Genomic DNA, 72089 nt, shown 5'->3' on the forward strand with positions numbered 1-72089 from the left:
GTTCAACAAACTTTCTAAGTGGGTCGGAGGTTATGATGTTCGTCGACAAAATAACACTTGTATTTGGGCTCTAAAAGTCCTCTGTATGGATAATAATCATCAATATTGTCCTCTTAAATGGCTTTTCCAGGGTAGTCACTACGAGTTCACTACAAATAAGTTTGTAGCTATAATGAGGGCACAATATGTCCAATGAAACGTTGCACTCTTGCACTTAAAAAAGATCGAACATTATAAATGTCTCTCCTCGAAAGTTTGGTAAATGTTAAATGTAACAATCATAATGTTAAATTTAGCAATACAAATGTTTGATTTACCATTGCGGTTTTTTCACTTAAAAAATAAATGGTAATTTTACCATTTGACAATTTACCATTTACGATTAACGATTATTTTTGATGTACACGCATTTAGTACAAGAATAAAAAAAATCCAACTTGGGCCCTGAAAGTCTTGAAAGTCACATTTTCCCCTACTATTTTAGAAATAACAAAACAACGGTAACATGAAGTAGCATCTTTACATGCGACTATTGAGGCAATCATAAAAAATAATGAGGATTAGTTTTCTCTTACGAACGTCACATGAATCCCCGTTGAACCCTTCAGCACACTGGCAATAGAAGTTAGTCTTGGTTTCCACACATGTGCCATTCCTGCACGGGCCTCTCAAGCAGTCTGTTTGATAGAACGCACGCACACACACACACACAGAGACATATTTTAATATTCATGGATGTACACGAGACAAAACAAATGCCGAAGGATAGAATACATATTATTCACAAAATGTACGTAATATATATATATATATACATATACATATATATATCCCTATATATATACACGCTACTGCATGTGTCGTAAGTGTAAGTGTGTACGGGGCCTTGGCATGCTTGCGGAGACAAAATCATTTCGGCTTGTGACAGAACTGCAACATACGATCCTCTTGTAAAACTTGAAATATAACACACACACACACACACACACACACACAACGACTCAAATCTGTCTCATTGTTAGGCTGCTTGATAGCAGTTGAGAATAACATCAAGTATTCAGTGCGTGTATCAAATTTGTACACTCATGAAGCATTTTGAAGTTTAACATTCCGACATAATTTCCGAAAAATTAGGAAAATCTACCAATGCAAGTGGATCACAGTTTATTTTTTTTCCTACAAATAGATATGATTCCTAATAACATTTATTTAAATTTTTTGCAGAAAAAAAAAGCAAATACGGCAATTAGTGTTGATGATTTTTTTTCTTAGAGCATTGAATCATCACATATCACAATTGTAGATAACGATTTGCCAAATTGCCATGCATTGAATAAATATAACTCTTTGTGAATAAAGAACTTTGCGACAATGGGCGATTGAAAGAGTTTACAAGCAAGGTATAAATCAAAGGTCGTTTACAATGAGCAGTAATTGAAATATCAAGACGATTTCTACTTTTTTTTTTTAATTCTGTGGCTGAAACTGCGAACTCTTTTGTAGTAAGTTTATGTATTTGTAAAAACTAATTACTTATTGATACGAGTATAAATTTGCAGTAACGATAACTTTTCTTCGTAGGTCTTCAATCTAAAAAAAGAGACCAATTTTACTACGCGAGCAGATCAACACCATAATAGAAATGAAGGTAAGAATGCACACAATGTGGACCTTAATTTCTACATCAAAACAAAGGAACATTTTGCTATAGGCTATGATAGTCCATGGTCAATTCAGTTGTCATTAAACTTTTTTTTTTATGTAAGCACTAATTCTTTCATGTCAAGAGAGAAATAACATACAAACAAACAAACACGGTTGAGTCGGACGGATAAGAGAAATGGAGCAGAAAATGAGATGCGGAGAAGGCGTAGCTACTTTACCGGCGGTCACGGGATGAACATCACTCACACTTTTCAGCGTGATAAAATTTCTGCGTACTCGACGAGCTGAAATAGATGACTGCATGGAATCTGTTAGAAATTTTATTCGATCAAAGTAAACTTTTAGTTATAACCGTCAGGTTTACCTGGAATGCCACAAGTCCATTGTTCAGGCTCAGTGCACACCCTAGGGTTGCCATGGCAACTCTTGCGGGAGAGAGCCCCCTGCAGATCTACTACCATGACTACCTTTGGGATGAGTTGAATTTGCGCTCCGTTGAATGATATGGTCTTGCATATGATGTTCATTGGAAAAGTGTAGCTTACATTGTATCTGTTCCAAAATGCACCATGGACTGCAAATGCAAATACAAGTTGGTTCAGTTTTTATTACATCTATTTAAAAAAAAAAGCAATTTCGACACTCAAATATCAAATAAGGCTCTCAGAACGTTTGATTTCAAATAGCTCACCATGTCTGATGGCACAAGTCATACTTAGAAATATGACCCCTAAAATATTGGAATGATTTTGATTTCCAGAATAACTGATACCAAGCCCACTCAATAGTTCTGATCCCCCTCTCCCCCCCCCCCCCTCCTGTATAGTTCTATTTCTCACTCTCTGTCTCTCTGTCTCTCTCTCTGTCTCTCTCTCTCTCTCAGATTTAATTGAAAAGCCAGCCTGTTAGGATAACAACTTTGATGTTGTCAATAATGTGTGTTCATTTGCAATTGTTTTCTTTTTTGTATAAATACAAATCAAAAATTTTGTTCCGCTACACTTTTTTTTTACGTACAACTATACTGTGTTTGTAGAAACACTTTTGATTTATAGCATCAGCGATCAGTGCAATTATTTCAAACCAATCTAATTAGGTGAGAAAAGTGCGGTGCTAGTTTTTGCTAAGAAATACTGAACTTCTGAGTTTTTCATCACACTTTAAGTAATTAACATGAAAGGTAAGACAAAGTCTGAAAGTGAAGTTCAAAAGTGACAAATTTCATTCCTCATGTTTGTTGATTTGATTATCATATCATTTCGATTCGGCTCGACAAACATCCGCCATCATGAGCCTTGAGGTATAGATTACAGCATAAAACGACACATGATAGCAGATAGCATTCCCAATAAAAGAAAGAACCTTTTGGCAAAGACAATTACCAAAGGAGGTTGACTTCAAGTAAAGGAATGGCGTATTGAGAGTAAAAAAACAAACAAAACAAATGCAGTATAGTAGATTGTAGATCGATCATATTACGTGAAATCATATACGGACAGAAAAAAAAGTATGCAAACGTCAAATTTGAATGAAACGTTATTATTGTTTTGAACATAATATTTTAATGTATACCTGATTAAAACGAAGTTTGACAAAACATTTATGGTGGTATGAAATAGGAATATATCACAATCCCATTCCTTGTGCTTCTGGGATTTGATTTCGATATTATCAAATGAAATAGATAAGTGGTATATAATTACTGGAAGAGTTATATAACAATAATTACCCATCATGGCGCTGATGAACAGTACAAGAACCGGAAGGATGGTCCGCTGGAAGAAAGAGGAAAATGAAGTAGACAATGCCTGAATACAGCAGAGACTTAAGAAGATTAAACTTTGTCCGACTTAGGCTATGGTAACAACTCAGGGCGGCGACCAGTCGATTTGTAGCTTGCTCGATCGCTGTTGGAATCTAGGTATCGCCCAGGAAATTTTGGAAAACTCGAGAGGAGTGTAAAACTGCAGCGATGCCCGAACGATTCCCTGTCGATTTCCCGTCGGTCGCCGGTCGGTTTTAGGTAAAAGCTTGATGATATAGGGGATCTATGATCTATAAAGGGGGATCGCAGAGTCCGAGAAGTCACCGAGCAATGCCTTACCGGCAGCTGGACGATCTCCCATTTACCACCAGCCGATATTTAAGAAATCACTCGGCTGGCGGCCGGTGATCGGTGGGACATCTGCCGGTGTCCCATAGGCGTACCGGCGTGTGGGTCTGTGCCGGATATATCTCACGAGCTAGCTTGGTATATTTATGACTTGGCCTGCAACAACAACGATTTTCCTTTCCATCTGACAGGGCAACGAGGGCGAGGATGCTCCTAGTTCTACCTCAACGACCACTACAGTAAGATTCACAAGCCCAGTAGGCCTATATGCTTTTGTGAAGACATGGACATGAAATAACAATTAACTTTCCTACCACATTCTACTCAAAATAGACTTTAATTCGCCACAAAGATAAAACCCGAAGTAAAAGATTGAAGAATCAATAATTACCAACTATGGAAATCGATTAAGTAAAACCAAAGATAGATAATAGGTAGCAATTGGGAAATCAAACAGAAAAGGAGGAGAACCAAGATGAAAAAAAAAGAAGAAATCACTCCTAGATTAGAATGTTCCAAAATATCTTTGCTTGCTACCATAATTATTTAAATTCTATGCTTCCTATTCAATTCAACATTTTCATTATTCCCATTTCTTTTCATTCATTACTTCTTCATTCAATAAGTCCAGGGAAGTAAAAAGATAACAAAACCATAAATTACTAAGTCAGCATAACAACCCAATTCTGAGCTTTCGTCTCGTTTGCCCCAAAGTGTCTTCCCTGTGCCACCATATTGCTAGCCGATTCCTCTTCTGAGTGGTCTCCCTCAGAGTGTCAGGTAGAAGCTGCAGATGTCTGTTTCTTCTTTTAGTTCAGGGGAGAGTTTGCCTCTGTCTCTCCCATGCCTCTTCCAGAAAACTGTGCTCCTCTTCCCCTTCTAGTACCTACTTTGGTTCTCTTCTGTGCTTTTGACATCTTTATTTTTGCTTTTTCTGTTCCCTGAATCGCTCGATCGACGGCGACCGCTCGACTAGGTCGGTGCCAGGACGATTGCCCCTCAGACACCTAGCGGATTTTGGACGGCGAGTGAAAACTGGGTGGTCGCCCCCGAAATTTTAACTTTGCATTAAAACTTCGGCGGCGACCGACCGATGCCCTAAAAATCAGCAGTGCCCGGTCGGTCACCAGTCGGTTACTGGTCGGTGTTCTACCGAAATTGGCTAAAAGCTCGCCGACCTGTCGCCGAGCAGGATGATTTTGGGAGTTGTGACCGCCTTAGTGTCTAGTATCAAATAACGGTCGTAGTACCATCGAACCTTAACAAGTCGTCGTCGCATCTATCACCTGTTAGACTTACGGCATCATTTTCATTTTTAAATATGACCAAACAACAAACAAACAAACAAACAAACAAACAAACAAACAACAACAAAAACACATTATTTCTTCATAATTACAACTGTATATCTCAAAACTTTCCACCGGCTTATTTCGGTACCAAACGAACTCTGTTTTTACAACAAAATGATACAGACTATCATTAATATTGTTATTACTTCTCCTTCTTTTTTTTCGTGTGACGCACTTAGTTACGATGCTTGGGGGTTCATTTATTCTTATATATTGTATAAAGAATATGATATTGATATGCATCGATGTAATTGTTCAAAACATGATTTACAAATGCATATACTTTGTATTTGTATTACCTGGATGAAAATAAAAGCACAATGGAACTGAAATCGAATCGATTTGAAGCGTCTAACATGATATTATTATACCAGGGTACTCAAATTTGTATACTTCTGTTTAAAATTGTAATAATACTATATTACCATGAACCAAATGGTTTACTTACATATCGGCCTTAGGAAGGATTGCACGAAGGCGAGGACTTACCATTGTTGCTTTTGTGTCAATATGATGAACAGCAATGTGCACAGGTTGCTCGATTTTCTTTTAACAAAAGGCAAACTAAAATGAATTTGATGCAACGATTTTTTGGTTTTGACGTCTCGATGATCACTGATGATGCGATGTTTGATCTCGTATCTCGAGTTGGTGTTCTGAGCTATATCAGACGTCGGTATGGTGGATGAGCAGACTGAAGCAGGGGCGGATCCAGGAATTCCGTAAAGGGGAAGCGCCTTTACAAAATTAAAGGGGGCGAAAGCGTCTCCCCCTCCCCCATATTTCTTTTTATTTATTTTGTTCTAACAAAAAAAGGGGGCGCGCCCGGTGCCCCCCCCCCCCCCCCTCTGGATACGCCACTGCTGAATGATAACCTTGATAACTGTATTATTCATTACATGGCCATATTCCATCAGCCGTAACAACGAACGGATTTGCAAAGATCCGAGATTCAATAAAGCTGAGAAGCAATCGTAATAATTATGCCCATTAGCCTTTTGCATAGGCAAGTCGCTATAATTTCAGCGTAAATATTCATAAATGAATGATACACGCCTTGAAATTAAATTAACAACAACAACAGCAGCACACGGACGCAGAGAACAATGGACTCGCACACACAGGGCGCGACTGCCGAGCTGCGAGAGTAGCTCGCTCCCATCCAATCGCTGTGTGCGCGCAAGTCCACCGCCCACCGTGTGCGCGAGTCCACTGATGCGAGCCGCTTTTGCAAAAGGCTATGTGCCCATTTGAAAATATTTATACGAAATTGTGTATATGAACGTGTCTGTTTGTGTGAATACGTTTGTGTAAATCTTTGTGAACATGCATAAGTTAATTTACCCTCGCTGTTTTGATATCTTTTCCATTGTTTTCTTTGCATGGGAGGTTAGGCGATCGCCTAAGGATTATCATACGTGTGTTCAGACCGTTGAAGTTAATACACAAACTGGAAAAGGGGAAACTTAGAAACAATAGGTGACGTGTAATGCGACCTTGTCCTTGTTTTTTTTTTTTATTTATAGACGTTTGTGTCCGTGTGTGTGTAAAAAAATCAGATTTGAAGCTGACCTTGCTCTCTTGTTCTCCCATTTAATCAACTTTTCTGCCTATAATGGCCTTCATCAGGCACTGTCAGGCTAAACCAAGAAAACACACATTACAATAATTGTCTAGATGGCATATCGTGCCGTGATATACTAGGAGCAGTATCATAAAGCGCAATATCGTATGATATGATAATAATCATAATGATATGAATCTTCTGAAACAAATCAACACTTTACAATTTACAATTTACTTCAACACAAAAATGCAATCTAACACCATCTTATCAAAAAATGAAAACATCAATTCAATTTCTGTATCGTACTTCCTAAACTTATGATAATCATACTTTGCCATCATCTTAGACACATAATGATTATGTACAATGGTTACAGTCATATATCTAATTATAAATAAATATAGAGAATATTATCGCAAAACGAGAAACCCCATTCTTATTAAGTTGAGATATTTGTTTGTTTTGTTATGTTTGTTTCATTTTTCCATCTAAGAAGATGGCTGGATAGCCCATATTCAGCTGCAATAGCTGGTCTTCCATGGGGTCCAGTTGCATGTAAGGCGGCACCATTTCACCGGCAACATCCTGCTCATTGCGATGAATAGATGAAGTGGATCTTGTACGTGCAAGAGTTGTGACTCTCTCATACCTGTAACCTCCATTTTATATCCTATCCGAGGGACAGCGTGGTTTGCCTCTGATACTAGAGGGGACCGTATATGATTGCTCAGTGGGACCCGGGTGTCGAGCCAGGGTCCTTAGGATCGTGAGGCAGACGCGCCACGGAATGAGCTAACTCACCGCCACATTTTTTTTATTAAAGCTGCTAAAAACAATGAAAATAAAAAGATAATACAGAATATCTTTAATCATAACTTCTAGAATATTTCCTGTTATGTCACAAGTAAGGTACTACTGGAAAGGTTTAATTTTGCTCGATCTGAAAGTTGACTTACTTTGAAATGTTTTAGAATGGCATTTAGCTCATTTTGCAATAAAGCTCTTCATGTCCGATTTTGTCCGATTTCTCCTCAGTCTTGATAGAGGGCAGGGCCCGAAAGCTCGAAGTAAAATCAAATTGTGAGGATTCAAAAGCTACGTCTACCGCCTCTTCTTTACTCTCGTTATACACATTACTAAGATGCGACGGCCCAGGGGTTTAGCAGCTGAAGACACGTCTCACACTCTATACGTATATATATATATACATAATAACAATAAATGTACACACATATACATATAGGCACACATACACATACATATACACACAAACACATGCACACACACACATATATTTTAATGATATCTAAATCAACATATGATATATATAGATGTTACCACAAAATTCATAACTTGAACAACTTCTGAAACATATCCACTTTTGAATCAGGTGTATTAGCAATAATGACATTCTGTGATGTTACCAGGGGCTAAGTGGTTTCGTTTTGAGACGTCTTGCATCACAGCAATGTGCGCATAATATCTCCATGTACAGACTTATGTTCAGTCAACAAAATGTTAAAATATAATATAACACTAAAATATGATTACCATTGTTTTTATATGTACAATGAAACATAATCATATGAAAAAAAATCACAAAATCATATTTCAGAAATCATCATACACCATTATACATAATTATCAATCATATAATCAGATTGACTAAAACTAATGAATAATCACGCTCAACTTTACTCATATGTATGGTCATACAGCAGTAATCATTACATATGAGGTATCATAATAAATACCACAGTTGCAGTGTATCTTAAAGGGACTGTACAGTACTGGTTGAGGTGGGGATTCATGTTTTGAACATTCCTAAGTGAGAGAATGAGAAATCTCTTACGAAATACGAAAGAGCATGTAATTTTAAGAAAGATTCGACGTTTATTTGATAAAGATTGGTTTTCAAATGGCTGAGATATCAAAAAAAGTGATAATAATAAAAGGCGACAGGCCACGCCTTTTATTAGGATCTCTTTGTTTCATCTTGTTTTTGGATATCTCAGCCATTTCAAAACCGATTTTCATCAAATAAACTTTTGATACCCCTTAGAATCGCACGCTCTTTGACATCTCATAGAGCGGTTTCTGAATATCTCGCAAAACATTAAAAGCTAAATCCTCACCTCAACAAGAACTGTACACACCCTTTAACTAAATATACTTGAGTGTTTAACCAGTATTTAGCTGATTCTTCTGTGTGGTCAAGGGGCTGAGTGTCTTGCTACAAATCTGAAGCCAAAGTGAGGAGGTTTGGGAAGGGACTATGTGGGGTTCATTTTTCGACTTGGTTTCTTGATCCAGAAGGATTCTCTGTGGAGGATTATTTGGAGGGAATTTGTTCACATTGATATATTTCACAATTTGTTTGAGCAATTACATTTTGTGGTAATATTCATTTCAATAGCATTTACTTATTATTATATAACTATAGACCTGACGGTAACCATTATACGTATTTTATGTTTAAAAATGATGGCAAGATTATGAATATCATATTTCGGTAGTGTGATACAGGAATTGAATTTATGTCATTTTTTTTTTGTATGACACACAAAATTTTGTTGATAAGATGATGTTGAATTGCATATTTTGTTGTTGTTGAAGTAATGATTAATTTGTGAAAAGGTGATATTTCAGAAGATTTATGTCATTATTATTATATTATACGAATTGCGCTATATGATATTAATTACTCTTATTACATCATGGCTCATTATGCCATCTAGACATTTATTGTACTGTGCGTTCTCTTGGTAGATCCTGATAAATGCCATGACAGGCCCAAAGCTTGATTAAAGGTCCGCGTGCGTTTCGGTCGGTATCGATCTCTTGCATTATATATATATATATATATATATATATATATATATATATGTTGATAAGGTAGTCCACGTGTTGGCAAGATAAAAAGATAAGTAACAAAGCTGCAACAAAGTTCATGCTGTATTCACCAACGGTTTATTTCTTCACACAAATTTTCGGGCGTCTCGCCGCCCTTTCTCAAGTGTTGATACTGAGAGAACAATAACAAAATTAAGCCATAACAATATATTGCAACCGTGTTACTAAGGATGCGCGCTTTAACGCATCCATGCTAGGCATCCTAACACCCAGCGCGCATCCTGGCAACAGTACAATGTTACGTCATAATGAAATTACAATGAGTATAAAGCATACATGAAAAAACTTGGCACGACTGATACAGAAGTAATTCCTCTGAATACGCAGCTGCGGTGGTAATGTAAAAGCAGTGCATTATTTCTTTCAAAATTCAACATACACATAAATTAACTTTAATTCTAGTGTATAGATAATCTTTACATAATCTGAAATTATCATGATCAATATAAACATTCGATTTTTTTAAATCAAACTGAATCGTCACACTGATGGTTATGCAAAATATGTGCAAGCAGTTTACCATTCCTTTCAAACTTCGTATACACATACATTAACTTCCAAATTCTGGTGAGTAGATAGTCTTTAAATAATCTGAGACTATAGCATGAATATGAAATACGTGAAAAATCATATTTTTCTTCTTTTGATTAAATAGATACGTCACAATACGTCTCGGAGTGGAAAAAAGACTGGTTCCAAGAAATGGTTAAAAGGAGCGTCAGCATTATATCACTCAAGCAATATAATGATAAGATCTATTGCAGCGGGGTAAACGGGAGAACATACAACAATAAGCGGCGCACCTACTTGTAAAAAGTGTAGTTCGTGAGCCATGATAGATCTATGTTCATGCCCTGTCCCTGGAAGCTTCGTGTGCGGATGATTGTTTTTAGTTCTTTCACGTGCATTTTATACAAGGACATGGAAGCATTTGAAGAAATATTGGAAAGAAAGCACACACTCTATAAAAGTGTGAACCGAGAAAAGAGGCTCTGAAGTATATTCAAGCTCTTAATCTTCTAGCTGTGCGATGAATGGGACAAATGCAGGATGTATACCACTGGAACAACAACAATGAAGAGAATATCAAATTAGGCTGAAGTTAAAGATGGTCTATTAACACACTGTCCATTATTGATGCCAACTTTCAAAGCAATAGTGTTATCCCTTCAAAAGTTATTAGACTTGAAAATGAAGAGTGTACAAAGGATTATCAAGAAATGAAAAGGGGCCTCTTAGACATAGGGCCTACCTGAGCTCACTATACTCTACAAAAAAGGGTTGTCGAAAAACTGCTGAAAATGCACTTTCCGATTCATTCTATCGTCCCAAACTTAGGGATAATGTATAGAAGAAGGGTATAGCTCTTTCAGAAAATATGATAAAACCCAATATTGACTTGGTTAAACGTTTCACCTTTTTGCGTCCTCGCGTAAAATCAAGGAGTGTGACTTTTTGTGCATTTTGTGATGCAAGGCCACATATTAGAAACAAGACAGCCCTTTCGATTTCGAAGCTCATTCGTCGGATTGTTTCGAAGGTTCGTTTATCCAGAAAGGAAGTAAAGTTTGTAATTCCGAAAGTTGTGAAATTGAAGTAAGGTTCTTGTTTCCTAAGATTCCTTACTCCGAAAATGAAATAGGGTTCGTTAATCCGAGAATAAAAAGAAGGTGCGTGCAATGAATTTTCGGGATTACGAACCTTATTTCGAGGATTAAGGATCCTTCGGAATAAAGATATTTGGTATCTATGAACGTGTGATTGGCAAGCTCTGGATCTCTTGTACGTTCAGGTGTAAACGCGTTTATATCTTGCATGCAATGGGAAATGGGTAGAAGTAATGCCAGTAATCTGTTGGTTTCTCATGATTAATTCACAGCCGTACGAAGATGATTGCGAAACCTTCGTCCTGACAAGGTCTGACCCGTTGGCAGAACGGGATAAATTATATGAATAAATTATTTCATTATTATGTTATTATAAATCGTTATAAACGTTATATTCGTACATGATTTATCGTTTTCATGTTGACAAATTTTATGCGCTAAATTGTGTAATGCGTCATACTATTGTGCGTTTTCAATTTCGATCTAGCTATTTCACTGTCAATATCTAGGGGGACAATTTCGTCTAAATAGGCTCACATCAAGTTTTACTTGTCATTTGTTTTCTCCACCAACTTTGGATACCTTATCTATCAACCTCAGGTATTATGAGGTGATAAAAGCGAGAAGAAAGTCGTTACCCTGCGTTCTCAGGGGTGCACGTCACGAGACCAACACCTACGAGTCATACAACCCACGAGTAATACAGCCCATGAGTCATGCAGCCCACGAGTAATACAGCCCATGAGTCATACAGCCCACGAGTTATACAGCTCTCGAGTCACACAGCCCATGAGTTCGACACTAGAAAAAGCAAACAAGGCCCATGAGACCGACACATTAAGGACCTGTTTTCAATGTAGAGCTCGTGGGCTGTATGACTCGTGGGTGTCGGTTTCGTGGGATGACCCCGTTCTCACAATCCTCCATAGCGCGTTTATGATTGCTTTGGAAAAGCACGCTGCACCTAAAGTGCATTCACTTCTCTCAGGTTAGCATTCCTGGCAGCTTGAAAATTTAACACGCACATACACACGCACATCATCACAGTATGTATAATGATATACAAAGCTACGTCACTCATTTCATCTCTTTCTCTCTCCTCTGTTAATTAATTATTTACATTTCTGTGCCGTTCAATTTTTTAATGATAATGGATTGGCATCCACATCGATGAATCTTTAACTTGTTGCCGCTGGAGTCACGTGACCTTGTACTTCAAATTTTGGTGAAATTAGTTGTCTGTCAGTTATATTGTACAATATATTAGTACAATTTCATGTCAGGTAACATGGTAACTGCTGCTTCTCACGATCAATTCACAACCGCATGAAACATGATTTCGAACGCATCGTCTTTGCGGTGTCAGAACAGTGAGATGGCATTATGAATAGATATAGTAGCAATTTGTATTATTGTAGGTTCACCTATATAGTCGTAGCTTTTATGTTACCCTGCATCACAAAACCAACAAAAAGTCGCCAGACATGGATTTTTAGTTAAGGGCAGATTCTGAAAGAGCAACTCTAAGCTTTAAAATGATGTGCAGTGTATAGCTCCATTGAAATTGACTCTCCTATAACCTATCTAAATATTGGAAAGAAAGCACACACTCTGGAAAAGTGTGAACCGAGAAAAGAGGCTCTGAAGTATATTCAAGCTCTTAATCTTTTAGCTGTACGATGAATGGGACAAATGCAGGATGTATACCACTGGAACAGCAACAATGAAGAGATCATCAGATTAGGCTGAAATCAAAGATGGTCTATTAACACACTGTCCATTATTGATGCCAACTTTCAAAGCAATAGTGTTATCCCTTCAAAAGTTATTAGACTTGAAAGTGAAGAGTGTGCAAAGGATTACCAAGAAATGAAAAGGGGCCTCTTAGACATACCTGAGCTCACTACTCCACAAAAAAGGGTTGTAGAAAAACTGTTGAAAATGCACTTTCCGATTCATTTTATCGTCCCAAACTTAGGTATAATGTATAAAAGAAGGGTATAGCTCTTTCAGAAAATATGAAAAAACCCAATATTGACTTGGTTGACCGTTTCACCTTTTTGCCTTCCTCGCGTAAAATCAAGGGGTGTGACTTTTTGTGCATTTTGTGATGCAAGGCCACATATTAGAAACAAGACAGCCCTTTCGATTTCGAAGCTCATTCGTCGGATTGTTTCGAAGGTTCGTTTATCAAGAAAGGAAGTAAAGTTTGTAATTCCGAAAGTTGTGAAAGTGAAGTAAGGTTCTTGTTTCCTAAGATTTCTTACTCCGAAAATGAAATAGGATTCGTTAATCCGAGAATAAAAAGAAGGTGCGTACAATGAATTTTCGGGATTACGAACCTTATTTCGAGGATTAAGGAACCTTCGGAATGAAGATATTTGGTATCTATGAGCGTGTGATTGGCAAGCTCTGGATCTCTTGTACGTTCAGGTGTAAACGCGTTTATATCTTGCATGCAATGGGAAATGGGTAGAAGTAATGCCAGTAATCTGTTGGTTTCTCATGATTAATTCACAGCCGTACGAAGATGATTTCGAAACCTTCGTCCTGACAAGGTCTGACCCGTTAGCAGAACGGGATAAATTATATAAATAAATTATTTTATTATCATATTATTATAAATTATTACAAACGTTATATTCGTACATGATTTATCGTTTTCATGTTGACAAATTTTATGCGCTAAATTGTGTAATGCGTCATACTATTGTGCGTTTTCAATTTCGATCTAGCTATTTCACTGTCAATATCTAGGGGGACAATTTCGTCTAAATAGGCTCACATCAAGTTTTACTTGTCATTTGTTTTCTCCACCAACTTTGGATACCTTATCTATCAACCTCAGGTATTATGAGGTGATAAAAGCGAGAAGAAAGTCGTTACCCTGCGTTCTCAGGGGTGCACGTCACGAGACCAACACCTACGAGTCATACAGCCCACGAGTAATACAGCCCATGAGTCATACAGCCCACGAGTAATACAGCCCATGAGTCATACAGCCCACGAGTTATACAGCTCTCGAGTCACACAGCCCATGAGTTCGACACTAGAAAAAGCAAACAAGGCCCATGAGACCGACACATTAAGGACCTGTTTTCAATGTAGAGCTCGTGGGCTGTATGACTCGTGGGTGTCGGTTTCGTGGGATGACCCCGTTCTCACAATCCTCCATAGCGCGTTTATGATTGCTTTGGAAAAGCACGCTGCACCTAAAGTGCATTCACTTCTCTCAGGTTAGCATTCCTGGCAGCTTGAAAATTTAACACGCACATACACACGCACATCATCACAGTATGTATAATGATATACAAAGCTACGTCACTCATTTTATCTCTTTCTCTCTCCTCTGTTAATTAATTATTTACATTTCTGTGCTGTTCAATTTTTAATGATAATGGATTGGCATCCACATCGATGAATCTTTAACTTGTTGCTGTGTATTCGTAGGTTTGCACCTATAAACTGACATGGTGGATTTCAATGAGCTGAATGTAAAATGACTTCCGGATACAGACAGGTTCAGAGTCAATATAAACAACAAAATCTTGGTTTTTTTTTAATGCACTTTTACTCATAATAAACTTTATTGCAGAGCATCACTCAACCGGTAATATCGGAAATAATTGTCAATGAAAATAAAAAGATTCAAAAAGTAGATTGATACATACTCTTAGATTTGTTCTCATTGAAAAAAGGACAGATTCACTTGTTATGCAATTACTTAGAATTCAGCATGACTTGGGAAGCAACTTGTTAATTGCTATGTAAAAAAAGAAGAAGAGATAATTCCTATGAACGAGTAGCCGAATCAGTCTACTTTTCCCAGCGGAAGATTAACAATTGATTGCAAAAATAGCCAGCATGTAGTTTCGTTTCGTTTCGTTTTATTTAATTTTCAACGCTTATGATTACAACTGAATACACATAATTATACTAATGATGCAACAATGCAACAAATTAAAACTATGAACAATAAAATTTTGTAACTCCAAGACAAGTAAAGAAAAATAGTTGGAATCGGAGGGGACTGCAAAAAAGCAGAGCTTGTAGTATGTAGTCCCCTCTTAAAAAAACACACACAAAAAAAACCCACCTGTATAGCTACAAACTGATAAAACGAGGCAAAGAGAATAAATTAAGACAGAGAAGAAGTACACACATCATGTGCAAATATGTAACAGACACATTTTATTTAACAAACATGAGACAGCTCTCTAGTAATAAGGGAAAGAGGAAAGGCAAGTAAGCGTGGAATGAATGACAAGAGGAGACTATACCTACACAGTGGACAAAAGAAAGGAAGAGGGAAGAGGAAGATGATGGGTCAAAACCAGAGCACGTGAGGCATGAGATATAAGTTCCTAAAAATAAAGGAGTGTAAAGAGGAGTTGTAGCAAACGATAAACGATTTTGTTAGAAATGGGACTTGAAATTAAGGCTTAATCTGAAATGTAAAAATTTCTTTGAAAATAAGCACTGAATTGACCAGTGCTTATTTACGTCGATGTAGGACAATTTGTTAATCAGTTGCAATAAACACAACTCGACGGAAGAATTTCATGAATTTGAATAATTACGCAGTACTCGCTGCAAAACAAGAATCAGAATCAGCACTGGCTGTACGGCGGAGGCTCGGTGGTGTACTGGACAAGACGCTTGTCAGGAGGTCGAAGGTTCGAATCCTGCCAGAGCATGTACGCCAATGATTTCTTTTGTCATGGCTACTACTAAAACACTAATCAATTCAGTGCTCATTTACGTCGATGTAGGGAAATTTGTCAATCAGTTGTAATTTCTTGACCAGTCCTTGTGAATATTCAAATGAGCGAGTTGATGATGTCATGCCCTCACAATTTTTCATGTATGTTATATCTACAATTAAGACGATTATTGAGATTATGCATAAGACGGATTGATTAAAATTATATCAATTTCAGATTTTTTTTTTATTTTTTTAGCTAATGCAGGTAAAAGTGTCTTCTCATGCTAAGTTATTTGTCATCTGTTTGTATTTATTTTGGGCGGTTTTAAGGCAGGTTTTATATATACACAGCTGAAAGATGAGATTTTGTCATTTCTGTATATGAAATGAATAAGAAATTGTGAGGGCTTGACATTACCTATTTGCTGATTTGAATATGCATATATAAACGACTGCTTCAAAAGAGTTTTCTAGAAAAATTGTGAAATTTCAGAATGTAATAACTTCCTTATTTCTTTTCCGATTTTTATCATTTTGCACTGTTCTGCAGGGATTTTTCCCCTCTTTCCAGATGAAATTCTGAAGTGTATTTCTTCTCGAAGTATGATTTTTTTTTTTTTTTTTGCAATACACAACAAGATATTTCGGCCCTAAAATGTGTAATAATTTCCCAAACGTTATTGAGCAATGTGCTACTATGTCTTCATTCATGAGAAAAGAGGAAGAATATAATATATTCTCTCTACAATATTTATTATTATTGTAAAATTGAATACGTGCAATAGTGCCTTCCTATCATAGACGCATTATATTGATTCTACTAATAGTTTTTTGTTTTGTTCTGTTTGTATTGTTTTGTCTCGGTTTCAATTTTAGGTATATAATAATCTGCTTTCTTTTAATGGAGAACCGCAGGTCAATGGCCTTTCTTTCTTCTTCTTCTTCCAAACTTTGAATATTGCTCATAATCGATTCCGTACTGTATTCTATTGTTCATTCTTTTTACTCAAATTGTACAAGTTGTGGAAACATTTCAAATAAAATGAAAGATACAAAGGTATTGAATAATGATACAGACAGCATAAAGACTGGCAGAAAGGGGGAAAATACTCTTTTATTGTCTGTCGATTTGTTTAATGTACTTGCACATACATGTATTTTGTTATGTCTCATTGAGGCAAAAAGTCAAAGTCCAGCGAATTCATACCGCAAATCATCAGCGCACCCTCAGTACGTCCTCACATGTCTCTGATATCTTATGTGTACTGGCAATTTTTCAAGACATTGACATCACAATTTGAGGAAAGTCAGGACACGTTACTGGGGTTTCTTCAGTTATTATTTCAGGGACAGATATGAAATGCAACTGACGTTATTTCATTGTCATGCTATCTCTGGTATTTTTATAGGGAGTGGCTAGATAGATATACACGTATGTATTAAAAGATGATATATATTATTCACTCTTTGTCTCGTATCGCACTTGCCTTGTAGTGACTGTTTATGATTGTGCGGTCAGCCTATCATACTATCGCCACTTGCCTTGTAGTGACTGTTTATGTTGTTGTTGTTGTTGTTGTTGTTGTTGAGTTTATTGGCGTTTTTCAGTCAGACTTGACTATTTACGCCACTCTGTACGGTGCGTTTGCAGCTGTACTTGTACAGTGGCTAACTGACTGGGCTGAGGCTGGGGGTGGTGGGTGTATGGGTTGGCTTGTCGAGTCCTGGTTCGTGTGTGTCACGTCGTCACTGCTGGTTGAAGTCGTTTGATGGCGCTCTTTATTCTGTGTCCTTGCTGCGCAACAGCTCCCGGCAAATATTTAATTTCTTTGTATTAGCATAAATAACTTTATTTTTGTGGTTAATTAAAACAAATTGCTGTCAACCTGAAACAGATTTTGGTTTTGAGGCATACACACCGGGCACTTTTATCATTATGTATGCTATTCCATAATCAACTAGTGTTAACATATCAATACAAACTATAATATCCAATATTTACCAGTGCATCTAACAAAACATATGATATATTTTTGTTGAGGATGATTCAATATATTACCTATAGTAAGATTACTTACTCCTAGATAACTTTGCAACTGATTTCTGTATTCTTTATAACCCGGACATTCTAAGAGGAAATGTTGCACCGTTTCTAATGTACCGCACTGAGAACATTTACCATCAATATGTTTTCCTAATTTAAACAATGTTTCATTCAGTAAACAGCTTCCTACTCTTAATCTGTGAAGAATGTTCTCATCACGTCTGCAGTACAGATTGCTTTTACATGTTTGCGTTATGTTTGGTTGTATGTGGAATAAAAATCGACCTCTTTCCGAGTTTTCCCATTGTAATTGCCACTGTTTCATATAATGATTGAATATAATAATATTCGTCTCACTTATGCTGCTACAGACTTCCGTTTCCTGAGTGTTTTTCAGCGCGTTTTTTGCTAACGTGTCGACTTTGTCATTCCCTCTGATGTCACAGTGGGAGGGGATCCATTCAAAATTGACTTTGATTTGTTGTTTTGTTAATGCGTATAATTTCTGTCTAATCTCAATGGTAAAAGGGGATGTATTTGAATCTTTCAAGTCACACAAAACGCTCAAAGAATCACAAAAAATAACTGAGTCGGTTATTTTGTTCTCTTCAATCCAATCTAATGCTAATATTATAGCTAATTGTTCAGCTCGGAATATTGAAATTGGTGAAAGTTTATGAGCGATTTTTACTTCGTGCTTTGGTATGTATACTGCTGCGCTGGTGTTCTGGTGTTGGTCTTTTGATCCATCTGTATAGATGTGGGTGTATTTGTTCCATTTTTCGTGAATAATGTTGAGCGTTAGGTTCGTTATGGCTGCGGTGGGGGTGTGTTTCTTTTCTATTTCGTCGTGGAGTTCAGTGGATACTAATGGGGGAGGCATGAGCCAGGAGGCATGAGTGACTGTTTATGATTGTGCGGTCAGACTATCATACCTTCTGAATGGCCGTCACAGGTGAGCGAATTTTTGCTTTGTCCAGCTCCCGTCTCCGTGCAAATGAACACAATAGTAACTGTTCATCTATTCTGGGAACGTTCTTTTCTCTGTAAGCTTGCCTGTAAACTGTGTGAGTAGATCTATTTAGTATGTGCCCACAAGGAATGTAGCATTTCTACGCAGCACATGCAACAGTCGCAGAGACATGCAGGCCTAGCATTTTGTGGACTGAGGTGCTGAAGGACGCTGGCGCCCCTATGGTCTTCCGAAAGACCTCGGCGCGACTACACACCTTCTCGCGGACTGGCGTTTATACAGGATATCTTGTGCGCTCCCAACACCTGTGAGTGGTACAGTATTTCATAGACTAACAGGAAAGACTTCCATATTATGTACCCCACTATCATTTATACACCTACATTGTACATTGTTGTATGAGCTTCCTCTGAAGTCCGCATTTCCCGGCAAGACTTCCATATGTACCCCCCGCTATGTGTCATGTAAATACATGTATAAGTAACATGAATAAGTTTAGGTGGCTTTGGGATTAGGATTAGAGTTTACTCAGTTTAGGACTAGGGTTAGGGTTAGGGTTAGAGTTAGAGTAACATTGATCTCGGTGTCCTAGGGAAATGGGAAAGACTTCCATATGTACCCCCACTATTATTGACTAACAGCCTACTCAGTTTTTAGACTGCGCGAAACTTATACACGATTTGGTGGACTTCGCAGGAAATGAATTGGTCTGTTTACATGCAGCAAATTCTTCAACTCCGACAGCAGGACGTGCAGTGATCAATGTTGCAACAACTTTGTGTGAATCATCGTATGATGCATGTGTGTGTCTCTTTTATGTGTGTAGTGTGTGGGTGTGTTTACACATCTTTTAGCATGTCTTTTTTTTTTCATTTGGCTGTTTCCTTCTCTATTGGGAGGCTTGTGTTGAAACACTTTGCTTCCGATTATGGTAAGTTTTGGTGAGTGCATGGGTACGGCTACACACTGTTCCGTGATCCGTGTTTTGTTTTTGTTTGGTATTTAGCTGTATTTAATCGTACAAGATGTATTTAGACGTCACTTGCTAAAGTCTTACATTTGCAGATGGAACAAAAACCCAGCTTTAGTGCTTCAAAATAGTTCTAAAATGTGAGTTAGAGATAGAACAACCAATGTAAAATTTTGATTCAGTATAATTAATGGTAAGTACTGATAAATATGCAAAATGTGAATAGTATATTAGAATGTTTCTAGACTTAATCGTCTACAGTTATGGTTTAGTCAGGAAATAGTGATATCTCCTCATATTTTAGGCCTTATTGCAAAATTTGTACATGGTAGGATGTCCTGTGATGCATCTGATCCTAATGTAATACATTTGCAATTTATATTGACATTTTAAAATCACTGCTCCCAATGGTAAACAGTACCTTTAAGACCTATATATTCGCGGTAAGGCAGCCTCAAACATCCCAAAGTGTGAGTGTGTAAACTGAAAGGTTTGCTTGTACACCACTGTACTGGTATAAGGGCAGACTATGTTAGGGAATGCCCCATACTTGCCTTACTTGATGTGGTTGACAGTTAGAAGAACGAAGGACAGCGAATAAGAGACTGCTTAAGATTCTTCTCTTGTCTCTTGTCTATCCACTGTCCTATAATCGTTACCCCGATTTAAAAAAAAAATGACGAACCAAACCATCTTTTCGTCTATTGTACGGCATCATGCCAACACGGATTGTTTGTTTGTTTTGGAGTTGTTGTTTTTTTGTAACAAAGTTGATTTCCTTGTCAAATAGAAGACAACCATAGAAACGTTTAGCTTTTGAAATAACAATGTCTCCATTAATAGAGTCTCATAATATGCGAAACATTCAGTGCAGCCCTTTATAATGGTGCAAGGCTGTACAGCGAAAACAGGCCCACACTGTAAAGTCCCCGTTTAAAAGTTCTACGGGGTTTTTTGCGTGTGTTCTGCGCTCATGTTTGCATGTGTACAATGTTTATGCATTAAGCAGAAGCATACGTTTACAACGAATAACGGAAGGGTGATTATTTTTCCGTGGGGGCAAGAATCTTCAAGGTTGAAGGAAGCAGACTACCGACAAGAAGAAGAGCGAATTATGCTCAGTAATCTCACTGTTAAAGGGACTGTCTGCTTTGTTCTGTAAAAGCACACACCTCTTTCCACTCTAGATTATGTAGTCAGTGTAGCGAATTGGTGTCATCAGGGTTGCCGATTATGATGATCGCTGATAGCTGGCCTGGCGTGACTCTTTATTGTCAGCAAATATTATCATACAAAGAGACACAGGAAGAGAGACAACGAGAGGGTGTATATTAATATTTGTTGTGTGTTCTGTTTACTTCACGCGGCAGCAGTGTGGCGGTGTGACTTGCACAGAGCAGGGTGTATACCATATAACCTTGAGGTATACTGAGGTTCAATGGTACAGTCTAAGATCTACCTACCGTGATAGGAGTCTGTTGCCAACTACTAACCCCAGTATGAGTGTCAATACAACTAGGCCAATATGTACAGTACACAAAGTGATTATATTACATGTACCTCTTCTTTATTTCTGTCGACCGTCATATCAGTAAAGTTCCCATGCGATTTGAAACTTTGAGGAATGTATGCTGCAATAAAACGCCTTTAAGAGACCAAAGCATTAAATTGGTGTCTGTGGCATGGGGTATTACCGCAATTAATAAGGTTTTGATCATGTCCATTATGATAGTGAGAATGTTGATAATGATGCTCGTAAAAATATTGGAACTGATGAGAATGTAGTTGATAACGGTTGTGACGATGACTTAACGATGATAAGATGATGTTAACATTTATGATGGTAATAACATGGTCCGGCTGTCTTAGAGTAACGTCACCAGTATCGACACTCTTGTTTAATTCCTGGGGGAGTGCCATTTTCATTATACCCTAGCACTGTCGTTATAATACATCTGTTGTGTGTAATCATACCATCCCCTCCATCTAGCTCGGATAGGACATAAAATGGAAGTCTCGTATTTGACAGGGTCACAATTCATACACGCAATATTAAGATCCCGCTGCATTCATTTATCGCAAAGAGCAGGGTGCTTAACCTGGTGAAGTGGTCCCGCCTCACATCCAACTGGACCCCATGGAAGACCAGCTTAGCATTGCTGAATATGGGCTATCCAGCTATCTTCTCAGATGGAAAATGAACAAACAAACAAACAAATAAACATGTGAAACATTTTGGGTAAACTTCTTGTCTAGTCAGGCAACTCATAGATAGATAAATACATATACATAAGCAACAGGATAGAAATGATAATGCTGATCAATACAATACCGTACTATCATTACCATTAACAAGACTTTCAAATGGTAAGATATCACTTGAAATTAATGACTTGCAGTGAATTATTGATCTGGTTTGCACAGGCAACGCTAAACTTGAAATCGCGTCAGAAAACGAAAACTGGGGCAAACTCTTTTTGTCGGTTTTGGTTATGGGCTGGGTCGCCTTCTTTTCGAGTATTTGCCGAAGGACAGGAAAAGTAACACAATCAAACAAAGAAATATAATCGCTGAAAATAAAATGCAATGAAATAAAGGCAAATATTTCAGCATACACACAGTGCGTTACTCACCATTTGTCACCATTTTCCCCCGTGAACTTTTGCCTTGGTACAGTCTAATATGTTTATCCCTTTGTGTGCACTTCGTGCCGATTGGCACAGAAAACCTCAATAGTTCAAAATCCCTGACACAAGGAGGGTTAAACTGCTTTGATTCTACATACTAGTATATGGAAAGCATGAACCATGGGAAAGTAAACGTTAACGAATCAGCTCTCATGCCAATAGACAATTGAGTTTGTGCAGTCACCGAGAGAACACAGTTGCTATCGGCTTTAATATCACCTGTATTCTTCGAGCTCCATTGTGTACACGGACCTAAACAAACACTGATGATTTTTTGTTCCCATGCAATAGAAGTTTCTGCATTCCTCTAATTTACAGGACGTTGTTCTGCCAAGTCGTGATGGAAATTGAGCGCGAACTGCACGAGCACGAACACCTGGATCACAAGCCTACCACCAGCCCAATTTTGTTCATCTCGTTTTCGCTGACATATTATTTTTGATCTCAAGCCCACCATGGCGAAGAACAAACCATTCTCCAACCACCGAACGTCGCTCTCCCAAGTCGCTCTCCAGGACAACGACGAACTCGCCAGACAATCGCGCAGCTCGATCGTGAACCCGGTCTTCGAGGACCACGAACCCGAAACCCCTACCGTAAGAACGCGCGATCGAGCAGTGGTTGGGGTCTCTGATGCCAGTGACGACGAGCTCGAGTGTGGGTGGTGCCATTGCCAACCTGGATGGCTTCAAAAACTGAACAAGGCACCTTGGCTCCTGGTATCACTGTGCTTTGCCACTCTGTTTCAGGTGAGGATGAAGTTCAGAGAATTTATGCTAGGGCCAATTCCAGTAGAGTAGTAGTAGTGATAATAGTATTAAGGTCTTATTTATCCAGGGTAGCCTCTTCAGTGTTGCCACTGCTCTACCAGAGGGCCCTGCCATTATTATTACCCTAGCGTTGCCAGGTACCCATGCATTTATACACCTGGATCGAGAGGGACATTGTGGGTAAAATCATCTTGTCCAAGGACGTAAGCGTTGAGCGGGACTCGAACTCGGGTCCTCCGATAGGGAGTCGGGAGTTTTATCCACTATGCCACAGCGCCCCCACAGTGGAGATCATTGAGCAAGCAATGAGCTATAGAGAAAGAAAAATCTTGGCAGTCTCCAAGACACTCCTCAAATTGTTATCTTTGTTAGAACGCTCGAGAGAATCTACAACAGTTTGTGACGGACCCTAAAAAAAATAATTGAATTAATAAGAAATCGCCAATCTCTTACGTAAAGCACTGGCTCCCAGTGATCTTTTAACAACATTTCTTCGCAACAATATCTGTATAATCATATACATATTTTTCTCCCGACTGTCTATCAACGATCTTTCACTGATATTCACCCCAAAGTTCGTGTTTGTTGCAGAGGGTTTTAATGGAAAAGTTGATTACTAGTTGGTATAAAAAGAATGCTCCTCGTCGAGACATCACTGAGCATTCACAGTGTTCACTGATACCTTGGTTCACTCATAAACCGCTGAGGAGGCCCCTTGAAACTAGTTATAGCATGATAGAGACTGTGCCAACCATAACGTGTACTCAAAGAGCATTGAGAAATCACGGCAGAGCTTGGAGATCATTGGATGCTCACTGAAAGACCGTTAAAAGATTTGTCAATTATTGCGCGCTCAATGGTCATTCAATGGTCACTGAAGGTCATTCAATGGTCTCACCTCTGTTTAAAGGAACTGTGCAATGCCTATGCATGTCAGATAGTTTTCATTCATGATACCCTCAACATAAAAAAATGCATTTAGCATTTCTCGATGCATAAGATAATATAAGTATGGATGAATCGATGCAAAATTACATTAAAAGAAGAAGAAAAAATCAGACAAAACAGTCCATGAAAGGACAAAAAGAAAGCAAAAAAAGAAACGAAGCATAGCCTCGTTTACCTTAGAATGAAATGAACCAGTCCAGCTTAATTGAGCTCGGATTTAATTGTCTCTTATAACAACAAAACAGAGTTTCCTTCATCCTGTTCATAATTTTCTCTTTCTTAACAATCCCATTTGTACGCTTTGAGTACTGGCTGGCACAGGAAAAAGTCAAAATTATTGCATGTATAACACCCCACCCAAAGTCCCCTAAACAGAAAGGATATATGGAGGTCCGGAATGATGTTATATATCTGTTTTTATCCAAAAACGAAATAACAAATGCACACTACTATGTACAGTGAAACTATCAAGGAGTAAACGCTTATAAATCAGAAAGACGTTTCCTCCAAACACAATTAGTTATCATTCCCAAAAGGGACTCTGACTCCGTATATTGTATTTCTTATTCAAATGATAAGACCCAACCTCTTCTACAGCACCAATCGAAAAACACAATCTACATGTATCTGCGACGCGCTCTCCTTCATACATGCCAAACAATAACAGATTACCCATAACGACCGCTGCAATAAGGGCGGTCTTCCAAACCATGCGATTTCATTAGAATGCAGTGATGCAATATTCCCCACCCAACATCCTTGGACATATACAAATGCGTATACATTCAGATGCTTGGACAATGACGATTGTGTAATATTTATTGTGTGTCCTCGTTGACAAAAGACTCGTGCCCCTCAGTTCGGTCTTATTTGGCCGAGGTGCCTTTTCCAGACTCAACTGCTTTTCAGTGAACACCAATGATGGGAAGCAGTGTACATCGAAACATGGCAATTATTCAATCAGTTAGCTCTCCGCAAACACAAAAGAAAGGGACAAATGTTAGAATAAACTACAGAAAGCTGAAACCAAACCGTTCAGCTCAAGTAGGCATACACGTCTTTAATTATCTAAAAGAATAATAGATTTACCCTTTTTTATAAAAAATAACCATTTGTCCAATTTTATAATGATTTGTAAGTTATGCGCAATCTGGAGGAAGGTACATTCCAATTTCTATTGTTAATCATACTAGTATTTTAGCGATGAGTAACAGATGACGTCAATGGCATAATCTTGGTGTGGAATGATGGATTTGGATTTGTTTTACGGATGAATGATTTTTTTCAAAACTTTCTGAAACGACGCTAGAGATAATCTTCCATCCTTATATCTGGTAATAAATATGTACTATAAATTTGACATATAAAGATACAGAATTCAATGTGCAGAAATAAACATTTGGTATACCAAATATTAACTTTTTTTTGTGTTAGAATAACCTCGTCCTTTAAACAAATCTCAAGAAAGGGTAGCGTCATACTGTCCCGAAATTGACAGAAGGGAGATGGACATACCCTCGACATCACTCGAATATATGGCCAAAAGAATATCTAAATATATGCCATATATCTTTTTTTGATAATTTTCTTCTCTTTTTCGTCAGATTACTTGGATACGCAGGCCAAAAAAAGAAACCCTCCAAACCAAGATTCTGTCATTGACATCATGAGTTAATCATTGCTAAAATACTAATATGATTAAAAGGAATGTACCTTCCTCCAGACTGAGGATAACGTTCATGTTCCGACGTTAATAATATGATTAACAAAAGACATTGCAGGAAAATAGTGAAACAAACCGTGACGATGATAACGACGATATATGTCTCTTATTGTTAAGTTGTTGACTAATTTGTTGAAGAGGGCGACAGCGAAGAGGGAAGCTGAAAGACGTTAAGGGGAGGTATAGTGCGGGGAAACATGGGTGGCCCGACTGAAGCCAGTTCGTATGTTAGCTCATGTACAAATTGGTACAAATGACCTCTATTTTTTTTCGAAGTTCATGGTTAGGCACTTCACTCGTTTTCAAAGCGGCGTAATGCATAAGCGTGCTCGACGTAATGGAATTCGCGTTCAAACAAAGAATGAACTTGCGGTGAGACTAGGGTCCCATTTCATAAAAAGTTGATATGATAGCAACTCTTGCTAAAAAAGCAAATGTCATGGTAACGAAAAGAATCTAGCTTTCTGATGAGCTGTTGCTATGGAAAGTTGCCATTCCAGGAAGATTTGCTATCTTAATATCTTTTATGAAATTACAGTATCATGATTATAGCAGACCTCCATTTCATTGTTTTGTATGAATGCAATAACAACCCTTCTTCTTTTGATATTGCCAAAATACCAGGCTTGTTGTCGGGCGGATGTGCTGCAAGCGCCATCGTGACCATTTAGATAAGAATCACATGAATAATCATCACATAACAGATGTTTATCTCAGTGAATTAACAAAATGCCTGCTGGTACAAATGACGATTTTCTGCTCATGCGCAAAATGGAATTACGAACTGGTGTGTTGATCTTCATTTAGGCCCCATTCGAAAACCACGAATGGCACCCGTGTCAGCGAATACAGTATTATGTGCATCAAAGTGTGCACTCATTGGAAAGGTGGGGTCACACTGTCCGGAAATCGACATAAGATGGCCATACGAATATGAAATTTTCAATTTCGCACGAAGTTGACCCCGAGCTTGGTTAAAAGTCGCTTAACAACCAAAGCAAATACGATACCTACAGTAGGTCATACGATGACACCCGAACCAAACGAGAATAGTGGGAGGCTACACGAAGATGTGAACCTTTATCATAAGATGAACCAACGTAAGATCTTCAGGCTAATTTTGGCTTGCCAAAAATCTTGCTGCCGCACAAAAAAAAAAAAAAAAAAAAATGTTGCTGCTGGATCCTGTGAGGAACCCTATCGGCGGTCGTATGATGGTTTAAGATGTCCTCATAAATGGTCCGAAGTGTCAGAGCCGACTTTGAAAATTTCCGTTATCATGTGTCCATCTCAATTTTAGGACAGTGTGACGCCTACATCATGTACACGGAATTCTCGAATAAATCCGCGCCGGGGCGAGCATTCCCACTTCATTGTCGTGTCTCCATGCTACCCCGGGTCATTAAATGCTCTACGAAGGATTCGAGAAAAGGGATCAAAACAATTGAGAATCCTTACTATTACCCATGTTATGTAATATAATATTATATTGTCTTCCTCATAGGGTATGATCGTGAACGGATTTACGCCAGGGTCCGTCACCTCCATCGAGCGAAGGTTCCAGCTCTCCAGCCAGCAGACCGGCGTGCTCATCAGCATGTACGACGCCACCAACATCGTGTTCGTGCTCTTCGTCGTCTACGTGGGCGGGCCTGGTCATAAGATACGGTGGGTGTCCGTCGGATGTCTGCTGATCAGCCTGTCAGGGTTCATGTTCGCGCTTCCGCATTTCACGACCCCGCGCTATTCGTACGTCTCGAACAGGACAAACGCAGTTTGCGTACCTGGGGCGGGGGTAGAATGCCGCCAGGGTAGCGAGGCAGGGGACCCAGGATTGTCAAACTACATCTATTTATTCGGTGCCTCCCAGGTGGTAGCTGGACTGGGCTCGTTGCCCCTCTACACGTTGGGTCTCTCCGCGCTGGACGAGTCCGTCTCAAATCGAAATTATGGACCTTACTTTGGTGAGTTGGCACTGATGGACAATCTTCTTTATTCTTCCATCCATCCATCTCTCCCTCTCTCCTTCTTAGATTTTTATTTCTCTCCCGCTCTTTATTTCACTTTATTATCTGTTCCTTCTTCTCTCAAGCTTTCTTTTTTTCTCTCGTTCATACTGTCGTTCGTTCTTTCTATCTTACATAGATGTGAATATATATATATATATATATATATATATAATATGTCCTATATACATGTGTGTGTGTGTGTGTGTGTGTGTGTGTGTGTGTGTACATAATTATGTAATCATGTACATACAATGTATTTATGTATATGTCTGTCCACAGAAAGGCCAGTTGCCTCAGCTGGCTCTTTTATTTCTTTCTCGGAATTCCATCTTTTTTTTCTCTAGTACCTTATTTTCTTTTTGAGGGGGTACATTGTATGTTAGTATCAATATCATATGTGATGTCATGTTCACACCCTAGTTGTTCTTTGGCATTTTGATGAAAATTTGGAAACAATAATTGAAATGAAAATATATGTCAGAAGTCAACGGGAATGTATTAAAGTTGCATTATATCAAACACCCATCTTTTAGGGATTTTCTTCGCCGTTGGCGTGCTGGGACCTGGCCTAGGCTTCGTCCTTTCGGGTGTATTCCTCAATATCTTCACTGAGCTGTCAGCACCAGAAGGGTACGTGTCACAATGTATCAGTACACTTGAAGTAGAGTACAATTCACAAGCATTGTCAAGTGTAAGCCAACTCCTTTCGTCTCATGCAGTAAGATCATCCAAGAAGGCCGAGTCGCAGGCCGACAATTAATGAATGAATCTAAATTTGATTCTTTATTTCTATATACATATTTGTCTTACGATCACCGTTGTTACACTCTTTCAAACTGCAAATGCAAGAAAGCAAACTATTTTCATGACAACTTAAATATTGGCGTCAAGATTAATCCACTTACTAGTAGATTAGCCTAGATTAATGTCCCTTGCATATTTCGAGGAAATAAAATACCATTTCAGCTGATGACTGTATGACCCGGATGTTGAAGAAAAACAAATCCAAAGTATTTTTGTCCGCAAAAGAAAAATGGCGCGAACGTGACGGAGACAGCAATACAGATATACTTGTATAGCGCTGGTTGCATGATACTGATCTTTAATTTTCACTGTAGATGATAATCTGAGAAAGGGTTCGACACCCGAAAAAGTTTGCCATGAGAGGAACAAAATAGTGCCGTATCTAAACTTTGAACTTTGCATGATCTTTCAACGCATAAACAATAAAACGTTCGTGACACTTTCTTGTAAGTGGTAATTGGACCAATCTGATACCACAATGTAAATCTTATCCTCACTTCCCTCCCTAATGTTACCACTGATAACCCCGTCATAAAAGACGACAATTCATTTGTTTGCGCAGACACAATATACACTTGATATATGCGTTTCCTAGTAAATCGTCATGGGTCCTCGTATCTTAGCTATAGGTGCGAGCATTTCAAATCACTTCAAAGCCTCACTCAAGCTCACATTTTTCACCATGCAGGCATTTAATTGCAAATTGTCTTTGAGGAGTCTGCGCCTTTGAATGTTTCTATAACATATATATGGCGCTATACAAATGATGTGGGTCATCATCATCATCATCATTTCTGATTTTGCAAACAATTTAAGTCAATGTAGACGATAAAGTCTGTAAGAAATACTAGCAACAAACATACAGGTTTTGACTTGCACACAATACGTAGGTGTGTGTTACACAGAGGAGTGATGGTAAACCATTAATTATATTTTGTACGATACACGGTTTGGAAACATGATGTAACTGTGTAATAGTACATTTTATCATGAGAGTCAGTCAGTGCCAGGCAGTGATTGGATACATGCGGTCACGTGATGGTGTTACTTTTTTTACTACGTTCTTTAATGAGCAGAACATTATGTTTTCACATATAGGATAACATTAGCAAGTCTAATAGTACACGATAAAGCTATAATTTTTTTTTTTAAATCACACTCAACGTGGTAGAACTTCGTAAGCTTAAAAAATGAGCATTTAGAAATTCAGAGTTTGTCTTGGTATATATTTTGACAACAAATAAATCTAGCATTACACAGATTTTGCCTTTTTAGAGTTTAAAACAACCCTCTACGTCCTTGTTGGAGTTATATTCTCCTCACCAGATGACATGTTCTACAAGGGAGGACTGTCAAGTGTTATACAATACAAGGATAAGCACGATAGTATTCGTTGTTGTCTACACACGATGGCAAACATTTCATTCTTGTCCCGTCGGCAGCTGGTAAGATTCTGTAATTGAATTTATTTGCTCTGGTACGTCACCCCGATCTGAAATTTGAACAAGTTCTGATTGTTTGGGGCAGTATCCTCACATCGTAATCTCTTTATATTGTAACGTACTACTCACGAGTTTCCTTTTTTTTAATGGGTGGCGTCTTTACCTTGAAACACAGGGTAGAGTTATCGAGTGAAGACCCCGGCTGGGTCGGGGCCTGGTGGCTTGGCTTCATCATGTCCGGATTCGTCATACTCCTTGTCGCTATTCCACTCAGCCTCTTCCCCACAGAGCTTCCAAGTAAGGAAGTTGAATATGAATGAATGAACGTATGAATTGAAACTTTGAAACTGAAAAAAAAGAATAGATGAATAATTGAATGAATAAAGATCATATAGAATGAATACTGAATCAATAAGTATAGGCAATGAATACTAAATAAAAGAATATAAATAAATATTCAATTAATGAATAAAATCATAAGATATCTGAATTAATAAATGCACAATTTGATAAACAGATGAATAAATATATGAACAAATTGATTCTTGCTTTAAACCTTTCCTTAAATTCTCGTAACCCGCTGTAAAAATGAGTGAAGGTGCCACGAATGTCGAAGAACAATTTCGTCAGCTCTGTTCTATTTGTAAAGTTGTCGGTGATAGGATCCTGGAGCATGAGATAGCTGCAACAACGACAAAATGCGAAACTTGAGGAAGTTTCTGTTAAGTTCTAATGGTGTTAAGAGTGGCAGTGGGGTTGGGACCCAAAGATTTATTGGTAAGTTAACAGTGTCCTTCGCAATTTTGCTAGTTATTCGGTATGGGAAACTTTTGATTTTTGATTTTAAAAAAATGAGGGTGCATGTGGAAGAGAGGTTGATAGGCTAGATAAAGATAGATAGATATCTATACCATAATGTAGTCATAGGAGTGTGGATAAACGCTTGTTAACAGTTCGACGTATAAATAGATCTCTGCCATTTTCTAAACTTTCAGCTACGGCTAAAATCCGATCCGAGAAGGACACCCAGGCACATGTGAACGCCGGCTTGGAGGAGACTACTCGCCCGGGCTTCGGCAAGGGTCCAGCTGACCTGTTGAGGGCGCTAAAATACCTAATCGTCAATCCGACTTTCATGCTAACGTGTCTGGGCGGTACGGCCGATGCGCTGCTCCTAAATGCTTACAACGCTTACCTCCCAAAATTCTTCGAGAATCAGTTCGCTGCCACTTCCGGTCAAGCCACACTAATAACAGGTAAGGTCTGAAAGACTGTGGGCCGACTGGAGTCAGATACATGTGTCTCTTCTTTTCTTCAGGTAATATATTTTCTTTTTTTAAATGAAAAAAAAAATGTCTTCAGACCCTATTATTCAGAGATGATTAAGGAGCATTAGTTATTTGATTACTTCATGATGAATGCATGAGTTACTGGTATACCCAGTTCTACTCAAGATGATTCAATTAAAATGATAGATTGTCATCAAGTGACCAAGTCAAATACGTCAAATTCCATTGGGGTCATCATAGAGTATGACTTTAATGCATGTGCTATGATTCAAAATGTCGTTGCTTGTTTGATTTGAACTGAGCCCTTGACTGCCATTTGCTGCTATACAGTGTACTCCCGTTAAAAAAAGAAACAAAACAAAACAAAACAAAACAAAACAAAACGAAAAACCATTGAAAAAAAGAAAACCTTGGCACCGGCATTTTTGATCGTTATGACGAAATTTCAATTTAACTGAACAGTATAATGTATAAAGATAATCATATACACGATAATTTTAGGACCTGATTTTTTTATTTCGTTGTAACTAGAATTCCCTTATAACCGTGTTCGTCGTAACGGGAATGCACTGTATCGCCAATTTCATGTAAAAACAAGTCATTAGTCCGCTTTATGAATCAGACATTAATCCCTTTATAATCCGGTTTTGTTTTTGTTTTTGTTTTTGTTTTTGTTTTTGTTTTTGTTTTTGTTTTTGTTTTTGTTTTTGTTTTTGTTTTTTTCTGAACGAAGGTGGGGCGACCATCGTTGGGGGCGTGGTGGGCACCCTGAGCGGTGGATTCATCGTGCGGCGCCTCGAGCTGAAAGTGGCTGGATTGCTACGGATGGTGGCGCTGTGTACGGCCGTGTCTGGCGGGCTGTTTCTCATCATGCTCTGGCATTGTCCCCAGCAGGATCTGGCAGGAGTTAGCGTAAATTACAATGGAGAAAGGTAAATGCCTTAAACGAATTTATTTTGCCATAACACACATTTCTCATAGACACCTGCCAAAGTATAGAAGGGCTAGGTATCATCGAGTTAAAGGCACAAACATACATACACACATGCACACACAGGCACATACATTATATTCCAGTATACAATACTAGTATCTGTGTTGGGGGTCATGAACATGTAGGCCTACGTCTCGAACACTACAAATTTGTATATTCATTTCGAAAAAGGAAATATACTGAATAGTTGAGTGTTAGTCGAGAGATGAGTTGTGAACCAGGCAGGCATCTTCACATTTGACGCATGAATGTTCTTTCGTGGTTGCGTTACTGTTGAAAACGTGTGGCACTTTAAATTGCCTCACTTGAAACTCAAGTCCGTTTTTTTGCTACCTCGGATCTACAACTTTGTTTGTGCGATTCCGGTCATTTTTTTTTCAAATAACTTAATTACGCATTTACATTGTACATGAAATACCCAATTATTTCGAGTAAAATGCAAACCTTCAGAACGATTCCATTTACAATGGCAGAAAATGTGTGTTTTGCAGTGACACATTTTCAATGTAAAATCGATAGTTGCAAGACCTTCCGATGTGGTTTTGGATTGGAGTGTGGGCCTACATGGGCAGTTCGTTGTTAACAATCCTGTTGTAAGTGCTAGAGAATCACGTGTCTCACATTTTCCTTCTTACAAATTCAGCAACATGGCACTAACTGAGCTCAAAGCATCGTGCAATACCAACTGCTCGTGCGCAGACGACCAGTTCAGCCCTGTGTGTGCGCAGGAAGCGGGACTGGAGTTTTTCACATCTTGCCACGCCGGTTGCAACGTAGACTACGGCAATGGGGTGAGGAACACTGAAGTGAACTTAATGAAGTAGGATTAGGCCTACATTGCTACATTTCTGAAATACGTAAACCTCGTATGACGTCATTCTTATTCAGCGTAATTTGTTTTGGGATTTTCAGAGTATTGGCTTTCCTTCTCAAGGACCGCGATAAATTCCACAATCTATACATGGAGCTGTCGATTTATGTACTACGTAATGTGAAATTTTGAAAATCGTCTGGACTCCCCCTTTAGGCCGTCCGAATCGTTATACATTGTATCTGGTAAGCACCGGCTTATATCACCAGAAGAGTTGTTGCTGCTTCTTTCCTTTTGGTTTTGCTTTGCTTCAACGCCGTCAAAACCCAGACACTAAATTTACATGGAATCGTTCGGTATCGAATTACGTATTACATATTTTTAGTAGTTCAAGCAAATGTTTCGTAAGGTAGCATAAAACTTCTTCGTAAGGTTGTGCAAAACGTACTGAATTACGTATTACATATTATTAGAAGTTCGTGCTAATGTTTCGTAAGGTAGTATAAAACTTCTCTGTCTTCACCTCCATAACTCTTTTGTGGGCGACTTTTATATACCAAGAATGTAGAATGTAAAGATCATGTTTTCGTTGCAAATTTTGTCACTGCAATCCCATCCCACTTAATAGTTACCATTGCGGTTTATGGCAACAAAACGAGAGATTTCATATTGGTTGCGTGTATTAAAAAAGAAAACCTCGTGAAGTTTTGTGTGCAGTTTTAATGAGAAACCATCTATTTGATGACATAATGACTGAATATAATGTGATTCGTTTCGCTTTGTTTCGTTTATTTTATTTTCAACAAAGAGTGACAATGTACAGAGATAATATCTCATGAGAAAAGAATGAATCATATGACAATGAAGAAATACATATTCTCAATACGTTGAAGTATCATTTAAACATCATGAATTAAGGAAGAAATGAATACACGTGTACATGTTATTTACTGCGTCATGTGCTTTATGGTTGTCACTAATATCGCTGTTTTTTAACACATGAGAGAAATTTGAGAACATGAGAACAAAATTCAAAAATTTTGTTTAATTTCAAGGAGACTTCCAAGAAATTCTGCTCGCTTGATTTTACTCTGTTGATGGAAGAAAACTTAAACTGCATTAAATTTCTTTCATTCAGTGTCATGTATTTTTTGTGAGATCTGGTTTCACAAAGTTCTCTGCTGAAAATCATTTGATAATGTGAGACCTGTGCATTTGAAACGCTTAATTACACAGACATACTCGGACTGTAGCTGTCTATCAAACGTGGCTAACGCCAACCCCAGCATGAGGTTGGTCGCGGGAAAGTGCCGGACAGACTGCACCTACCAGCCTCTCGTCTTTGCAGTGGTAGTCGCGATCATCATCATGATCGTCTTTACGTCACAGATTGCCGAGATCAACGTCATTTTAAGGTACGGACTCAACATGCGCATGTCACATTTTGCAGAGCCATGGGTATGATGCTATTATTGAGCGACGAAGAAAATCATTTTAAATACTGATGAGGACATGACATTGAAATACTTGATTCAATATTATGACACACATAGATTTCCATAATATTTGACTTCACTGCATTCATTATGGAACGCCAAAATGTACATAGAGTGGACTTGTTCTTACAAAAGTTAGTCTGAACTGCACCTTTCTACTGTAATGATCATAATGAAAGAGATCACTAGAGAAAATAATTTGTTTTAATTTTACAGCCACCATAGAGGAGGTGAGAGCTATTAGAATCCTTGTGAATTCTTTCACTTCACGGCTTGATATGTCATTACTTTTCCTCTGTATACTTGTGTTGTTCATTCAGATCTGTACCCTCAAAAGGGAATGCCTTATCTATCCTCTATTGATTCATAAGACATCATAACAAACACGATAATACTTGAACAAAATCTGCATGATATCCATTCTTTTCTGTTGAAATAAATTTTACCTCGGGGAAAATACATAGGCCTGAAGACGGTCAACATGATACCGCGCCTTTGTCTTGCCTCTATCTATCCGGCTATCTATCTGGCTAGCTATCTGGCTATCCGTCTATTCATCTATCTATCTATCTATCTATCTATTCATTTACCTATCTGTCTATCTACCTATCTATCTACCTACCTATCTATCTACCTACCTACCTATCTATCTACCGATTATCTATCTATCTATCTATCTATCTATCTATCTACCTACCTACCTATCTATCTACCTACCTATCTATCTACCTACCTATCTATCTACTGATTATCTATCTATCTATCTACCTACCTATCTATCTACCGATTATCTATCTATCTATCTACCTATCTATCTATCTACCGATTATCTATCTATCTATCTACCTTCCTATCTATCTACCGATTATCTATCTATCTACCTACCTACCTATCTATCTACCGATTATCTATCTATCTATCTACCTACCTATCTATCTACCGATTATCTATCTATCTATCTATCTATCTATCTATCACTCTTTATTTGACCATTTCTCTCCGCGACTCTCTTTCTTTCTCTTCTTCAGGTATCGAAATTATTCTTATTTCCGTACAAAATCAAAATTATACTGAATTTTCTCATTCTGCATGTCAGGTGTGTCCCGGAGACTCAACGGTCTATGTCACTCGGAGTCAACTCTCTTCTGAAGAGGGCTTTGGGTAAGCATTCCGTCGATCCATGCATTATCCCTGTCACCACCGATAAAGAAGAATTAATTTTTGTGTTTGCATTACTTTTACTTGGCTACTAAGGAGGGATTAAGATATTTATGAGCAAGCTACCACAGGTCCACTAGATAGGTCGTTATAATCAAGAACCTTTGCCCAGAGGCACAACCGATGTTGCCAGTGACTCGAAGCAGGAACCTCGCGATGGAGAGTCCTTCGTCGTTAGTCAGGGTGGGGGGGGGGGGAGGAAGTTTAGGGAATACCCCCCCCCCCCCCCCCTTTGGGCTGCCAAATGAAAATGTGATGTGCATAGAAAAATGGCCTTATGTGTGCAGACCCTCACGGTATATTCCTATAGCACTCTGTCTCAGACGAATCCATTATGTAAAGGAGACTTTTTGCCTAGCTTGAATCAATTCCCTCCCCCATGCAGTATCCCAATCTGAGTGCACAGGCCTTTTAAAAATGTAACCAATGGGAATGAATGCAATTATCATCATCCTCATCGTTGCTTTTATTTGCTTTTATCTTGGGCTATATCATTTTGCCTGTTGCATTTTGGCAGGTTCCGTGCCAGGCCCGATACTCTTCGGGGTCGTCATAGACGGGGCCTGTCTACTCTGGCAGGACAACTGCGGGAATCAGGGTTCGTGTTGGGTGTACAACAACGACAGCCTCTCCCTTCGCATCAGTATCATCGCCGCGGCCTTTAAGGCTCTGGGTCTATGCCTCTACCTCCTCGCTCTCTGCTGCTACCGTCCCGTGGAGGAAGGTGGTGACGTGAGCACGAAGACGGCGGACGCGGCCGGCGGGAACGCTGACGTGAATACGAACGGTGATGCCAGTCCTCAAGGGCAGGGAATGTGGTTCTAGCGATGTGGCTCTAGGAACTTCACAAGTAATTCTCGACGCATCTTTGCAAGATTTATCAAGTTCCTTCTTATGCGAAAATATCGGCAAAAGTGTGCATAAAAGCCACTGAACACTGATTTTGTGGCCATTTTTTTCTAAATAACATGTCTACTGGTAATCTCTAGCGAGATGATGTTGTGCAACTTCTTCACTGACCTCATTCAGTTCTCCTGGGCCCAGTGGGGCGTCTTCCACATAATGGCTTCCACATTGCGCCGTCGTAGTGCTTGCTGTGTGCATACTTGGTCGGTTATGTAGGCCTACTGTGTCATTCCAATTTTGTACTTGGCTTCTAGAATGATATCAAACAAACAGGATGCTTCATTAAAAGTTAATCTTGACATGAATAAAACAAGAATATATGTTCTTAAAGTAAAAGTTTCACGTCTTTAGAGATGTATATATGCAGATCAGATAATCAGACGACAGTTCCTTGTTGACCGTTCTCATCTCTCGTGTTTCAAAGTAGCTTTGAAATAGATTTCGCGAAGACGCAGCTTATACAAGGTAAAATAGCGCCCCCATATGTCGTGCGTTATACTGGAATCAAGTAGCTTTCTGTCGTGAATTCCATGGAGCGGACTACAATACTTTTCTGTGGAACGGACACTATAAATGGCCCAGAACCGGCGTTTTGAAAGTCAGACGACGCGAGTTCAATTTTGATCATCGGTCTTGCGCTGCGCAGAACTTTTTTTTTTTCCTTTTTAAAGGACAAGTTCACCTTCATAAACATAAGGATTGAGAGAATGCAACAATATTAGTAGAACACATCAGTGAAAGTTTGAGGAAAATTGGGCAATCGATGCAAAAGTTATGAATTTTTAAAATTTTTGTGTTGGAACCGCTGGATGAGGAGACTACTACAGCTTGTGAGTCATATGCGTACAACAGTATAAAGAAAATGTAAAGAAAATTCAACATATTTTCACTTTTTTTCGCATAATAATAGAGCACTTGAATTGCCTCTTTCTAAAGGCAGGGGGAATAATATTACCCATAACATTTGTCGGTAACGAGTCGGAGGAATGTGTACTTTTTTCAAAAGATGAAATTTTGTGAAATTCTCTTTATATTTTCCTTATATTGTTGTACGCATGTGACATCTAAGTTATTCACACACTGCAGTAGTCTTCTCATCCAGCGGTTACTGCACAAAAACTTCAAAAATTCATAACTTTTGAACGGATTGTCCGATTTTCCTCAAACTTTCAATGATGTGTTCTACTAATATTGCTACATTCTCTCAATCCTTATGTTTATGAAGGTGAACTTGTCCTTTAAGGAAGCAGATCTAAAGCTCTCTAATAGCATATGTATTACTCCTCCCATGTACAATTGCAATGGGACTTTGAGTCAGTGGCACTGGAAGAGTTAAGATGATCATTGCTGCGGCGTTCCAATTTCATGGCATTTTTTTACGTGGATTTCATGAAGACAAAGAAAATGAAAGTTGATAAACAAGGCAATTGCCATAATGTGTCTCGCCCATTCGCGTACAAAAAATTGTATGCGAATGGGACATAACAGATAAAAAAAGAGAGATATAACAGATAAAAAGAGATATAAAAGGGTAAAAATCTATGGCAAAAGAGAAACGTGCCATAAAAACTTAACTTGGGCCCTTAAAGTTCGTTGACCCCTGCCTGTGACCTTTGACCTTGTGGTGACCATCCACTCCCCAAGGGACATCTACCATCCAAGTTTGGTCACAAATGGACCTATATGGATCAAAAGTTATGACCCATAATAGAAATGCACCATGAAAACTTAACATTGGGCTCTAAAAGTTCGTTGACCCATACCTGTGACCTTTGACCTTGTGGTGATCACCCACTCCCCAAGGGACATCTACCATCCAAGTTTAGTCACAAACGGACCTACGGATCAAAAGTTATGACCCATAATAGAAACGCACCATAAAAACTTAACATTGGGCTCTAAAAGTTCGTTAACCCATGCTTGTGACCATTGACCTTGTGGTGACCATCCACTCCCCAAGGGACATCTACCATCCAAGTTTGGTCACAAATGGAGTGATGGATCAAAAGTTATGACCCATAATAGAAACGCGACATAAAAGCTTAACATTGGACCTTAAAGTTCATTGACCCCTGCCTGTGACCTTTGACCTTGAGGTAACCTTCATATATGATAAAATGTGAAACTTCGTATGACCCCTCTCCCCTCGAAGTTTCATTGCAATTGAAGCCCAGAGTAAAGAGTTATTTGAGTTTTTGTAGCGTTACAGACAGACGACGGACGGACGGACGGACGACGGACGGACAGACGCCGCAGGCGATCCCTTAGTCTCCCCTCAGATCCGGTGGGCTCGACAATAAAATGACAGTCTTGGTCAGATATATGATTATTAAGTCGGTATAAAATTTTGTGATTGTGAACAATAATCATGACTGTTTCTGGAAAACTGACAAACTCATGATATTTAGTATTTCATGCCCGATTTTCTGATTAATGTACTACGGTTCCATTAGTTTGAATTTCTGGCATTTATTGCCGTCTTCTTGAAGATAGGGTGGTGTTTCATTCGACCTAGAGGTACGTACAGACAAAATGAGTATTGTCTGTAGTGAACCCAGTGTTTAGAGCCTAGAGCCTACGTCAAAAACAGCTCTACCACACAGGAACTATAGCAGTGTCTAAATGTACGACCATGGGCAATGAACCAAGAATGTTGACACGGAGTTGATATCTCATACCTCAAGAGAATGTCATTATTCAATGAGAGAACAACGCCTCCGTGTTTACAACGTTCGACTTGAGCGATGAGGCAGAACTCATCGTGGGCTGTGAGGGCGTCTCGAATCTAATCAGTGTAGGAAGCGTTCGCTGCGTCAGGGGTTTATCAAATACGCTTTGTTTTGGAAACGCGACTGAAATTCTTGCAAGTCGCTCAGCCGTGTTGCTATTTTTTGACAAAATAAAGAACTGCTCGATTACATAAACAGTACAATGTTATTGTTCCCCTATACTGATAGTTTTTGTTTGTATTTTTTGTGATACATGTACTGGCAATTCCACGTCAGTGTGCCTTTAACATTTCACTCTCTATTAAATTGAATATGTACGTGTGTAAGTACATGAAGTATGAGAGTGTGTGTAATTGATTTCCATGTGTGCATCTTTACCTATATGTTATGTTCTTTGTCTTTTTGTGACCTCACAGGCTTCGGCAAATTGTTGCAATTTTATCTTGATTTCATGTAAATGGTACATCGGTGCTAGAAAGGATATAACAACATCAATTCAAGAATTTGTGATCTATTAGATTAAAACTTTTCTAATGTCTTTCTTCTACTTCAATTGCCAATTTCAGTACTTTTTCAACTTTTCAACTATTGTCTTTCAACAAAATTGAACGTAGATGTGTATAATATGCAATTCGGTACCGTATTCTCACGTCATGTCATAAATTCTACTTGCTACTTGTTGAACATTTAAGATTATATAATTATATCGTGCAGTATCCTAGCTTTAAGCAAATGCCATGAATTCGACTTTCTTCCTATAAAATTAGAACAAAAGTGATTTGCCTGTGAATGTGTAGAGTTCCTCTCATGATATTTGTTATGTATTCTCTATGATAAGAAGGGAGAATCTCCTTTCCTGTAGGTCTATATATAATATGTCAGGGTGTCAATGTGGGGCAATTTTTGCACTTTCTGCGATGTGATGCTATGCATGACTGTCAGTAGGAATTTCTTTATCACACTGTACAAGAAGATTCATGAGTAATAAATCACTGTTATTACATTGGAAAAGGTGTAACTGGTGTGTGGCAACTTACTGCAATCTTAATCCGTAGCAAAAACACTGACTAAAACCAGGAACAAATAACATGAGGATGATAATATTTGAACTTAATATTTCGAAAAAGGATCGCTTTTGTGAAAGAGTTAGTGGTTTGAGAAAAGAGAGCTCTGTAGGAATTGAATGCAAAGAATGACCGAAAGGACTTGTACGAAGAATTCCTGAATCATGCCATACAGTAAACTTTGGTATATAGGACCTATTTACAATACGACTCTGCATCCGTGAATATAATTATGGATCATTTCAAAACAATAAATTAATCTGTCAGAATGGTCAAGTAATCAAGTACGACATTTCATTCCCCTTTCACATCCACTGGACACACACACACACACACACACACACACACACACACACGCACACACACACACACACACACACACACACACACACATATATATATATATATATATATATATATATATATATATATGTGACAGTGCACCTCAAAACGAACATAAAGTCGCACACACTGATTTCGCGTGAGGACTGAAAATAAGTGAAATGGGTCAACCTAGCCGAACTTGACTTTTTCATATTTTCTGAAAGAGCGGGTCTTCTTTTACATTATGCTAAAATTTGGTATCATAAAACGGGCAGAAAGTGTATTTTTTTAGCAGTTTATCTCGAACATTTTTGGTAGAATAGTGTGATTAGTTGTGTCTTTAAAGTCCCTTTTTCATTTCTGAAAAACCTTGTCCACACTCTTCACTTTCAACTCTAATAACTTTTGAAAGGATAGTGCTACTGCTTTGAAAGTTGGTATTGATTATGGACAGAATGTGTTAATGAGGCATGCTTAATTTCAGTTTAATCTGATAATCCCTTCATTGTTGTTACTCTGGTGGTTTACTTCCTGTTTTTGTCCCATTCATCGCACAGCCAGCACGGTTTGGTAAAGATTAAGCGCTTGAATAGACATTGTACTTCAGAGCCTCTATTCTCAGTTCACACTTTTCCTGAGTTTGTGCTTTCTTTCTAATATTTAGATAGGTTAGGAGAGTCCATTTGATTTGAGTTATACATCATTTTAAAGCTTAAAGTCTGCTCTTTCAGAATATGGTCTTAACCAAAAATTCATATCTGGCGACTTTTTGTTTGTTTTGAGGTGCAGAGTCACATATATATATATATATATATATATATATAAAGAAATATTAGGTCCCTGTCTTGAATAAGATAATGATACATGGCTGGCCTGAGAACCTTAACAACGATTAGGTCTAGATATCAAAGGACAATTTCACCTTTATAGACATGTGGGTTGAGTGGATGCAGCAATATTAGTAGAACACATTAATGAAAGTATGAGGAAAATCGGACAATCCGCTCAAAAGTTACGATTCTTTGAAGTTTCTGCTCAGTCACGGCTGGATGAGAAGACTACCTTGTGATGTCACATGTGTACAATGATATAGAGAAAGAATAAAGAAAATTCAACATATTTTCACTTTTCTGGCATAACAAAAGAAGACTTGACTTCTCTCTTTCAGAAGGCAGCGGAAATAATATCAATCTTAACATACGTCAGTAACAGGTCGAAGAAATGTGCACTTTTTTCAAAAAGTAAAATTGTGTGAAATTCTCTTTTTATTTTCCTTATATCGTTGTACGCATGTGACATCATACACTGTAGTAGTCTTCTCATCCAGCAGTGACTGCGCAAAATTCATACGGATTGTCCGATTTCCCCCAAACTTTCGCTGATGTGTTCTAATACTATTATTGAATTCGCTCAATCCACATTAGAATATGAAGGTGGACTTTCCTTTAAGACTAAGAGATTATGATAAGACTGAAAAACATTCCTTGATGCATGGACCATTCGCGTCCAGGTTGGGTTGGTAACCTTGAACGCAGATGTTTCCCAATGTTATTACGGCTAATCTGTGTCAAACCGGCCCGACGCGTTGTCACCGACAAAGCAGAATTTTCCGTGATTCACGCCCTAGTGGGAACTTAAAATCTCTAAATGGAACTGTAATCGAAAATGAACTGGCATTTGCAGGAGAATATCACTTTCGCCGAGGTTACTGAACAATCCTAGATCCCAGAGGGTCAAATCCCATAGGGCTTGTCACTCACGGTCGACGTGTCTGGCTCACTCCGGGCGGGCTGGTTCCCTCGTTGTGCTATTGACCTCAGTAATTTCTCACCACATTATGGTCCACCTTAATGAGATCAGTAAATCAGCCGAACAGAAATGGTGGAGGTTTTTCATCTTAGTCGGAAGTGTTTTCCCCAAATTATAGCGATGCATGTCGCGACCCAGTGCACAATACCAGTATCACAAGTATCAGGGATTTGCTTAAAGAGATGATATAGTAGTTGAGATGAGAATTTAGCTTTTAAATTTTTGCGAGATGTTTGGAAACAATTTTCTGAAACTTTAAAAAGGCATACAAATCTCAAGAGAATTCTAAGTTTGTTCGATGAAAATCGTGTTTTTTAATGGCTGAGATATCCAAAAACAGTGTAAAACAAAGTGATCCTGATAAAGGATGTGTTCCACCTTTTTTTATCAAGATCGCTTTGTTTTTTGATATCTCAGTCATTTCGAAACCGATTTTCAGCGCATAAACTTTGAGTTCCTTTTATTTGATAAGAAGAATGAAAAACATAAGAAAGCTGAAGCCTCATTTCAACCGAAACTGTACAATCCCTTTAACAGGTAACAACTCTAACTCCTTTCTCCATAACACCTATCGTCGCTGGGCTTTTATACAGGGTCTACATCTATTCTTTGATGCGAACGATGCAACTTATTGTGTTTTTTTTAGCATTACATCAAGGATATTTAGCGAAGATTCGTTCCCAGGGGAGTATTTCATGAAGAGTGTTGCCAAACATTTTTTCGGATAATCTGAAGAGTTTGTTCTCAAAAACCGATAAGTCCATATTTGCCAAATGGAGATATTTGCGATTTAAGGTCAAGAAAAATAAAAAGAATAATAAGAAAGTGTTTGCTTCTTTTGACCATAACTTCACAAATGTACCTTATGTAGTGACCAATATATCATTTAAAAGGTATTATTTTTGTACTTTATGACAGAGACCGTACTTCAAAATCTTCAAAAATGGACTTCTCGGTTTTTGCGAACAAGCTCTTCAACTGTTACAAGCTACTGAAATCCTTCTATCTGACTGGCTGAGAGCAAATTTGTCGGACAAACTTTTGTCGGACAAACTTTTGTCGGACAAAACGCTTTATTAAATCCCCCCCCCCCTCCCCGCCCAGGTCATCTTGAGATTTGTGAGGTAATTGTATGTAAATGCGACTTACGTCATTATTTTGTGAAAACATGTGGAAATCTAAACTTTTATAAATTCCTTTATCGTAGGTTCGGTTTTGATGAGAATTGATATCCTACGAACTCGACTCCAAGTTCTGATCTCGATTCGCGTATCAGGTTGATACCCCCCAGGGCAATTGCCCCCGGTTAAATACTGATTAGTGATATAAGGTTAGAGTAAAGATTGGGGTTAGGTTATCATTAGGTTCAGGGTTAAGGATTAGGGGAAGGGGAAGGGGTAATTGCCCAGGGGGTATGGCCCTAGACCTCTCGATTCGAGCGTGGTGTGGGATGATTGCACGGTAGCCCTCTTCATGATGCATTAATTAACTTGTCCATTATGTATAGGCTTGTGTGTGAATTTTTTGCACACTACAGAAAGGATTAAAGGGATTGTAGAGTTTTGGTTAAGACTTACTTCAGGTTTCTTACATTTCTGGGTGAGATAATGAGAAATTTCTTATGAAATATGAAATATCATCATAATTCCAAGAGGAATTCAGCGTTTATTGGATGAAAATTGGTTTTTAAATGGCTGAGATACCCAAAACAGAGCAATCCTAAGAAAAGGTTGGACCCACTTTTTATTACAATCGCTTTGTTTTACTTTGTTTTTGGATGTCCCAGTCATTCCAAAACCGATTTTCTTCAAATAAGCTTTGAATTTCTCTTAGAATGGTATGCTCTGTACTATTTCACAAGTGGTTTCCTCATACCTCACAAGAAGTCAAAAGCCCATTCCTCACCTCCACCAATATCATATATCATCCCTTTAAAGAGTGAAATATATCTTTGACCTGAGGTTGATGAATCACCACGTGCTGCAAGCTATCACATTCGTTCCGGTGCCCGTCCTACATCTTTGCTCCTCATTTCCAGTCTGTAGTAGTATATAGAGTCAGATTCTCCAAGGAACCTCGGCATAATTTATTATTCTCAACCTCGTCCAGCGAAAAGCCGTTCTGGAAGAAAAAGAAATATCTTGTCGCTTTCCTCTCAAAATCTGCACAATATCAGATTTCTATATATTGGCCGTTGATAAAAAAAAAAAGATCAAAGATGAACAACATTAAAATGGACCGAGATTTGGGGGAGGGGAAGGGGGGGGGGCATTGTTACATACTCATGAAAACAGAGAATAAAAGATAGAAAGAAAGTGTGAAAAATATACAGATACAAAGTGATAGAAGAAAACTTGACAGAAGGACAGGAGGTAGACAAGGAGAGAGAAGGCTGCCAATATCTAAATACATATCTAAATGAATGAATGAATAAATAAATAAATAAGTAGATAAATGAATAAATAAATAAACAACGACAAGAGTACACTGACTCCTGACCTAGCTCCGCACGTGTTTTCTCCCTGTAGTACAAACTAAAAGACCCTTCAAGCTGTTATGCTGAATAACGCAAATTCAGGATATCTAATTTGAGAGAAACGCCATTACATCGGAAAGCTGATTTCTTCCGAATTTGGCCTGCTCTATAAAGCGCTATAGCACGTGTGTGTGCACGCGTTCACCCGCGTCCAAGTGAACACTAGGAATTGGGACCTGCAAATTTGCAGCAATAAACCGTATACTTCCTTTAAAGGAAATCAGAAACGAGTTTGAGAGAGAGCACCCCTTGCAAATCTTTTGAACATTAAAAGTGAAGAAATTTATTTGCTTGATATAATTATTGAGCGCGGATGATGTTCTATTTTTCACGTAATTCATGGAATGTTTTGGAAACTTTTTCGATACTTAGAAGGTTGCTTAAAGTGCTGGTATAAGGCGGGGTTGTGCCATAAGATATGGTTGGTACAGGAATAGGGAACATTAATTTACGGTGTTTTGTTTGTTTGTTTTTTATCTCAAAGAATACATCGTAAATATAATCCTGTCCGAGGGAAACGAAGGAAACATATAAATCCTATTCTTATCTCTATGTCTTTGTTTTGCAAGTTCTTTAGCTCTGCAGGTTATAGTTTGTTTTTCTTTATATTGCGCTGGGCTATAAGTTTGCAATGCTTTCTCTGTATAGAATTACACCTTGGACGATTGTAAACTTATCTCAATAATGACGGCTTTGGTAACTAAGGAATCCAAGTGTGGCAAGTCAAATCCCTTTCACACATGATTAAAGTTGAGACATGAACAATAAAAACAATACAACAATTTGAATAATGAAAAACACATGTTTACGTAATGACGTCATCATCTCACATTCTGTCATCGATTTGTTGTGTGAATCATCTGTAAACTATGTTTTGGGGAGATAATTTAACTCAATCACGTGACAATTAACACCGTTGTGCGAAATTATGAAAAAATTCTGATTTCCCAATACTTCATGTTCCATTTCCAAATTGGAAACATTGGATAGTTTCTTGTTTTTTGTTGTTTTTTTCTTTCAGCTATGTAGGCCTACTGTACTCTTTTTATCACAGTTGAATGGAACACAAAGAGAGATTTCAGGGCCCTGTTTTATGAAGAGTTATGATTGATTATATAGTTGATTTCTTTCATAAGTCCATGGCAGCCTGCAATGTAAGGAAATTTATACAGTAATCGATTATATATTTAGATAATACGCGCTACAGGGTCCAGGTGTCTCTCTTTTTTTGACAGAAAATCGATCAGAAATGGGTCATTACATTTTCGTTGTCAAAGAAGGAGGTTTAAAAATCGCTGTACTGACCTAATTTCTGTTCACAGAATAATGACGTCACCTATTCTTGAATGCGCATGACGACCAAGAGGGTTTCTTTTTTTTTTCTAAATCAGCTCCTACTGTATGACCAAACCAGTCCGTTGCCCTCTCTAGAAATTTTGCAACCAGACGGCATATCGCTTTCGACGATTCTTTTGCGCAAGTGTGAAAGGAAACATTGACAAACGATTCGATCGGTGACTGATGAACGCCACGCGGGATACAGGTGATTTGATATTACACTCTGTAACAGGTGGCTTTTGTTTACTCGCATTCCTTTCTTTCTTTAGTACCAGCCGGAACGTGACGAATGAATTATACTTAAAGTGCATTTCTATTTCTCTTTCTGTTTCAAACGAACGAGAAGTAGAACTTTCATTATTCAAATGCGGACTTACAAAAGAAAATGATTAATTTCTTTAAGTTATATGAAAAAGACATTTGGAAAAGGTCCACAAATTATCACAAAAAGAAAGCCAGTTATCTTAAGTTATGGTGTACGCTGAGGTAATGATCGGTGTTAGCTGCGCATGTATCTCCCATGGCCATTAATAATATGAATAATAATTGCTTTTGGTCGAAAAGTAAGCAATAAGTAACACTTCCCCTAAACTAGTTAATAGACTATTGGAATAAAAAGAAAGGAAAAAAATATGCAGAGATATATATTTCCGTGTGATTTAACGTAAAGAAAAATAGTGCAGAGACGTTTGTAGTTTAATTACAGAAATTCATGAGGCCTTATCACTATTGCATGATTCGATTGTGATTGCAAAAAAAAAATATCACTAATCAATGAAAACCTGAGAAACTTTAGATTCTATAAATGTTTTTCATTTCAGGTCCGACTTTAATGAAACTTGTTCCTGTTCGTCTGATCGGAAACCCAACTTGAACGTGATGTGATATAGGAATTTAATTTATTTATCAGTCACTGGGGACTACTGGCTGTCACAGTGCGACGTGACATTATTCCTCCGAGTCCCTCCTGCGACCCTATGGTGTAGTCTGAACTCTAGACTGTTCTTTTACCTGTCGTAATAGCGCCATATACATCACTCTATTATGGACTCTATACAATAGGTCAAGCGGCGTGGGGGCGCATTCCTGCTAATTTGCGATTTGTGAGATCTGGATCATCTGTAGATCTCGTCCTCTCGAATTTTCTGGTCTGAGAATTCGCGAGGACAGTTACTGTAATACGCGTTAGACTAGACTAGACTAGACTAGACTAGTCTAGACTACCCTGTACGGGAAGCGATTTTTTTTTCCGTAACCCTAACGCGTCGAAAGTGCCAATTGTGTCACTTGAGCAAAGACTATCAGTGTACAAGTTGGTTTTTGTACGCATGTGCGTGGACTTCGCATGACTTGGGCAGTTAGGCGTTGAGTTTGTACTGTATATACACAGTACCATTGGCATGGTCGTCTGCTAACTACAGAATCCGATTACAATGTGAGAATGGGACGCCGTGTGGAGCCGGGAAATGTGCAAACGCCGGGAAATGTGCAAACGCCGGGAATTGTGCAAACGTCTCGCCGGGAAATGTGCAAACGCCGGGAAATGTGCAAACGTCTTGCCAGGAAATGTGCAAACGCCGGGAAATGTGCAAACTTCTCGCCGGGAAATGTGCAAATTTCATCAACGGGAAATGTGCAAACATGACGCCGGTAAATGTGCAAAAGTTCAGTTTTGCCGGGAAATGTGCAAAACGTCGCCGGGAAATGTGCAAATCATTTACTTTAGTGATAATGTGTACAAAGATAGTAGATAAACTCCATATCAAAACTGCCCATGAACTTCCACCATTTAGATTTTCTTAATGAAATCCTTGACAGATTTTCAACAAAATTGGCAGGTAGCACGATTATGGCGATGGGATCTTAATTTGTTTATATAGTAGCCCCCCCCCCCCCCCGAAAAAGGGGAGGGGGGCTCAATTAAGTCCCAGAACTACGGTATTATCGAAATTCTTCTTGTATTATATAACCAAATAAGAATGAGCTAGGATGGTTCTTTAACCCTAAAGGGGCCGGGATTTTTTGGCTATGCTGAGACGGGGGGGGGGGGGGGGGGATGGATTCCGCCCCCCCCCCCCCCCACCATGAGATCTCGGCCATTGGTGGTGCGATCACGATGAAATTTGCATGCGTGAGACCCACGTCATAATCTACAAGATTGTGTCATAAGATTTTTTGAAACAATCAATCTCTAATTTTAATTGATTATGCAAATTAAGCTCAAGATGATATTTTAGCCTAATTAAAAGCATTGAGAGTTTAATTTTTGATCTGTAAATCTGTTTTTGCATATTCAACAATTGTATATCACAAAAACTTCCAAAACTCATTTCAATTCTTATGTATTTCATTGTTTTCAGAATTTCTTATGTATTTCCTTGTTTTTAAACTTTTGTTTTTCTTTGTTTTTTCATTGGAAATTGTCACTGACCACTCTTCTACCATAACTAGCACAAAATTAATAAATGAAAGTGATTAATTGTAAAAATAATCAGGTTTTTATGACTTTCATAACAGAACATTGTTTTCCATAGGAAATGTACACAAAATCACAAAATTGTGCCCGTTTTGGGGCGACATTCCGTTACAAAAATGGGCGTGGCTTCGCAAAAGTATGCGCGGACGTTGCAAATTTGGTCTCAAAAGTTGCGCGAGACTTGAACAAAGAAAGTCAAGAAGCCTCGCGACGAGGTCTTCTCGCGTTACAGATTTACAGCGCGAAACGTCGAGGGGGGGGCCGGCCCTTTTAGGGTTAAAGATATTGATGACAGGAGTTCACGTTTAATGGCAGATCCAGGGATGCAGGGCACGGGGCCATAAGTGGGGAGGAGTCTTCAAATTGAAGCCTCAGAGTCCCTAAACTAGTGCTATGAAGACATTAATGTTTGATTATGACGGATCCAGGGGTGTCCGGATCGCGGGGGAGGGGGTGAGGGGAGGAGAGGGATTTTCTACATTGTCAGTATCTTCTTGAAAAGTCTAGGACAGATTTTCATGAAACTTGTCAGATAGCCTCATTACGGTGATATGATCTTTATGAATTGAAATTAGCCCCCAATCCTCCCCCCCACCCCCGGCCGAAAAAGGGGGGGGGGGGGAGTTGAAGCCTCAGAGTCCCTAAACTCTGGATTTTTACAAATCTTTTTCTGTCGAACAAAAAAAAAGAAAAAAAGATAGAGCTAAGTTAGTGCCTTGTATGACTGAAATTTCATGCTTGATTATGGCAGATCCAGGGGTGCCCTGATTTGGGGTGGGGGAGGGGAAGTGATGGAGAGGAGGGGGATTGTCCACATTTACTGCATTTTCTTGATAAATCCCAAGAAGGATTTTCACCAAACTTGGCAGATGGCAGATACCATCTTTACGGTCATATGGTCTTATATGGTAAAATGAGCTCCACCCCCTCCCACCGCCAAGGGGGGGGGGGGGGGGAGCAGGAGTTGAAGTTTTAGGTCCCTAAACTCTGGAATCTGGAATCTTCGTCTGTTGAACCGAAGAATATGGAACTACGTTATATGAAGACACTACAGTTACTAAAATTTCAGGTTTGATTATGACGGGTCCAGGAGTGCGCTGATAAGGGGTGTGAGGGGGATTTTCCACATTTTCTGCATAGTCTTGTAAAATATATGACGGATTTTTACCAAACTTGGCAGATAGTATATTTATGGTGATTCGATCTTAATTTTTTAAATTTAATTCCCCTCCCCCCCCCCCCCCGCCGACGAGGAGGGGGGGGGGGGTTGAACCCTCAGAGTCCCTATTCTCTTGATTTTTTTTTTACTTCTGTCGAACCGAAAAAGTTAGTGCTGTAAAGACATTGATGACCGAAATCTCATGTTTGATTATGGCGGGTCTAGGCGTGCTCTGATCGGGGGTAGGTGAGGGTGAGGGTGAGGGGGTGCTGTTCGTTATTCCGAAGGTTCGCTGTTCTGAAGGTACGTTATTCCAAAGGGTCGTTAATCCGAAATACGCAAAGTCCCTATACCTAGAGGTTCGTTAATCCGAACATGAAAAAGGGTTCGTTAATCCGAAAATTAGTGGCGTTATTCCGAAGGTTCGTTATTCCGAAGACTGGTTGATCCGTAAATGAAATTCGGAACAATGAACCTTCGGAATAACGAATCTTAGGAATAAAGAGCCTTCGGAATAACGAACCTTCGGAATAACGAGCTGTAACCAGGGGGAGGAGGGGGATTTTCAAAATTTTCTCCATCTTCTTGAAAAATCTATGACGAATTTTCACCAAACTTGCCCGTAGCATCTTTATGGTGATAGTACTGTAAATACAGTTAATGCATGATGTAGGCTCAAGTTTACAATGACAGATGAAGGGATGCCCAAAAAGGTGAGTGGGTAGGAAGGAGGCTTAATTTTTGCATTTTTTGTCTTTTTCCTGAAAACTCAAGACGCATCCCTCGGATAATGAGATTATATATCAGCTTTAAAAAAAAAAAAAAAAAAAAAAACTTCTATAAAAAATGATGGAGCTAATAGAGTGCCGGTGCCTGTTATGGTAAGTTAATTCATGAATATTAATGTTAAGTGCGGCGGAGGCGGATTTGTCACATTCAGCTTCTTCTTGAAACCCTTATATAATAGATATTTGCCAAGCTTGAAACGTAGCGTAGCGTATTTATCTGGTGATATGACCTCAATTTGTCTAAATGAGCACTGCACCAACCCCTAAAATGGGAGGAGATGGAGACCCCCCCCCCCCCCCCACCTCATCTGCACCCCTTGAACTTGAAAGGGACCAACACGAGGGGGTGGGGTCGTTCGGGTGGAATTCAGAATTTTATTGAAAACCCTATACATATGAAAAAAAACCCGGAATACATACTTTTTAAAGAAATTTTTCTATACAACCAAGAGTAATAGAACACAATCTTATCACATTTTAAGAAGGTAGATCTATACTTTGATGAAATTTCACTTCTGCTTACTAAATGACGTGGGGGCTACCCTGGTCTTATCCCTAGCTTTGGGGAAGGGGAGCAACTTGGACTTGTTGCCCCTTCGAACAAAGTGGGATTCTATTACCCTAGAGATGCTACCTCCCACGTTCGGTGGAAATCCGTCAAAGATTTCTCAAGAGGATGCAGAATATGTGAAAATCTCCCTCCTCCCCCTCAACACCCCCCCCCCCCCGATAAAGACACCCCTCGATCCGCCACAATCAAACTTGAAATAAAATTTCAGCCATCAATGTCTTCATAGCACTAACTAAGCTCTCTTTTCCGGTTTGACAGAAGAAGATAAAAATTGAGTTTAGCGACGCCGAGGCTTCAATCCCCCCCCCCCTTAAGCAGTGTGTGTGTGTGTGTGTGTGTGTGTGTGTGTATGGGAGGGGGGCTCATTTCAACAAATTAAGTGCATATCACCGTGAAGAGGCAATCTGCCAATTTTGGTGAAAATCTGTCTTATATAGATTTTTCAAGAAGATGCTGAAAATGTGGAAAATTCCTCTCTTTGCCCTCACCCCCGCGATCTGGAGACCCCTTGATCCGCGCCATAACCAAACATGAAATTTCATTCATTAACGCTGTGTCTTCATAGCACTAACTTATCTCTATCTTTATCGGTTTGACAGAAGAAGATTAAATTCCAGAGTTTAGGGACGTTGAAGCTTCAACCCCCCGCAGTTCCCCCCCCCCCCCCCTTCGGCGGTTGGGGAAGGGGGGGGGGAGGCTCATTTGAACAAATTAAGATCATAATTATTACCATAATCTTGCTATCTGTCAAGTTTGTGGAAAATCCCTCATAGATATTTCAAGAAGATGCTATGTGGAATATCCCCCGCCACCCATCACCCTCCCCCCCCCCCCCCCCCCCCCGATCTGGGCACCCCTTGATCCGCCATAATCAAACATGAAATTTCATTCATTAATCACGTTAATGTCTTCATAGCACTAACTTTAGCTCTATCTTTTCCGGTTTGACAGAAGAAGATTGAAATAAAAAAATCCAGATTTTTGGGATGTTAAAAGTGAAGCTTTAATCCCCCCATTCGGCGATGGGGGGGGGGGGGTCGCATTTTAACAAATCAAGATTATATTACGTTAAATATGACTGTATTTCACAAGTTGGGTGAAAATCCGTCCCAGATTTTTCGAGAATGTGCTGAACAAAATGTGGAAAATCCCCCTCACCCCCTCACCCCCCGATCAGGGCACCCCTGGGTCCGCCAAAATCAAACATGAAATTTTAGTCATTAATGTCTTCATAGCACTAATTTAGCCCTTTCTTTTTCGGTTCGACAGATGAAGAAAAAAAATCAAGCGTTTATACATGGTATAGGGACTCTGAGGCTTCAACTCTTCCCCCCCCCCCCCCCTCCTTAGGGCTGGTGTCGGGGGGGGGGGGGGCTCATTTTGACAAATTACGATCATATCACCATTAAGATGCTATCTGCCAGATCTGGTGAAAAATTGTTGTAGGGTTTGCAAGAAAATGCTGAAAATGTAATAAAAAACTAGAAATGTCGCTATGGCGACTGATGCCTCCGCCATAATGCATGATTCTCCCAATAGGTGTATAGTACAATGTCTTCACACTGTGTGATGACAGTTTCACATAACTGGCAAAATACTGAAATGACAGGTTTGTCAGAAATATCTTGAATGTTCACTTTCCTTGAACTGGGTTTGCTATAATTGTCTAAGAGTGCAGGTACACATATTTAGGGAATTGAGAATTTTTACTTGACTTCTGACGGCCCCTTATGCATTGAGTAATTTCCAAGGTATGAAAGAAGAATGTAATTACAGTACAAAATAGTCGTTGTTTTTTTTTTTTTTTTTTGGGGGGGGGGGGGCATTGAAACCTGGCTCTTGATCCTTAACCTTTGACCTTTGACCTTCTGGCTGGAAATTTCCCGGAGAATCTCCATCAGGTAATGCACGTATATATATTAAGTTTTAAAACTAATAATGCAAGCATTGCATATACTAGTATATGAGGGAAATAGCATAATTTTGAGGAGTTGACCTTGACATTTGACCCCCCTGACTATTGACCCACGACCCCTGAATTCCCTAGATAATCCCTGCCAGTCAGTACATGCGTATGCACCAAGTTCCATGAAGATACATTGAACCATTTGCGAGAAAGGTGATATTGCAACATTTTCACCTAATCTTTGACCTTTTGACCTTTGACCTTATGACATGAAACTCTCTTTGGAGAATCTTTACGCAGTAGCGCATGTTTACACTAAGTTTCAAGAAAATACCTTTGGGCAATGCATAAATATGGGGGAAATAGCAACATTTATACCATTCTACCTTGACCTTTTGACCTTTGACCTCTTGCCAATGTCACTAAAATCTACTCAACTAATTGTCCCATCATACATCATCCTTGGACCAAGTTTGGTGAAAGCTGCTGCATCCAGTTTTGAGTTATCACGTAAACAGATAAATTTTAGGATTTGACCTTGATCTTTGACCTTTGACCTCTGTCCGATTTCACTAGAAAACCTATGAAGTAATTGCCCCATCATACATCATCCTCCGACAAAGTTTGGTGAGATTTGCTCGATCCAGTCTTGAGTTATCGCGTAAACGGATACAATTTCATGATTTGACCTTGACCTTTGACCTCTGACCTTAGGCAGATTTCACCCAAAATCTTATCAAATAATTGCCATATCATACTTTATACTTGGACCAAGTTTGGTAAAATTCCAGTCAATATTACTCAAGTTATCGCGTAAACGAAAGCGGACGGACGTACGTACGGACGGACGGACAACCCGAAAACATAATGCCTCCGGCACCACTTCGTGGCCGAGGCATAAAAAGACAGATGTCGCTAAGACAGGTGGTAAAGATGGTAATGGTTCGTGCGCAGCTTTGATTGAGAGTTTCTCTTCCATCTCTACATAATATAGGTGAAATGAATGGTTTGCACATTTCCCGGCGACGTTTTGCACATTTCCCGGCAAAATTGATCATTTGCACATTTCCCGGCGTCACGTTTGCACATTTCCCGTTGATGAAATTTAGAGATTTGCACATTTCCCGGCAAGACGTTTGCACATTTCCCGGCGTTTGCACATTTCCCGGCGAGACGTTTGCACATTTCCAGGCGTTTGCACATTTCCCGGCGTTTGCACATTTCCCGGCTCCACACGCCGTCCTTCAAACAGAAACATAACAACGGGTTTATGTGTATATGGGTATGTGTATGCGTGTGTTTGTGTGTGTGTGTGTGTGTGTGTGTGTGTGTGTGTGTGTGGTTTACACTTCACATGTCATCGGCATCGCGTTCGCCTTTGCCTTAGCTTATAGGTGGTATTTCTGTGGTTTTGTTCGCCGTCTGCTGACACTTTTCCTGTGTCTCGCAAGACTTTCGTTTCTAGGATGCATGCAAACTCGACGTCGTCATCAATATCTTGCAAAAAGTAAATTGGAAATCTAATTGAAGCTTGGAATAAATTATAATCAGAGTATTATATATTTAGGCTAACAGCTGCAGCGATTGCTATTGTTATTAACATTGATCATGTTTATTAAGCCCCACAAAATCAGATTCGAAGTGGGCATTGGGTCTTGGGTAACATGGATGAACTACTGGGTTAACTTGGGTTTATCCTCCAACTTCACGATGATTCAGAAAGGCGTAGTATAGGCTCCTTAGTTCAGGTTCATGTATATCAAGATATATGATTACATTCTCAAGGAATAACATCCAAGATGAAGATGGGGGAGGGAAGAGAAACTGTGGGGGGGGGGAGAGAGCTATAGTAATCATCGATTTTGATCGATAATCTCTCTATAAATAGTTTAATTTAATCAGCTTTTGAGGGCATTTTGGATCGGCCAAAAATCAAAAGATGTGCTATTTCCAACAAATTCTATTCATTTTCCCAGTCCATACATGTACAAAATTGCTCTAATATCACGGTTTGAATTGCTCTATCAATATCTTTTTTTAATTTTCACTTTATCATTGCCAACCCTATAGTACTTTTCATCACGTACCATCGTAATCTCTACCACCACGACCATCATTGAAGGAAACCAAAACCCAAAAAGAAATGTGGATTGAGTGAAAGCAGCAACATTGGTAGAAAACATCAGTGAAAGTTTAAGGAAAATTGGGCAATCGATGCAAAAGTTATGAATTTTTAACGTTTTGATGTTGGAACCACTGGCTGCATGACATCATGACTTGGATGTGTGGGCAACAACATAAAGAAAATATAAAGAAAACAAACATGTTTTCACTTTTCTTGAGTAATGGAAGAGCATTTGATTAACCACTTTCAGAAAGTAGGGGGAATGATTACTACCCTTAACATAAATTATGTCAGTATCAATTAAGTTGAGGGAATGTGTAATTTTACTGATTTTTTTTTTGGTGGAATTCTTTTCATATTTTCTTTACATTGTTGTCCACTAAAGACTTCATGGTCTCTATAGTAGTCTCTTTATTAAGTGATTACAACACCAAAATATAAAAACGAATAACTTTTGATTGTCCGATTTTTCCTCAAACTTTCACTGATGTGTACTGCTAATGTTGCTGCGTTCACTCAATTCATATTGTTCTTTGGGTTTTGGTTTCCTTTCCCAGGTAAAAAAAAACCAGTAGAAACCAGTAGAAACCAGTAAGCATTTTTCACTGGTCGTTACTGGTTTTAACTGGTCTTAACTGGTCTTAACAGGTTTCAACTGGTTCCAGTTGAAACCAGCAAGGTAACTCCAACTTTCCAGTAACAAAATGAGCAATTCTAATTGAAACCAGTTGAAGACGTACTGGTGCCAGCTGATACCAGTTTAAACATACTGGTACGAGTTTATACCAGTTGAAGTTGCACTGCTTACCAGTTGAAACCAGTAAAAGTCTACTGATGGCCTGTTGTAATAACAGTTCTAGTATCACTGTACCAGTTGGTAACAGTTTCTGTCGGTTGAAGTCTTACTGGTACTAGTTGATACCAGTTCAAGTGTCATTTTGTACCATTTGATACCAATTGAAGGCTACTGGTCTATAAGTTGATACGAGTTGAAGTTCCCAGTTGATACCAGTTCAAGTCTCAATGTGTACAACGGTGCCACTTGATATATCAACCAATCATTACTACCATCATTGCTTTTATTAGATTACCATGCACGACCATAAACATCATTACTATCATTTCACAACTGGATATCATCTTATCATCATCACCACGATTATCACTTGTATTACCATCGTATACATATCACCACAAGCAATAAATCTTCCACCACTATCAATACTTTTTTGTTCATGTCATCAATCCATCAACAACAACTTCACGAAATCTCTTTCAAAGTTTTCAGCATCATCATCATTATTCTCAGTCTGAATAAGCATTGCGATTGGCAATATATTCCTACTCGATCCCTCCCTCCAATGCCCACATGGCCTAGCACCCTTAATTGAATTGATGAAGAGAAACGATTGAATATTAAAACACTGATTTTTGTTTGTTTGTTTGTTTGTTTGTTTGTTTGTTTGTTTTTTGTTTGTAAGAACACTAGCCGCATTCACACGTACAAAATAGCTGGTTACCGAGCGCGCTCCAAAAGTCGAGTTCTTGTTATACTCGCAACTTTTTATAAACTTCATGATCGATATATTATAGAAACAAACACCTGGCTTTAACTGGTATCAGATTCCCAGGTGGGTTCATGACTTTAAATGTGTATAAACCATTTGTTGTCGACCGACACCCAAAAAAGGGAAGCCATGAGTGATTTGTTGTTTCGAAGTCGTGCAGTATCGTACACATAAAAAGTGATGAGATATTAGAGCTGTGATAGAAGTTTACCAGTATGAAGTTTATCAATATCAGCATAACCATTTATGTCTACCATGTGAGAGAGAGAGAGAAATAATCCAACCCACCACCTCCGATTCTCAATTAAAACACATTTGTAGAAGAGATTTGAAACGATCGTTTTGTAATGTGTTATTTGGCACAAAATAATTGCACTTATTTTTAATAATGGTAATCGATAACCAAATGAAAATCAATTTGCCAGATATTAGCCAGATTTAAGATCTTTTCATTAAGTTGGAGCAACGAGTATCAGTTCAGAGTCACAGAGGCTACTTTCGAGTTTTTATAAAATGCATTCATAGGAAACTGATAACTACAAGTTTAATTGAACGATGATAGCACCCATTATTATGGTTACAGATCGTTATTGAGAAGGTTCGTTATTCAGAAGGTGAGTATTCCGAAGGTTCGTTGTTCCGAAGATTCGTTATTCCGAAGGTTCGTTATTCCGAAGATTCGTTATTCCGAAGGTACGTTAATCCGAAAATAAAACAAAGCTCGTTATTCCGAAGGTTCGTTACAGACCCTTTTTCATTGTCGGATCAACGAACCTTTGGAATAACGAACCCTATTTTATTTCCGGATTAGCGAACCTCCGGAATAACGAACCCTATTTCAGTTTCGAATAAACGAGCCTTCGGAAAGCGAACCCTATATTTTTTCGGATGAACGAACCTTCAGAATAACGAACCTGCGGAATAGCGCCACAAATGTTCGGATTAACCTAGGCCTACCGTTTTTGATTTTAGAATTTTAGGAACCTTCGGAATAACGAATATCCGAAACACACAAATTCCCTATACCTATTATAGAGGTTTGTTAACCCGAAAATCAAGAGAGGTTCGTTAATCCGGACATTTGTGACGTTATTCCGAAGGTTGGTTAGTCCGAAAATAAAATAGGGTTTGCTATTCCAAAGGCTCGTTTATTCGAAAATGAAATAGGGTTCGTTATTCCGAAGGTTCGTTAATCCAAAAATCAAACCCATTATTCCGAAGGTTCGTTAATCCAAAAATCAAACAGGGTTCTGGAACGGGTCACAAGACTGTTTGAACGTTCTTAAAACGTTTTTAAACGTTCTAGAGGGCTTTCAAAAGTTGTCTAAATGTCTATAACGTCCAAACGTTTTTCTGTCGTCCTTAAAAATCATGTACAGAAAGGTTTTTAATTGTTATTTTAACGTTTATGAAACGTTTTTATAACGTCCAATTGAAACGTTTTAAATACGTCGAAAAACCTTCCAGAAAAATGACGTTCTGAAAACGTTTTGACAAAACGTCCAAATAACGAACTTGGAACGTTTCAAGAACGTTTAGAAAACGTCCAAATGTTAGCTAGGAACCAGATTTGTATCATGGTTGTATCTTAAGGTGCTCACATGCACTTTATTAGACCTTAACCGGCCAAGATCTAAACATGACGTCAAAATCACGTCCATTTTCCTTGTTTAGTTTTCGTGAAAAAGGCGTCTTTCAGACATTTTTCTTGTTTTCTTTACCAATATACATCAAAAAGGCATGAATTGACGTGAGACGACGTGCTCATGACGTTATTCTGACGTACATCTTGTCTTTAGAATTGTATTTTACACGTCATTAAGACGACTCTAATGACCACCAATGACATCTTTGGGACAACTTCCATTTGAGCAAAAATACGACATATTGACGTCAGTTTGAAAAATACGACATATTCACGTCAGTTTGACACGTTTATATGATGCAAGTATCTGCCTGTTATTTTCGTTTATAAGACATTAAATTAGTAATTTACACGTCTTTACGACATCTTTGTATAACCAACAAGGCGTCAGAAAGACGTCACAAATATGACGTCTTTTAGATGTCTTCAAACACCAATACGACTTTTTGGCGTCAGGTTGAGACGTCTAAATAGCGTCTGTTTTCTCTGCTTATTTACGTCAAACAAACGACAATCATTACGCCTTTCTGAAGTCTAGATAATGAATTCTCTCTATGTGTTCCATTTGAGCAAAAAACAATCTTATTTTTGACAGTTGACTGACGTGAAACTGTCGTCGTTCTGACAACAGTATGTCGCAAACTGATATAACTATAAATCTATAATTCGTAGGCCTTAATTATATGAAGTCACAAAGACGTCGCAAAACTGACGTAAATCTAACGTCACGTCATTAATATGACGTGGTAAATAGGTTGCAAAGCAATGTATTTTTTTTCACTAATACGTCGTAAATACGAAGTGGATAATACGTCACAAAACTGACTTGAATTTTACGTCTTTACCCAGCTAACACAAAGACGTTTTCTAAACGTTCTTGAAACATTCCAAGTTCGTTATTTGGACGTTTTATCAAAACTTTTTCAGAACGTCTTCTTGTGGAAGGTTTTCGACGTATTTAAAACGTTTCAATTGGACGTTATAAATACTTCTTTTAAACGTTAAAATAACACTAAAAAACCTTTCTAAATTTTTAAGGACCGACAGAAAAACGTTTGGACGTTATGGACATCCAGAAAACTTTTATAAACCCTCTACAACGTTTAAAAACGTTTTAACAACGTTCACAAAGTCTTATGACCCGTTCCAGAACCCTGTTTGATTTTTGGATTAACGAACCCTCGGAATAACGAACCCTAGTTCATTTTCGAATAAACGAGCCTTCGGAATAGCGAACCCTATTTCATTGTCAGACTAACGAACCTTGGGAATAACGAACTTTCGGAATAACGTCACAAATGTCCGGATTAACGAACCTTTCTTGATTTTCGGGTTAACAAACCTCTAGGTATAGGGGATCTGTGTGTTTCGGATATTCGTTATTCCGAAGGTTCGTTAATCCGAAAATCAAGAAGGGTACTTTAGTCCGAATATTTGTGGCGTTATTCCGCAGGTTAGTTATTCCGAAGGTTCGTTTATCCGAAAAAACTAGGGTTCGCTTTCCGATAAGGCTCGTTTATTCGAAAATGAAATACGGTTCGTTATTCGGAAGGTTCGCTAATCCGAAAATAAAATAGGGTTCGTTATTCCAAAGGTTCGTTGATCCGACAATGAAATAGGGTCCGTAACGAACCTTCGGAATAACGAGCTTTGTTTCATTTTCGGATTAACGAACCTTTGGAAAGCGAAACTTCGGAATAACGAACCTTCGGAATAACGAATCTTCGGAATAACGAACTTTCGGAATAAAGAATCTTCTGAATAACGAACCTTCTAAATAACGAACTGTAACCATAATAATGGGTGCTATCATTGTTCAAACTTGTAGTTATCAGTATCCTATGAATGTATTTCATAAAAACTCGAAAGTAGCCCCTGTGACTCTGAACTGATGCTCGTTGCGCCAACTAAATGAAAAGATCTTAATTTGGCTAATATCTGCATGACAAATTGATTTTCATTTGGATATCGATTACCATTATTAAAAATAAGGGAAATTATTTTGTGCCAAATAACACATTATAAAACGATCGTTTCAAATCTCTTCTACAAATGTGTTTTACTTGAGAATCGGGGCTGGTGGATTGGATTTTTTTTTCTCTCTCTCTCTCTCACATAGTAGACATATGGTTATATATTGATAAACTTTATACTGGTAAACTTCTATCACAGCTCTAATATCTCATCACTTTTTATATGTACGATACTGCACGACTTCGAGACAACAAATCACGCATGAGTCATGAACCCATCTGGGAATCTGATACCAGTTAAAGCCAGGTATTTGTTTCTATAATATATCGATCATGAAGTTTATAAAAAGTTGCGAGTATAACAAGAACTCGACTTTTGGAGCGCGCTCGGTAACCACTTTGTACGTGTGAATGCGGCTAGTGTTCTTACAAACAAACAAAAAACAAACAAACAAACAAACAAACAAACAAAAATCAGTGTTTTAATATTCAATCGTTTCTCTTCATCAATTCAATTAAGGGTGCTAGGCCATGTGGGCATTGGAGGGAGGGATCGAGTAGGAATATATTGCCAGTCGCAATGCTTATTTAGACTGAGGATAATGATGATGATGATGAAAACTTTGAAAGAGATTTCGTGAAGTTGTTGTTGATGGATTGATGACATGAAAAAAAAAGTATTGATAGTGGTGTAAGATTTATTGCTTGTGGTGATATGTATACGATGGTAATACGAGTGATAATCGTGGTGATGATGATAAGATGATATCCAGTTGTGAAATGATAGTAATGATGTTTATGGTCGTGCATGGTAATCTAATGAAAGCAATGATGGTATAAGTGATGATGGTTGATATTAAAGGAAACCAAAACCCAAAGAACAATATGGATTGAGTGACAGCAGCAATATTAGCATTACACATCGGTGAAAGTTTGAGGAAAAATCGGACAATCAATGCAAAGGTTATTCGATTTTATATTTTTGGTGTTGTAATCACTGAAAAACAGAGATTACTAGAGACCATGACGTCTTCAGTGGACAACAATGTAAAGAAAATATAAAGAGAATTCCACAAAAAAATCAATAAAATTACACATTCCCGCAACTTAATTGATACTGACATAATTTATGCTAAGGGTAGTAATCATTCCCCCTACTTTCTGAAAGTGGTTAATCAAATGCTCTTCCATTACTCAAGAAAAGTGAAAAAATGTTTGTTTTCTTTTATTTTCTTTATGTTGTTGCCCGCACATGATGTCATGCAACCAGTGGTTCCAACATCAAAACGTTAAAAATTCATAACTTTTGCGTTGATTGCCCGATTTTCCTTAAACTTTCAGTGATGTGTTCTACTAATGTTGCTGCTTTCACTCAATCCATATTTCTTTGTGGATTTTGGTTTCCTTCAATGATGGTCGTGGTGGTAGAGGCGACGATGGTACGTGACGAGAACTTCGGACTATAGGGTTGGCAATGATAAAGTGAACATCAAAAAATTGTTGATAGAGCAATTCAAACCGTGATACTAGAGCAATTTTGTACATGTATGGACTGGGAAAATGATTTGATTTTGTCGGACATAGCACATCTTTTGATTTTTGAATGCCGATCCAAAATGCCTTTTTAAAGCTGATTGAATTAAACTATTTATAGAGAGATTTTATCGATCAAAATCGATGATTACTAGCTCTACCCCAGTTTCTCTTCCCTCCCCCATCTTCATCTTGGATGTTATTCCTTGAGAATGTAATCATATATCTTGATAAAAGTATGTATACATGAACCTGAACTAAGGAGCCTATACTACGCCTTTCTGAATCATCGTGAAGTTGGAGGATAAACCCAAGTTAAAGGGTGTGTACAGTTCTGGTCGAGGTGAGGATTTAGCTTTTAACATTTTGTGAGATATTCAGAACCCACTCTATGAAATGCCAAAGAGCATGCAATTCTAAAGGGTATCAAAAGTTTATTTGATGAAAATCGGTTTTGAAATGGCTGAGATATCCAAAAACAAGGTGAAACAAAGAGATCCTAATAAAGTTGTGGCATGTCGCCTTTTATTATTTTCACTTTTTGGGATATTTCAGCCATTTCAAAACCAATTTTCATCAAATAAACGTTGAATCCTTCTTAAAATAACATGGTCTTTCATATTTCATAAGAGGTTTCTTATTATCTCACTTAGAAATGTTCAAAACATGAATCCCTTACCTCAACCAGTACTGTACAGTCCCTTTAACCCAGTAGTTCATCCATGTTACCCAAGACCCAATGCCCATTTCGAATCTGATTTTGTGGGGGTTAATAAACATGATCAATGTTGATAACAATAGCAATCGCTGCAACTGTAGACCTAAATATATAATACTTTGATTATAATTTATTCCAAGCTTCAATTAGATTTCCAATTTACTTTTTGCAAGATATTGATGACGACGTCGAGTTTGCATGCATCCTAGTAGGGCTCACACCTGTACAAATAAAATGGAATGTCCCAGACCCCTTCACAAATTCGTACCAAAGATACCAAAATAAATGAAGAAAAAAATTAATTTAGAATCAATGATGTAGTTTGGCAAAAACTGAATAGCTGTAAATATTGAGTATGAATTCTTCTACAAACTGCATTTTGGTTGGAAGATGAAAGCTTTTCTGATTGAATTTGAGGGGACTTTATTTCATTGGCTGCATGTAAAGAAAAGAGGTGATTTTTTGAGTGAAGAGAACTCGTAGTTTGGCTTTGCGGACCCTTGGACAGAATTTGAGCCGAAGAACCCACCTGGGAAATTTGATGGATGAAAGGGTATATCTCACTTATCCAGGTTAGTGAAGATGAAACATCTCATTTCTCCCAGCTATTTACGGAATTTTTTGAAATTTGAATTTTAACACACGTTTCTAAGGGGAATTATTTACCCGTGTGAGCCCAGTAACGCAAGTCTTGCGAGACATAGGAAAAGTGTCACCAGACGGCGAACAAAACCACACCTATAAGGCAAAGGCGAACGCGATGCCGATGACATGTGAAGTGGAAACACACACACACACACACACACATACACACACACACACACACGCTTACACACACGCATACACATACCCATACACACAAACCCGTTATGTTTCTGTTTGAAGGACGGCGTCTCATTCTCACATTTATGTAATCTGATTCTGTGGTTAGCAGACGACCATGCCAATGGTACTGTGTATAACAGTACAAACTCAACGCCTAACTGCCCAAGTCATGCAGAGTCCACGCACATGCGTACAAAAACCAACTTGTACACTGATAGTCTTTGCTCAAGTGACACAATTGGCACTTTCGACGCGTTAGGGTTACGGAAAAAAAAATCGCGTACGGGAACTTTTGGCCAGTGGTAGGCGCATTGACCTTACGTGTGCTGTCAGTTCAACCAAGATGCTGGAGGGATATGTGTCCGGATATCAATGGTACATGTATAAACATTTCATCCAATGATTTGTATTAGGTTACCTAGTGTTCCCATTTCGTGTGACTGCGAATCAGTTATGCTGTACTCCTGGGTACAAAAGGTATCTGGCTATTGTACAGAGCTCAAGCAAAGCGTTGCGAGATTATTCTTGGAACTTCACGCGTTCCTGGTATTTGAATACATTGTGTCCTTTTATTTTCAAATAGAAGTTTTTTTTTTTCTGCAATACAGTTGATTTTGCCTTGTAGTCATCCCGAAGTATAGAAATAGATAGGCGCCTGCCACAAAGAGCAATTCTTCTCGTTGTTCAAAATGGTTCTAATAGACTTGACGGAGTCAAACAAGATGAGTGAAATGATTATTGTATAGAGATCTCATAAATACTGGATTTGAGATTAGAAAGCCTTGGAGATTTTAAGCTATCATGTTATCATTACTTATGCAGTCACTTTCATGCCTTCACACCCTAAAGAAAGTAGGTGCCTGGCTGGATTTCAACAAGACGGTTTCTCACACAGTACCTAGATTTATCGGGTGAACGTCACGAGACCGACACCCACGAGTTATACATCCAACGAGTCAGCAAGCTCACAAGTCATACAGCCCATGAGTTATACCAGGGAGCTCATCTCCCTGGTTATACAGCTCACGAGTCATACAACCCATTAGTTCGACACTAAACTAACCATGCCCACGAAACCGACACATCCCCGTGTTGTATCTGTCGAACTCGTACGTGGGCTATTTTTGCCTTGTGTCGAACTCATAATGGGCTTTATTTCCCTATATAGTGTCGAACTCATGGGCTGTATGACTCGTGGGTGTCGGTCTAGTGGGATGACCCCTAATTTAATTATCACTCATCAGGAAGGTGGGAAGAGACCCTAGATATACCGTTCCTATTGAGAAACGGACTGGCGCCAGCTAGAGACCTCAAGTCACATTTCTTTCAGTGTTGTTAGGGGGAAAACAACAACAATAACAACCCCAAAATAGACGTCCTTGGTGACACACGCATGAAAGCAACAATAAAACAAACGCAAGGAAATTTGCATTTATCAGCGATTTCTATTCTGCAGGGGGCTGCCCCCCCCCCCCCCGCCGCACACACACTTTTTGCGCACCATACTAAGGAATACATATGCTGTCATCACGTTGAGTCCCCCACTTTTTTTTCTGCCTGTTAGCTCATGAAACCCAGAAGTGCCCCCCCCCCCCCCCCCAAACACACACACACTTCTGAAAACGCTCCGCCGGCCCTGTATAATGCATAATTAATTTGTGAGCAAAACAATTTTTCTTTACATTCAATTATTTACGTTATGCTCCATCATTAAAAAACAAAACAACAACAAACAAACGTGAATGCTGTAATCTGTGACTTGAGGTAGATGTGAAATTCTTTAAACGGGGTCATCCCACTAGACCGACACCCACGAGTCATACAGCCCACGAGGGGGTCATCCCACAAGACCAACACCCACGAGTCATGCAGCCCACGAGTTCAACATTGAAAACAGGTCGATGAGTCATACATCTCACGAGTCATACAGCCAATGAGTTCGACACTAAGCAAATAAACCCCATGAGTTTTAACAGATACAACACAGGGTTTAATATGTCGGTCTCGTGGGCCTTGTTAGCTTAGTGTCGAACTAATGGACTGGCATGACTATGACTCGTGAGCTGTACAACTCATGGACTGTATGACTTGCGAGCTGTATGACTCGTGGGCTGTATGACTCGTGGGTGTCGGTCTCGTGCCGTGCACCCCTTTAAACTAACGGGCAACAAACAGTACGACGGAGATCATGACTGTGTGTTGCCCGCAATCTCGGCTTCGATTGTTTGCTGATTGAAATGGGACCTGGATTCGCCCTTAGCCCCATTTTTAGGCTAACGTCCTCAAAAAGAATGTTTTCGGTGGCAAATAATGCCTTGGATGTCGAACAGATATTTTGATTAGTGCTACTTGAAACCATTATCTCACTCGCTCGCATGTTTTTGATATTCTCCGTGGCATCCCAAGAATGGAGGTTTCATCGATGAAAAAAGAGAAATAAAAATAGTATTTTATATCGCGGCGTCTTGATGTCTCCATGCGTTCATCCAGCAAAAACATGAAAAAAACAAACAAACCACAGTATTAGAATATCTTCTGCTCTGTTGTTTGCTGTGTGCAAGAGAGAGAGTGTGATAAACAGAACAGAGACGGGTTTTTGTTGTGTAGGATTAACTTGAAGAACTTGAATTAACTTACAGAATAACAGCCGATGGCTGAGCAAGTTTCCTTTTTATTACCGTGTTGAAATAAAATGAAAAATGAAATGAATGAAATGAAGCTCTGTGTAACCAGTGGATAAGGTGCATGCTACATAAATAGGCCTATAAACTATCATTTTTATATTAAAACTGCAAACGATATGATGGCTAAGCAGAAAAAAAAAATATCCTGCGATCACCTCTATACACATGGAATCAAAGCTACGCGACAGTGACATGTCAAAAACTGTTTGCCTAGCACAAAATAATTTGAGCCACTGAGTGCGATTGGTTTTTGGATTGCTATGATAATGGGATTAACTCCACCTGTTTGCCACTGAAGTGTATGTAACACAATGTGCTCTGCATACTGGGATATACCATCGGAGGTTTCCACGTTGGCTTCAAGGAATATGTAACTTTCGTAACATGTGCTTTACCTTTGCCTGAAAGTTATTATCGCAGTTCGTGATTCCGAGTGTTTCCACAAATTGAAATACGATTCTTTATTCCAAAGGTTCGTTATTCCGAAATACACAAATTTTGCATACCTATAGATGCACGGCAATCCAAATATATCTGGTGTTAACTATTTCGAAGGTTTATTAATAAAAGAGAAGAAGAAGAAAATCAGTACTTACTTACGAACCTTCGGACACTGCTACGATTTAATCTTGTTTTGTTTTCGGATTAAAATGTAACCATATTGACCGTGTTCTAATTGCATTCATGAGCTGGGACTCTCTCGTGAGAGGAATATTTCCCTTTAAGAAAAGAAAAACAAACAAGCAGATCACAGAAACAGACAATGTGCATCTTGGGCCTAATTGCATTTGAAACCATTCTAGAATGTTTCCAACTGCAGAGGACGACATCAACAAGGACAATTGCATTCCCACGCCACGCGGCCCGAGAGTCCCTGGGAATAGAACAGGCATGACAGGTGACTCACAGCGTGAATGCAGATTCGATCAGGGCGCCGTGCGGTGATACGCCTTGAGTTTGCGGTTGCCAGGCACACAAGACACGTCGTAATTGCCGCCAAAAGAGATAACAATGTTGACAGTTCGTCCACTCTTAAACATTTGAGAAACATTTGACGAGGGAGTGTCAGCGAGGACTTTAAAGTGAGTTTATACAATTTCTCAGGTTCTGGATCCTCTGATTGATTGTTATCATATCTACTGTTATTATCGATATCATCGTCACCTTCATAAGCATCGTCGTTTATATGTGATTTTAGAGTTATTGGACATTTAATTGAAACACAAAAGGAATACGATGCAACAATTTCAGTCTTCGGAATTCTACACGCAAACAAACAAAGTTGGAGGGATACTGTAACAAGAGAAGGGGGTCTATATGGAAAACGAGCTGGTTATACTAATTGAATATCGACACGCTCTTTCACCTGATGTCCACCAAGAAATTAATTTCGGATAATTTATGCAAATACTGTATGTAAAATGTATTATGAACTCACAATGGGCCCTCTTGAATTTTGCTCAGTAAACCGTTACGAATATGATTTGATTATGAATTGATTGGCGTCTAACTGGCTACAATACAAGCTTCATTTCCTGTCAAAGACTTGTCAATTATAAGTAAAAGCCCTAAAATAAGCAGCCACCAATATATATAACTGCTGCCCCACGTAATCGACAAAGAATTTCCAACAAGAATAGAATCTTTTTTTGTGTGTGTTGATTTTGTGGGGATAATTATTCCAGGAAACACAAGAAGCACAAAAGAAAGTATGATCTATTGTTACATTATCGAGAAGGCTGTCAATATAGCCAGCAAGTTTATTCAGGAAAATGAAATTAGATTTTCGCAATAACACCGCAACCCTCGAGCCATTGTATTAGTATAAACATTCACTATAAAAATCCTTCTTATACTATATATAAACTGGGGCACCCCATAAGCACTAAACACAAAAGGCAGGAAATCTGTATAGAGACGGGATTATTTCAAGCAGCCAAAATTTGTCACACGTTTGGATGCAACCCAAACAATGAAGGTAAAATAGCCAATAATAGAACGCATGAATGCCCTCTCTGTGGGTCACGTGACACGGGGGGGGGGGGGGGAGGTCGGAAGTCTTCAGTCCATCCCCTGATGATATTGAATTTCTTTTCTTTGGTTGTAAATGACAGACAGTGCACAGAAATACTACTATGATTGACATTTCCCAACAAGAAGTACAACAAAACCTTTGAGTGGCACAGTGTTGTGCGTTTCCATGGTTACTGGCGACTGGCGCCCATCCTTAATTCAGTCGATTTTCTGAGACGTCTGAGTCATTTAATGTATTCATTTATTTGTTTAAGAGGTACCGAAGATTTGAGTCTCGTCACACACGTGCTACAAAGATACTAAATGCAGACTGTCGTCAAAGAACAGCTATACTGTATATATCATGTTTATATAAATCTCTCCCTCTCTCTCTCTCTCTATACATAGTACACTGTATTATATTACATCGTCCGAATACAAATGTTAAGGTTGCGAATTACATAGTCATGTTCAAAGAGACTTTCGTGATTGGAGTCAATTAAATTACTCAAATAGTGTGGTCGCAAGATTTCATCATAATCAGACATTGATTTCATAAATCAGGAGATATCTTTATTTATCCATTCATTTGATTTTAGTCATGAAGAGAGAGAAAGAGAGAAATAGCAAGTTTGATATCATGTCACCATTCATTCAAGGAGGTACCAGGGGAATAGTACCTTCTTGGTCTATCTATCCCTGCTGGAAGACAAAACACAGTGCGAACACTGTGAATATACGTTGTGAACACAGTGTGAAATCCTTTCACGCTGTTAGCATATGGTTAGATTCCAGCATTTTAACATTGTGAACATTGTGAACACATTATGAATTATTAACTTACAGTGTGAAACAGGGTATTACTATGTGAACACTGTGCAGTGTGAAAACCACGCCTCGATGTGAAATTATCTTTACACTATTCAAGGTACTATTGACCAGTGGGAGAAGTGATTTAAAAAGGTTCGAGTTATCACATTTGATGTACATATGATGATGATGATGAAGTCTTGTATAGCGCCGGTATCCGCCAAGTGTTGGTCAGTTGTATCACAAAACATCCTACCATCATGACCGTATGAAAAGGAGATATCACTACATGTATTTTCTCAAAAAACCATAAGTAGACGATTTTTACAGAAACAAATTTATCATGACTATTGTTCACATTTGTTACATTTAACAATATTTCACATCGATTATACTGATTAACATTTTTACGTTGGTTGTCTCTACTCTTAACTCACATTTACAGAACTATTTTGAAGCACTAAAGCTGAGTTTTTACTTCATCTGCAGATAGTATAAATAATGCCTTTATATTCGAGCGTGTTCACATTATTCAACTATGTGAGCAAATTGTGAACACACTGTGGGACATGTTATGCTCTTTCTAGCAGGGATATATCATTGATAGCCATCTAGTAAACGGAGCGGAATTGCGCCTTCAGTCAGTTGTGTTTATATACCTAATTCCTTCCAAAGTTCTATACCGGGAAAGCAGGTGTGTGATAAGAAAACCAAGAAATCCGTTATTGTGATAGTTATTTTAATGTATTATCTTTATGGTTCTGTTTATTTCGAAGAGTGCATAGACACAGAAACCAAATGTGTGGCTGGTGATTTGAAAGAGGGTTGATGACAAAGAGTGCTAGGAGGGACAGTCATAGCCAGTCTTGTGTGTGTGAATGCTTTTGTTTAAACATGTGAAACTCGGATATTTAAGAGCTTAATTAATTTCATCCAATTCCAAAGAAACTTTCATCGTCTTTGTTTATTCCACTTGACTGATTTGGCTATAATAACTTTCAATAATAATTACAAATCCCTTTAGGTTATAATAGAAGCCACCAACGTCGCGACGTTTTTTTAAAGATTAAAAAGCATCTGTTGCAAATTTCAGCGTTTTCCTCTAAAAGCCGTTATGAACTATGAATTCAGCGGGTTTTCTAAAGTGTAACTAAATTAACCAAACTTGTAACAATTGTGTTTTAGAAATTATTCACCTGAAAAAAAAAATGACAATCAGGTGACTCAAACGTCATTTGTTACTGTTTCTTTACAGACTCATCTTACTTAAATAATACCAAACCACAAGGATGAAAATGGCATTTCTCTTACAGTGTATAATAGTCGTTAGGTGGGGAGTAAATACATTGTTTGTAGGTGAGTATCATGTGCTTTGTATTGAATGTGTTTGTTTGATACATCTGAATGCATTCACAATAGCATCGTCAGAGCTGTAAGTCGCAGTTATTGTTGTTAACTATTCATCATAAGTTGTCAATCTTCGCCCTATGTGCGTTTCTGGGTCAATGCCGTGCCGGTATGTCGGGGGTGGGGGGGGGGGGGGGGATGCAGAATCGGGACTGCAGTGACGTTTTGCATGAGAATGCAGACACTCCTCTTATATACATGCTGCCTTCTGTCATGATCCTTTGTTCTTTCTCCCCGCGACATTGAGTTTGCGCCTCGTTTATTTGATTGCTTGTAATTCATTCTCCTGCCTGTCAACGTCTGCTAGAAGGAGTCTCGCTCCAAATTTGGGCAAAAGAAAACGCGACAAAGGTATTTCCAGCTGTCCACTCAGCACCGGATCCCTTATCTGTCATCAATAGTTTCTACTTTCAAATCAGAAGTCCTAAGGTAAGCTGGTACACTTTTTTAAATTCATTCATAACAGTATTTCTTACTTTCTCCTGTGTTCGATAAGTTGATTAGAGTCCTGACTTAGGCCCTTTGTATTGCTTTCAGTGAGTGAACGGTACTGTCGTTATATTTCTGGACTGACCCGTGATATTGTAGGAAAAGCAGCCTGACCCGTATTGACATCTGCTCAAAGACAACAATGGGTTAGAAGTTGGAATTGTCAAACAAAATACAATTCTGGAAGTGGACCGCGGGCAAACTACCGTATTGTCATCAGTCAATCTTGGATGCCAAGTTGATCAAAATTAGAATTTGTGCCATCATAACATGGGATGCCTTTCTCCATAGTTAAAGGACAAGTTCACCTTCATAAACATAAGGATTGAGAGAATGTAGCAATATTAGTAGAACACATCATTGAAAGTTTGAGGAAAATCAGACAATCCGTTCAAAAGATATGAATTTTTGAAGTTTCTGTGCAGTACCCGCTGGATGAGAAGACTACTGCAGTGTATGAATAACTTAGATGTCAAATGCTTACAACAATATAAGGAAAATATAAAGAGAATTTCACAAAATTCCATCTGTTGAAAAAAGTATACATTCCCCTGACTCGTTACCGACAAATGTTATGGGTAATATTATTCTCC

At 38.6% G+C, this 72089-nt stretch overlaps 1 protein-coding gene across 1 annotated transcript; it reads left to right on the forward strand.

Annotated features, from left to right (window-relative positions):
* Positions 1 to 23213: 23213 nt before the first annotated feature.
* On the forward strand, positions 23214 to 36925 carry LOC139711620 (solute carrier organic anion transporter family member 4A1-like). Its single transcript, XM_071623476.1, has 10 exons — positions 23214 to 23345; positions 27542 to 28001; positions 28580 to 28676; positions 30468 to 30589; positions 31288 to 31548; positions 32315 to 32513; positions 33219 to 33366; positions 34623 to 34801; positions 35979 to 36043; positions 36618 to 36925. The coding sequence occupies exons 2-10, from the start codon at positions 27545 to 27547 to the stop codon at positions 36923 to 36925; spliced, it is 1836 nt and encodes a 611-aa protein (XP_071479577.1). The 5' UTR covers positions 23214 to 23345; positions 27542 to 27544.
* Positions 36926 to 72089: the final 35164 nt, after the last annotated feature.

The sequence above is a fragment of the Diadema antillarum genome, unplaced genomic scaffold (assembly GCF_040938485.1).
Source record: "Diadema antillarum isolate AM-2024a unplaced genomic scaffold, OU_Dant_1.0 seq00001676_RagTag, whole genome shotgun sequence".
Classification (NCBI taxonomy): Eukaryota; Metazoa; Echinodermata; class Echinoidea; order Diadematoida; family Diadematidae; genus Diadema; species Diadema antillarum.

Coding starts and splice junctions, on each gene's coding strand:
- LOC139711620 (XM_071623476.1), top strand. CDS start 27,545: ATGATCGTGAACGGATTTACGCCAGGGTCCGTCACCTCCATCGAGCGA. Junction 32,514..33,218: donor GTAAATTACAATGGAGAAAG/GTAAATGCCTTA, acceptor TTACAAATTCAG/CAACATGGCACTAACTGAGC. Junction 33,367..34,622: donor ACGTAGACTACGGCAATGGG/GTGAGGAACACT, acceptor TTAATTACACAG/ACATACTCGGACTGTAGCTG.